Source organism: Pomacea canaliculata, linkage group LG2 (genome assembly GCF_003073045.1).
Source record: "Pomacea canaliculata isolate SZHN2017 linkage group LG2, ASM307304v1, whole genome shotgun sequence".
Lineage (NCBI taxonomy): Eukaryota > Metazoa > Mollusca > Gastropoda > Architaenioglossa > Ampullariidae > Pomacea > Pomacea canaliculata.
The window spans coordinates 37,471,437-37,543,525 of NC_037591.1; the positions used below are offsets into that span (position 1 = coordinate 37,471,437).

At 40.1% G+C, this 72,089-nt stretch overlaps 2 protein-coding genes and 2 non-coding genes across 4 annotated transcripts; 3 read left to right on the top strand and 1 right to left on the bottom strand.

Annotated features, from left to right (window-relative positions):
* Positions 1-1,463: 1,463 nt before the first annotated feature.
* Positions 1,464-15,046, top strand: LOC112556701 (E3 ubiquitin-protein ligase MIB2-like). The gene is made up of 19 exons (XM_025225941.1): positions 1,464-1,629; positions 2,498-2,745; positions 3,929-4,097; positions 4,334-4,440; positions 4,847-5,047; positions 5,308-5,432; positions 5,615-5,722; positions 6,223-6,327; positions 6,653-6,830; positions 8,286-8,419; positions 9,469-9,617; positions 10,316-10,472; positions 10,670-10,824; positions 10,972-11,101; positions 11,687-11,789; positions 12,148-12,224; positions 12,423-12,568; positions 12,887-13,108; positions 13,555-15,046. Exons 2-19 carry the CDS (start codon positions 2,523-2,525, stop codon positions 13,970-13,972), a joined length of 2,907 nt encoding a protein of 968 aa, XP_025081726.1. The 5' UTR covers positions 1,464-1,629; positions 2,498-2,522; the 3' UTR covers positions 13,973-15,046.
* Positions 15,047-18,258: 3,212 nt separating this feature from the next.
* On the bottom strand, positions 18,259-18,377 carry LOC112558406. The gene has a single exon (XR_003098144.1). It is a non-coding gene; the product is annotated as a 5S ribosomal RNA (ribosomal RNA).
* A 615-nt stretch (positions 18,378-18,992) lies between these two features.
* Positions 18,993-19,156, top strand: LOC112558410. Its single transcript, XR_003098147.1, has one exon. It is a non-coding gene; the product is annotated as a U1 spliceosomal RNA (small nuclear RNA).
* A 1,541-nt stretch (positions 19,157-20,697) lies between these two features.
* On the top strand, positions 20,698-33,342 carry LOC112556702 (E3 ubiquitin-protein ligase MIB2-like). Its single transcript, XM_025225942.1, has 19 exons — positions 20,698-20,830; positions 21,721-21,939; positions 22,547-22,718; positions 23,541-23,647; positions 23,967-24,167; positions 24,763-24,887; positions 25,046-25,153; positions 25,806-25,910; positions 26,113-26,293; positions 26,684-26,811; positions 27,285-27,433; positions 27,678-27,834; positions 27,986-28,140; positions 28,500-28,629; positions 29,280-29,382; positions 29,798-29,874; positions 30,075-30,217; positions 30,622-30,849; positions 31,921-33,342. The coding sequence occupies exons 2-19, from the start codon at positions 21,735-21,737 to the stop codon at positions 32,336-32,338; spliced, it is 2,892 nt and encodes a 963-aa protein (XP_025081727.1). The 5' UTR covers positions 20,698-20,830; positions 21,721-21,734; the 3' UTR covers positions 32,339-33,342.
* Positions 33,343-72,089: the final 38,747 nt, after the last annotated feature.

Consider the following 72,089-nt stretch of genomic DNA (forward strand, 5'->3'; position numbering starts at 1 on the left):
TGCGGCACGAACCGTGAGCGGCAAACACAGACAAGCGGGCGAGAGACCAACCACTGCACGTGCAGTACGTATATATTATCAACAGAGTCACCGGCCGCAATAAAATGCAAGACATCTGGAAGCCAGACTTGCACGTGATCACCAACCGCCCATTTGGGGAGAAGAGTGCGGTATACACAGTCAGACCCCTCGCTGGGGGTCCGCACTTACTTTAAATAGAAGCGATATTAAAGCAGGAGGCCACCTCTACAGCTAGAGGATATTCAACTGCCGGAAGCGCCATACGACCGGAGGAAGACAGTGACGAAAGAAACGCCATTTTGGTATGATGTTCTACCACCCCAGCAAACCAGAACTCTTGTGACAGAACCTGTAGTGTCTCAGCCACCAGATCTCAGAGACTTGCCGCGAGACAAGCAAAGACAATAATTGCAGGAACTATTTCGTGTGACGCTATTCAGAGACCATATGAATACGAGGGACATATTTTAGCTCGCGGTATGATTGACTCTATAGATAAGAGCAATATGTTGTATCATTGATTAGTTTGTTTATCTGTTATTTTTATTCATATCCCTTTCGCTTTGCCACGCTGTGCCTACGAAATGTTATTCTGACTGGACAATTACACACAGGACAGCTGGACGGAATGCCCATGTAGTAGTTATTCAGGGGAGAAAAATAATCAGTCGGTTAGATTTAGCTATTAGGCGAAGTACAGATGTTTGTTCTACAAGACACTCTGTACTCTGTTAGGTAAATAGTACCAGCTGCTGGTAATGACTAGGCGTTGCTTGCGGCAGCAACAGATCTTCTTTCGAGGTTTTTCGAGGTTAAATATTGGAGCCCCACCCCCCCCCCCAAGGCCAGCATAATTAGGTGAACTTGTATTTCAGCTCTAGTCTTGCTAGCTAAAGCTCATCAGCGAGGACGCTGTTGGAGAAAGAGTCGGCGGGATGTGATGGGCTGGAGTATGACGTCATAAAATATGACGTCATATTTTATGACGACAAAAAGGTGACGACAAAAAGGTGACGACAAAAGGTGACGACAAACGGAGGACGTTAGACAAAGACGAGACGAACGAACAACGGCGATGAGTAAGGGAGCATCGGCGGGGGCGCAGCCGTGGCGATTGTTTTAGCGTGCAGTAAAGAGTTGCACCTGAATACAAGACCTGCTTGTATTTTACTGATGGACGGTTGTCGTGGTTAGAAAGATACCTCACCACTTGGCCACATTATATCTGGACTGGGCAAGACTGAAACAGGCAAATCTGGACGCATCGAGAGAAGTAATATGTACCCACCATTTACTTGTGAGTAAAAAAGAAACAAACAAACAAAAAAAAAAACAAACCCACACACACATACAAAACTTTCCGCTATGAATCAGACGAGGTGTGTTGCATCTATTTTTAGGAGGCAGTGTTTCGGGTTTTCCCGATCTACTAAACGTGTAACCTGCTATCGTGATCAACAATGACTAGAACAACTGTTGAAGTTTTCTTCCTGCTGCTGATTTCGAGCAGCTATGTTCATGTTTTAATCCGGAATCAATCTAATTTACGTTAGTTTGAGGAGGGACTACACCTGTCTGACTGCTGACAGTCTGAACACAGCTCGGAAGGTAACCAAACAATCTGGCTTTGAATAGTTTTGAACAAATCGGAGGGTCGGTTTTTAACCCCCTGGATTTCAAACAGATGTCGCTTAAACTTTCTGTTTGTCACAAGATCTCATACAATTTTTCTTGGTCTCATGCAGTTATATGTTGTGTCCCGGGGACAATGAAAAAGTTAGCAATCGAATCTTACGGAAGGCATTGAATATTTGGTCTCATTCAGCTTATAAATGTTACTCTTCTTTCTCTAGTCTTTATTTCGTTTATTATTTTATCATTTATTTTTTTTTATTGAGTATCAGATTATTTAAAGCAGACTTATATACAAACTAAATTGTACTAAGTATTTCTGGAACTCATCGACAACTTTGAAATTATTGCGGTCGAGCTTTGTTTTAAGTATATACTCGAGTACAATTCATGATAAAGTCATAGAAAATATATACAGTACAAGTAAAATAGAATAAGGTCATTGTAATCAACACACAGTTACTGCATGCTATACCAGTTGCTACTAAAATAGTATATAGGCTTCTAACTGATTAAAGAGGTTAAGGAGAATTAATCCTCTGCTTACTTCGGTACTTTGGTACCAAACCTTCTAGAGAGAGACTTTGCCGGATGGATAATTAAACTACTGGCAATTAACGTGTCTCACGAGCTGTAAATGAATCAAAAGGAAGTTATTTAGCTTTCAGTCTTTCCTGGTCAGCCTCAGCGAATTCATTCATTGTAACACGGATTTCATTTCTTACTTCCCCTATCGCTTTTTTAGGTCTCTTTTCGGCGATTTCTCCATGCGTATTTCACCGAATTAAAAAACCACAACAATATTATGCACTCTCTGAAGGTTTTCTGCTTTGTTACTCGTCAGGTTCAGATCACTCAACCTTCCCACGATGATATTAAGACCAGGGATTCGCGTCGTCAGGGGACCGCAGTGGTCAGGGGGAGACAATGACGGTGGCCCCGGACACCTGGGGACAGTGGTTGCCGTCCATGAGCGCGGTCCTGGCCACGGCAAGGTGTCGGTGGTGTGGGATGTGACAGGTGAAGAGAGGATGCACTGTGCTGGCAGAAACAACAAGTATGAGCTCCTCATCTATGACAACGGACCGGCAGGTGCAGTCCACGCTGCTTATTACACTCTTTTATTTAACTCGCTATGTGTATGTGTATACAAGTATCTGTATGTTCACAGGAATTTTTTCTTCGATTTTCATCATTGTTTGACGCCTCAGATGTAGTGTGCATCTTGCATCAGAAAGATTATGAATTTTAAAAAAGTAGTTTGCTTTACTACTATACAGGTAGTCCTCGGGTTACGACGGTCTCGAGTTACGTCGTTTCGTGGTTACGACGCTCATTCCGACTTACGAGGTTTAGCGTCGTAAGTCGAACTGTACGTGCGCCTCATTCCACGTGCGGCGGAAATCATAGAGTTCAGTGTACTGTACACTGTACCCGGTTACACAAAGAAAACTAGTCTCCTGCACGCCATAACACCCTTCATTATGGCTCCCAAACGAAAGGTAGACTCATCTGATAACAGTGCATCAAAGAAAAGGAAGGCCATCACCATGGAGATGAAAGGAGATATCATAAGGCAATCTATTAAACGTACTGTACTGCACAATATTTTACTGTACTTATGTTTATTGATAATTATATAGGGTACTGTGTTAGGATAGCTGTTTGGATAGGCTAAGTGTTTGCAGTACTGTACTGTTATTTTGGTACAATACTGTATGAACGCATGATCGGACTTAGTCGAAATTCGGTTTACGACGCCGCATAAGAACGGATCAACGTCGTAAGTCGAGGACTACCTGTATACTACTTCTTCTTGTTCCTATTCGCCCCCAGTGGAGCATAGGGCCGCAACCACAACCCGCCATCAGACCCAATTCTGGGCCTTCCTTTCCAGTTGGGACACTACTACTGCTTATTATTATTATTTAAGACAGGAACATTCCTTTAACAATGGCTCACGTTTCAAGCCACCTTTTCAGGCCACCCCACCCACCCATCCCCGAAAACCGATTTCTGGGACTGAGAAAAACAGATCAAAGCAAGCGAACTTGCAAACACAATGTACTGTGGACCACATATCATAACTTGCTAGGAAGAACTAGATACTTTTACGGCAGTAACTATAGCAGGAGATTTAGCAAAATTATGATTGCAAATTTGTCTGTATTTACAAGTATGGTTCTATGAAAAATTACATAACCTAATTATTGTAGGGACAGGTCAAATAGGGAGATTATTATTATGTTTCTTTTTGTATGTTGTCGTTGGTTAGGTGTATACCAATCAGCGAGATGTAGAGCTTGCCATTCCTCGTGTATTGGAGGGATGCGCTGGAAGTGTGCAGAGTGCATCAACTATGACCTTTGCACTTCCTGTTACTTTTCTGACTGTCACAGAACATCACATGCCTTCCTGCGATATACCACAGAAGACAGTACAATGTGAGTACAGCAGGAAGTTAAGAGAAAATATTCGTTTTCTATCAACATTGTAACCTTCTTTCACGGACCCCCTCTGGACAGGAAATGTACATAAACAGTTTAAACTTTAAGAAATGGCTGCCTTACCAATTGCCAGAGATACATAAAAGCTTAAACAAAAAGGATTTCAAAATTTCTCTTTTTTTCTGATCCTTATTTACTTTAATACAAATCATTGTATTTCTTTATTCTTGTAGTGTACGTGTGACTCCACGTGCCAGCTCCTTGAAACAAGAGGTGTATGGGCTGGTAAAGGGAACTGAAGTGGTTCGTGGCCCCCACTGGAATTCTGGTGATGAGGACGGTAAAGATGATTGTAGCTCATCTTGAGTTTAGGTTCACAATTACCTCTTAATAAAGAACATATTTAGACATATCAATCTTAGCACCATTATTGCTTATGTGTGAATGTGAAAGAGAAATATTTATCCATGGTTAATAAGTTCGTTTTGTTGAAACATGCTACTAATTATAAATAGTAAACAACTTTAACCAACTACACACCTCATATACCTATTGACTCACTTCACTTTTTCCTCTCTCAAACACAGGAATATATATATATGTTACAGCTATAGTCACAACAATTTTGCTTTCTGAAATACATTTACAGAGGGAACAGTTTCTTTAGACAGAGAGGGAGAAAAGCCCACACTACAGTTGTAGCTTAGGTAATTTGCTTCATATCCATATTGTTTCTGCACATTTAGGAGGACGGGGCAGCAAAGCCAAAATTGAAGAATTGGAGGAACAGGCATCAGGATGCTTTAGGGGACGTGTAAAAGTCAGATGGCAGCACAACCCAGATAAACTGTTTGGGTACAGCATTGGAGCAGAAGGAAAAGTTCAGGTGGTGGCACTGTCACACACCCGCGGAGGCACCTACTATCCAGAACACCTTCCTGAGCTTGGTATGCCTTGATACTGCAAATATGCAAAGAAAGTTGTACAATCTGTGCAAACAGGTGTGGTGACAACAAGAAGCTGGTGAGGTTGGGTTAGTGAAATGTTTTGATATCATAAAGATATCCCTATATCAATCAAATATGAACACAATTTCAATACGTGGGACACTTCTGGCTACTGTACATTATCATTTATGTATAACTGCTAGCTAATTGCTATGGAGCATAACTTCTCGAAATGTATATGGAAATGTTCTGCCATTCAGATGTAATCAGCCCAAGCGAGACTCATCTGCAATATGGTGACAAAGTCATTGTTAATGTCGACTTAGAAACATTCCGAAAGCTTCAGAGTGAGCATTCAACTGGCTGGAACAACAGTATGCAGCAGGTGAATGATCAATCTATTTTATAGAATGTCTGATAGATGGACCAAGGGAAATAGCATGTGCATGAATAAACACGTGTTCTAACCACTTTAATTGCCAAAGACTGCGTGCTGATTTTTTGGTAATATCCAGCTTTATGTTGATCTGTTCTCATTCTCTTTCCGTTTTATTTTTCTTCTGTCAGTGCGTTGAGGAGGTTGGAACCATTGTGAAGATCGTGGATCCAGATCTTGCAAGAGTTCAGTATGAAGATGCTTATAGTTGGACAGTTATTCGTCATCTTCTGACAAGGGTAAAAAAAAATAATGTGAAGGAAATAGAAATACGCTTTCCGGCAAACAGTGGGCGAAATCAGTATGTAATAGTTTCATGAGTTCACGACATAACCACAGGTCTCATGCAAAAACTAAGGGACATTTTTATCACATTTAACTTTTGTTTAAGCAAGTCATTAATTGTTCTCTTACTGTTATATATTTTTTGGTGAAAATATGTGATCAAATCACAGCTGAACTAGAAAATAAAAGGTAATCTAACCAATGCCTAGTTTTATACTGAGACCAGTTTTAAAGATACATTTCTTTTTGCAGCTTTCATGTTTAATGCAATGTATGTTGTCCAAACTTGTTCTATCTTATATATGTCACCTTCAAAGGAATTCAGATTTGGTTCTTGTGTTGCTCTCATAGGATATATTCTTTTGTTATGACATATTGCCCTATATTCTTATATTAGGATTATGAAATCCAAAACAGCGTTTCTTTCTGATTTCCTGATTTTCTCTTTTAACAGTTGAGTTCATTCAACAAAGGAGACCATGTCCAAATCATTGACAATTACAACTGTTTCATGGAACTGCAGGTTGGACATGGGGGATGGAATAAGAAGATGGAAGAAGTAAGCAATGTTATTTCTCAGTTTTAGATAAGACTGCATGAGAAGTAACCTGTAAAAATGTATTGTTGTACATATAAATGTGCATTATCCCTCCTTTTAGACCGATTCCTTGCTACCAGCTATGAAATTCCTCTCAAGGGTCATGTACAGTTGGAGGACTGGGAATTTGCAGATTTAATAATAATTTAAAAGCCTGTTTATGGCAAGGAGACAAGCATAGATACTAATGAAGGACTGTATACTATTGGACTTGATGTGCTCCTCCTGTTTTTGTTGTTAGATATGATGACATCATCTGTACATTATTGTGAACTGCTGGTTACAGATACTGGGGAAGATCGGAACAATTGTAGAGATTGATTCAGATGGAGACCTCAAAGTGAACGTAGAAGGGCGGAGATGGGTGTTGAATCCTGTCGGCTGCACATTGCATTTCCAACCCAGCATTCCAGTTAATAAGCCTTCTATGACAGAAAACACCGAAAGGCCATTACCAACCCCCAGTAAGCGTAATGTCGTATCCGAGCTTATTTCTCGTTGAACTGGTGATGCTATATGTGATAATTTAGAGAACTCAAATAAAGAAAAGAATCAAAATCAGATCACTTCTACTGGTGGGGATTTTTTCAATTTGTTTTTGCCAAGACAACAAGAACGCTCAGTACCTCCATCTTAAAGATTCTTAGGCATGCTTCTTTTGGGCTTCTTCTTCATATAAAGCAATTAATTAATTAACTTGACAAGACACATGGTTGTCTTGTCGCTTCTTTTTCTCTCATTTTTTTTTTGCGTCACTTGGTGTGGAGAGCGGTGGACACAGACCTTCTCTCGCGAGTGTCATTCTATTATCATCCCCCAGATTAACGCACAAGACAACGCACCTTACCGGTAGAGTGGGAATAGCAAAAAATATGCTACTGAAACCAAAGCGGATGATAAATTAAGAGAAAGAATATCCACTGGTGCGTGGAGCTTCAGCACAACAGTGTGGCAAAGTGAAACAACTCACCCACGCGCTAAGACGGTACCAGTGGAACCTTATGGAACTGGTGGAGGTCAGATAGCCAGGATTTGGGGAAACAGGAACAGACGAAGACCACAAACTCATGGGTTTCCTTGTTCATCCACACAAGAAATCAAGGATATCAACTTGGCATTAACCAGATGGAACGATCGAGAATCAGATCAACTTCATCCTGCTGCTTATATAGATACTTCATACTCAACAAAGCATCAACAAAGTCAAGAGGAGGACATATCCAGACACCGACAGAGCAAGTGACCATGACTGAAAACAAGTGGACTAGAACTAGCAATCTAGTACTACGGAAAGAGGTCAAAAGAGCAGTATGCAGTCTGAAGGGAGGAAAGTCTGGCCTTGAACATCCCAACTTAGCAACAAATGCTCTCCCTGCTTAGTGCAAAAGGGTCTGGGAATTCAAAGAATGGACACAATCAATAATCATACTTCCTTCAAAGAAAAGAAATAGCAAGCAGGGCCAGAACTACAACACCATAAGCCTAATCATCCACCCAAACAAAGTCATGATGAAAGTAATACAGAACTGCATCAGCATCACCACTGAGGAACTGCTAGCAGAACAGGCTAGCTTCAGACCAGGCAGGAGAACAGCTGTGTAGATCTTCAACTGCTGCATCCTGACATTGGAGCATCTTCTGCATCAGCAAGACCTCTATCACAAGTTTACTTTTGACTGAGTCTGGCATGTGATGCAACAATTCAACCTCGAAGAAGGCCTTATCCAAGTGATTGAAGCACTGTATATAACAGCTCAATGACCGAAACAATGCTGTATAACCAAATAGCTTTCCTCTGATAGCAGGCTATAAAAAAACAAAACAAAAAACAAACAAAAACTATAAGACCTTACCAGCAGACCGATAGTTCAGAAGTGTATATAGAAAACTAAATCTGATTTTGCTGACTTTGTCAATAGCTATCATGGAGAAGATGGAACTATTCAAACGAGATTCATCAAAGTCTGCTGATGACATTGAAGAGTTAATGCAAGCTGCCAGTAGTGGAGAATTTGAAAAGTTCAAGGCCTTCATTTTGAAAAACCAGTCTAAGGTTTGTACTAAATGGCAAGGCAATCTAAAATGTAAGTTGTGCTTAATGTGATGAATACTGATGATTCAGATCACTTCTAAACATATATATTTGGGATTGTTCTAGAATGCAACCTTTGGTTGTTTATCAATATTCTTCTGACGTGCAGTAAGCATTTATGTAATGGATATTTTGCCATTACAAGATCATCATCTTGTAGAAATCAAACCGTCATTTTTAAAAATAGATTTTTGCCAGGAAAAAGCTTGCTTTTTGCACCCACTGTGGTGTTTCAAAGACAGGACTGTTACAGTAAAGTTTTGTTATTCATAAAGTATGTGATTACATTATTCTATGCCTGATACTTCTCAAATGTTTGTTTGTTCTTTTTGATAGTTATTTGTAGCCTCTCTGAGTGCTTCGCACCATGTCACTTGCTAATCCTCTTTTTAGCTTGTGATGTCACCTACCTGGGGCAGTTCACTTTAATTCTCAAAGAATATGGAAATATGTCATCATTCATCCTCTGGTCCAGAACATCATTTGCATGTCCTTATTAATAAATATTCTTTCATAGCAAGAAATTTTGAATAGAAACAATAGAAAACTCAGTATCTAAAATTTAAGTGCAGCTTGGGTTTTGATTTGCCTGGCAGTCTTAGAAGAGATCACCTAGGTCATCATAAAATGAACAGGATAGTTCATAGAACTATAATGCAAGACATTTTATAAGATGACCTAAAGACTTACACAAAGTGTCAATGCTTCTATCACTATCAGAATAATTAGGAAACTGATTCTAGAAGTGAATCTGAAAATGTTATAAAGATTGAATAACTTTAGTAATTTATGTTGTCTACAATTACTATTATCAGTGAGCCTTATTAATAAAACAAAGCAGAATAAATGCAACACAAAGGTCTAAAGCATACTGCTGTTATGTAGGTCTGAAGGGGCATATCTCTCTCTATATATATAGATATATATAGAATACATATATATGAATCACATTCTTTTCGAAAAAATACTTCACTGGAATTAATATCTTTGTAATAAATATTTCACTTCAGGCTGATAGTAAATTAAAAGGCCGCACAGCCCTTCATGTGGCCTGTAACAAAGGTCGTACAGACATCATAAACTTCCTGCTCAACTGTGGGGCAGATGTGAATGTTGCTGATGATGATGGGAACACACCTTTGCATTATGCTGCTGATGGGTGGGTGAAAATTGCAGCAGGTTTTGATAATATTAATGGCTTTAAATTCTTCAGATGTTGGCTTCTGCTGTATGCAAATGCGTGGGTATGGATAAATGTGCATGAATATGTAACTTGTATAGATGACTTTTTAAAATTCCAGATTCGTGTATTACCTGTATTTTTTTTTCTGCATTATTTGAGGGCAGTCCAGTGACACCACAGTTAGTGCCTGTCACCAATACAGTGAAAGTTGGCTGTTCTGGGTTCAGCTCTTGTCTCAGGCACACTGTTCTTTCTCTGCATGTGGCAACTGTTTACAGTGCTGGCTGCCTTACCGTGATATAGCCTTAGTTGCTGGCTCAGCGTAAAACACCAATTTTCCCCTGCATTAATGAAAAAGGCTTAAATATTTATTTTCCAAACTTTCAGTTTGTCCCCACTTAGCTTAATTGTGAAATGAGGCAAGAAATAAATTTCAAGATATGCAACTCTGCTGAAAATTTATTTATCTTCTGAATGCAACAGCTCCTTCTCTAGTGAAGAAGATAGTTTTGTAAAAAAAATGACTTAAAAGTCCAGCTGCTGTTCGGTAACAAATGCTCATAGCATGTCGGTGCCAATAATGATTGGGTTGATAGTCTGGTAAAGAGGTGAATCACCCAATATTGCACAGCTATGCTTTAGTCGTCTTAATCTGGAGTCTACGTTTTCACCAGAGAGCAAGATTCTGTGGTGGAGGAACTGTGCAAACGTGGTGCAGACAAGAATGTCAGAAACACAAGTGGACAGACGCCCCTACATCTTGCTGTCATTCAGCAAGATCTGCAGTGTGTCCGTACACTTTTGAACAAGGGTGCAGATGTCAACATCCAGGTGAGGTAACTGGCTATTTAACTCCTGCTGGACAGTAGAGATGGAATGATTAAATTATCATGTTCAATTTTTAAAATTCATAGAATTAACTGTCAAATTACTTTAATAGAACAAGTCATTCTGAAGTCAAGTATTATTTATGTAGCTATTATTACTCTTCAGTATTGTAGTAGAATTACAGTAATATCCTATTTCAGAACAAGGATGGAGAAACTCCGATGCACATTGCTATTGATCACAAAGTCACTGCAATAATCAATCATTTGCTGGACTGTGACTATTTGGATGGCAGTAAAGCCAATAATGATGGGTTCAATATCATTCACAAAGCAATTGCTGGTGGATTACAAAGGTAGGTAAACATATATAATATATCGAAAATGCTTGACCCTTTTGACAAAGATTCTGTCATATAATAGCTGTGTGATAGTAGGAAATGGATTATGACCTGATTTATCTGATGTATATTCAGGATGATGCTTTATGGCAACTGTTACAGTGTTGTGGAAGTGCTGATAAAAAGGGATGAGCAGCTGGCCTTGTCTCCTGGAGGACCACATAACTTCACACCTCTGCACCTGGCTGTCATTAATGGATGGACTGCAATTGCTGGATTGCTAGTAAACCAGGTAAATAAAATCATTTTCTTTACTGCTGTGATTGGAAGTCATCTGGCAATAAAATTATTGTGTGTAAGGGCTTCAGCATTATCCTAAATGGGCAGACTTGAAAGCACTGAGAATTATTATTACACATGAACACACATCCACAAACATATCTGGTAAAGGAATGGTGACAGCGCAGTTTTCTAGAAACAGAATGGCTTGGGAACAGAGAGGACTATAATTGTCATTAGAAAAGAATTCTTTGATGGAGTTTTTTGCTGAACAAATAAACTGATACTATATAGTGAGAAGAAGGGACTTATATAGTCTTCTATCTGAAACATTTAAAAGCGGGATATGCTAATCATTAAGGAGGAGATAATAAAGATTCTTGAGGGAGATAGGGAAAACCTGAGCTGTAAGGTGAATACCTGAGCTGTTAATGATGACACTTATATCATTAAGGATGAGTTAAAAAGGCTGCATTCAATATTAATGAAAACATAAAAAGGTTAATGCTTAAAAATGGCTAATCCTTCCCTTTCCTCCCAAGGTGTATGTACACATTCATAATTCAATGTTAGGGTGTGTAATATCTCTTTTTACCAGGTCTTGGTTGACATTAATGCTCAAGACCATGAAGGCCGCACTCCACTTCATCATGCAGTTCATTCCTGCAGCCAGACTGTTATAGACCTTCTGATGAGAAGAGGTAATTATGTTTTGGTGTAGTTCTCTTTTAGTAAACTTTTTCTATTGTCATCAGTATTTAATTCCAGCTAAACATTTCATCTTTTTCGGTTACTGGTAATGTTTTTAAATCATCTTTGGTTCTAATATGGATGTATATTAAAAATAAAAAATTTGTGTTCAAATTTACTTGTACTGAATGCCTTTGCTTATCTCTGAGTGCATGTAAGCATGAGTATATGTGTAAAGGTACATAAAATTCTAAATTAACTTGCCCACGGATTGATAGTTATGATCATCATTCAGAGAACAAACCTAAAGATATTGGAGAAATTTAGATATCTTTGCAGCATGATTATGCTTCATTATTATTATTCTAGGAGCTGATCCTAACATTCAAGATGAAAATGGCAACACACCAGCACACCTTGTTCAAATGCCAAGGCTGACCAGTGCAGTAAGGCCATTCATTTTCTATTTTCTCTTGTTTGCCACATGTCTGTTCAGATAATTTGCATATCTTGACCATGTCTAACAGACACACAATACTAAACATGTGATAGCCATTCTGGCATGCAAAATAACACATCCTGCCTTGCCAACACTGGAATCAAATGCAACAGATTTAATGTTGTCTGCTCATCTTTGGTTTCAGGCTCTGGTGAGCACCGAAGAGACTCTTCAAAATGAAATTTTATGCAAGTTGACAGAGTGTGGTGCAGATCTTGCCTTACAAAACAATGAGGGCAAGACGCCACTTAGTCTCTGCAAGGCGCCTGAACTGAAACAGCAGTTGCTGAGGTAAGCATGCACATTTATGGGCCAGCCAAGATTCAGGTCACAGGTAAAACAAATTGCCTTTTAGCCATATTTGAAGTTGTAAATGTGCTATTAATTTCTATGATTACAAAGAAGGCTGAAAATAAAAGTCATGTCCAAATAAAACCATGATAAATAATGTTAGCAAAAACAAGGCTAAAAAAAATTAACCTGTGAAACAGTTCTTTAGGAAATATTATTGTTAAGATGTGATAAGAGTATATCAAAACCTATCAATATAATTGCATAAGGTTTCATGTTGCATATTTCTTATTAAATACTCAATTTTACTTCTTGCAGAATCCTTGCTGAAGTCAAAGCTGGACATAAAGAGGATGTACCCCCTCACTGGAACCCTATGCCAGGGACAGAACTCTTTGTGGTGCCATTAACTAACAGCAATGCACTGACAGCAGAGGAATACAAAAATGTCAGATACAAGTTCCTGAAAACCATGGCTAATGTGGAGATTATTTCTATTAAGCGCATTCAGAACCGTGCTTTATGGACCGTATACAATGCGTAAGTTTTGCACTGGTTTTGCATGGTTTTGATAGTGTGATAGTGTTACTTGTTTTTTTTGTTTTTTTTTTTATAGTTTTAACAAAAATTCAAAATATTTAATGATCTCCACCAATGCTAGCAATGATACAGATCTCCCATGCTTCCTTGAACATTAGGCATGTAGTTGTCAATGTTAATGGGCACTATATACATCCCATAAACTATGGCCAGCAAAAATAAAAGAGAGAATGAGAGAGACCAGCAAATGATGATAAACCCATAGAATTTTATTTACTGAAATTTCAAAGTCTTAGATATTCGGTAACTGATGGGCAGAAATAAAAAAATCAGTTCACACAGAAGGAAAAATTAATGCTAATCTGATTGGATTTCTAAAATGTGTATTTGGGAACTGCATGTGTTCGGAACTATTTGTGCATCAGATACTTTTGTAAATGTTTCAGTGCAAAGCAGACAATGGAACGAATATACGGAATTGGAGCTGCCAATGAACGTATACTCTTTCATGGAACCTCTGCAAAAGCTGTTGAAGCAATCCAACATCAAAATATTGACCCTCTTCTAGCTGGCAAAAAAAGCGCAGCTGTTTGGGGGAAGGGAGCTTATTTTGCTGTTGAGGCCAAAATCTCTGATAACTATTCCACAGCTGATGACTGGGGTTATCGCTACATGTTCATGGCACGTGTACTTGTTGGGCGTTATGCAAGGGGAGAAAGGGGTCTCAAGAGACCTCCTCCCTTGGACCGCAGACAGCCTAATGCTCTTGCAGATTCGGTTGTTGATGATACAGACTCACCAAATATTTATGTTGTTTTTCGTCATCACCAAATATACCCAGAGTTCTTGATTCAGTACAGGTGATCTTACAGCACTGAGAGTCAGTTGACTGAATATATTTTTATGAACATTGACTGTTTCTAAATTTGATATTGAGCTTTCTCTGAGCCACAATGCCTAATTCTGACATTTCTATAGTGATCACCATGGAAAGTGAGTCCTCAAATCTCATGTAAATATGTAGACTGGAATCATTCAAATGAAACATATGTAGCACTTTAGAAGTGTACTGAGTTATGTAATTGTTAGTAGAGAGTCGGCGTCGAACAGCCCAGGACTGTCCCTTTCCCAACCCGTCTGCACACGTAATAACCGACCTTGAGCTGCCCACCCGCGGCTACTGGGTCATTGTTACATCAGCAGTTATGACGTTGCCGGAGCTGCCACCCGTGGCTACTGGGTCATTGTTACATCCGAACAACATAGCCCAACCCTACACAGCCAATTTGACGTGCTGGTTACACATAAAATTTTCCATATCCTGGGATTAACATTCTGATTGTGTCACTGTTTACCTTATGCTGAATAGATTATTGATTGGACACTTTAAAAACTTAAAATTATTGATGAACATTTGTGAGAGATGTTTGCCAAAACGTATGACAGTCTATGATGTCTTTCAGTTTGTGATATCAAACAAGTATTGAGCTATTTGATATTGATAGGACTCCAGTTTGTTGCACGTTATCTTATTCCTCTTGATTTTTTTTTTCATTCTGTCTTGAGACACCAAATATATTGAGCAAAACCTTTATCCCCACTTCTAACTGATAAACACTTTGAAAAATTTCTGTTTAGAAATTGCTTGCACTCAGAGTCTGAAGTAAAAGTCTGTTATACCTGCCAGCTATATCCTGTAGATACCGCTGTTATTTATTTCATGAAAATTTGTAATTACGAAGTTTTTTAAATTATTTTTTGCTTTCCTACACAAGACTGCTAATTGTTTATGCTATGAACCTACCTGAAATCAAACATATTGGGGGAAGAAGGATATGAACAATGAGATGGCATGCTCTGTATTTTCTATATAAATTTGTCTTTAAGATTTGCATACCTCAGATGGGGTAAAAAAATAAACATGCTTTTTGCTTGAAATGACTGGTCTACTTCTTCCATATACTCATGCAGCCTAGCCCAGACTAATGGGAAGTTTTTGAGTTAAAATTCATGCTTTATGAAATTAAGGCTTTTTCCTTGGTTAAACTGTTGAATATCATCACTTATGAAGCTAACTTTTTAACCAATTCATTATAAAATAATCAAGTAAAATAAAGTGTTCTGCAGCCTGAAAAAGGTTTAACTTTCAGGTTTATGTAACCATGCAGTATGTCTTCATCCTGGCTACTTTGGGGATGGACCACTGGGCCAGTCTCGCAATAACAACACATCAGATTTTGTAAGGAAAGAATCGATCTTTATTATCTATGCAATGTCAATGGAAATGATCCGAAATAAATTCACTTTCTTGTCAAAGCCAAAGCCCTTATTCCTCCTTTCACAATGATATAAACACCTCCACTAATCATGGATGGGATATCAACGTATATTCTGATGGTGTAGCGTCCCTATATGCACATGGAAATATGAACTTATATGGGTCCTATATGGGATACTTATATTGACGATGGAGAGTACTCTGACAGCAACCAAGGGCCATAGCCCCTAACAAGGGAAAGGAAATGACTTTTAGCCAATGGCGTACTATATAGCGACCAGAAGAGCGCGATTGATGTGTGAGCACGCAAGTCCGCCGCCATTTACAAATTTTTGATTGGTTTTGCCCTTTTCTTCTCCAGCATCTGAGTGGAAAGGTTCGACCTCCAGCGATCAATTGCACGTGTTCGACTCTTCGATAACAGTACGTTTATATAAGTTATATACTCTGAAGTAAATATACTGTTTAGTTAGATCTTAATTTTAACAATGTCCAAATTCAATGCAGAATATCATGCTAAGAGAAGATTTATTAGAACACAAGTTAAGAAAAAGTTAAGAGCAATATATATAAATGCAAAAGGTTCCCCCGACAGAAGTAGAAGTCGGGCCCGGCAGTTCTGAACCCTTGCAGTTTGATAATTCTTTAGTCGTTAGTGATGCAGAGAATTCGGAGCTGTCAGAATTTCCTCAAATTGCGATTGCGATTTATCTGGCGATATTTCATCAGATGGTAGCATCCATATACGCCATCGGTTTCAGCTTCGCAAAATCTAGAGAAACAAAACAAATGGAATTATTTTCTTGATTATTAAGATCAGAAAGATCAAAGTGAATCAGACAGCGACACTGAATTATTACAGAATAGCGAATGCATTTCAGAAAACGATTTGTATCAGGATTTAGCGCTCTGTGGAAGGCAAAGTAACATAGCATTTTGTGTTTTGTCTCGTTTACTGTGTATTCTACATAATTACCATCCATCTCTCCCCAAGGATCCCAGAATACTGTTGAAAACTCCCCTAAAGTTAAACATCATATCACTATAAAATAGTTCTGGATATTATTTTCACTTTGGACCCAAAGAATCTGTCTAAATCTAGTCTGGTTGGATTATCATAAAAGTAAGTTATTAAGCAAGACGGTTTCACTTCGACACATTTTGATATGTCATTATCAATTTGAATTGTTCTTCTATCTTGTTTGGTTATTATTTAATAATTTCTTGAAAAGGGGTAAATTAATGCGCACAGGGGGGTTTTACTGCCTTTAGCCTTTAGGAGAGAAAGAAATGTACGTGCTATGTTGTGTTTAACACCTGCATTTGAACTATCAGTGCAGATATGCTGTACACATACATATTTTATTTATGCTTTTCTTTACACATTTATTTAACAGTGATGTTTACAAAGAGATAGGCTTTGCATATTTAGGATCAAATGCCTGTAAACTGTATGTTGTTTCAGCAGATGGCCTTATTCCATGTTGTTGAGTTTTTGGAAGAAGCAGAAGGTTTAAAAGGGCCAGTAGCTGTAATTCCAGACAGCTGGCTGCTAGTATTTAAAGATACCAGTGGTAATAGGTTTTGCAATTGGCCACCAAAATCTGTTAAAGCAGATGCAAACTTCATTATTAAAGCTAAAATGCCAGATTCCTCATGGCCATTGTATCGAATTCGCCTGCACAAATCACTAAGTAAGTGCAATTTTTAAATTCATATTTAATTCTTGTGCAGAAAGCAAATTTATGAAGCGTGTGAGCATTAATTGTCAAAATGACTGCTATGCCATAATGTACTGCAGGAGATAGGAAGGAGATAAAAAAGATGATACCTGGACTGTTGGAACACTATAACATGTCATTACACCACAGATAGTGTAACTTTGGTTATGATGCTGCACTATAAAAATGTATTATTGTCAAAGGGAAATTTATGATGTACTTTTGGTCTGGATTGGTGAAATCTAATTTGGGTACTTTTTATTATTTCCATGAAGGTAACTACCAAGCAGCTAGCCAAATCTGTGAGAGACTAAAAGAAATGTCAGAGGTGGAGAGTGATGACAGAAATACCAGCACAGAGATCCAAAACCTCTTGGAAGGTAATTTGAAGTCATTTTGTTTATAATCATTTGAACATATTGTTTTTTCTTAGCCTCGGCCAAAACATATGAACAGTGTTTTTTTGAAATATAACCAGAAGTGGAAAATCCCAGCCTTCTTTTGCCATAGTGAAAAAACATTTGAAATAAACATGGATCACATATCAAATAGATATATGACAAATGGGAAAAGAAATCAAGATAAGTGATATTTTCAAGGCATTGTGAATTATAGCAAATCCAGCAAAGATCACTATTTTACATGTTTTCTGCTATTGTGTTTGTTGATTCCAGCTCATCTAGAGAAATATATACAGCAGCTGGTGCCACTTTTGGAAGAGATAAGAAATGATATGAAAGATGTGAAAATGAGGCTTGAAAGGATGGAGGAACCTTATGCATTTGAAGCTGAGTGGTGACAAGTGGTCAAGCACTGGAAGAATTTTCCAGAAAATATTGGTTGATGATAGATAATATACAACATTTTGAAGACTAAGGCTCAACAGCAGCAGATAAAAAAAAGTTGTTAAAAACAGAATATGCACTAGATAGAAAAGTTTCCATGTCCTTAACACCTTAGATCAAAAATTGCTTTAAAAATGAAGAGGGGAGACAGACATTACATAAATTTCATGACAAATTAAAGAAAGTCCATGTACCCTCCCTCGATATGGGTCAAAATTGCTTAAAAAAGGACGAAGGGAGAAAGACGTTAAATGAAGTTCATGCCACTAAAAAGAAAATTATTAAGTCAATAAAGTAAAACAAATCTGCCTACAGCACCCGGTGTTCCCAGGCGGTCACCCATCAAAGTACTAACCGGGCCCGACGTTGCTTAACTTTGGTGATCGGACGAGAACCGGTGTGTTCAACGTGGTATGGCCGTAGGCATAAGCGATTCGTTTACAAAGCTTTATAAAGAAAATCGCTGTCTACCAAGCAGAGGCACAGCCAAAGCTCGTAAGTGTGCCTACTGAATGTCACATGCGTACATTTCTGTGCTTTTTCTAGTGTGCTTTTCGCTCAGTGAAAGAAAGTCCATGTACCCTCCCTCGATATGGGTCAAAGCTGGCAAAACTTTTGAAATAATTTAAAGTTGTCCAATATTTTATCTACCTTTATTTGCTTTAAAAATACCAAGAAATAGTAATGTAAATAATTCACTGAAGTGATAAAAGCCCCCCTTTCTTTATAGCACACAGTTGAACTCTAGAGCTCACTAAGCAAGAGAGGTAACCCTGATATGCTAATGGCGCGAAGATTGCAATTATCTAAACTTGTTGTCGTTTTACTTTGCTTTGAGAAATTTAAACAGATGGTTTTGCCAAAAAAATTAATAAAATGACAGAAACATTCAGCAATGCATATTGTTTATAACTGAAGAGATTTTACTGACTAAGTTACAGTGATGAAAGAAAAAAAGCAATAAATGTCCTATGCCTTTGACCACCACTAAATTGCCCACAAATAGTTTGTGTTGGTCGGTGCACCCTACACTGTTAAGCATACTTACCTGGCACGGGAGGCACCTTGATCAGCAAGGAGGTCCTCCCAGGGCGAGGCCTGTCCATTGCACCTCGGGCGGGTTGACCCCTGCGATCACCCCAAATGTGGGTGACTCGAGTGCGTAATTTATGCGTAAGGGGGACTGCGTTCGCGCTATCCCCTGCAAAATTTAAAATGTCAAGAGAAGATGCCATCGCAAAACTCGTGGATGATGTGGAGCTCGAGTCCCACTGATATCTTCACACAGGCCGTGACCTACAACATTCAATATTCTTGCGTAATATGTCTCAGTGCTTATTAAGCTGACCTTTTCATAATTCATTACATGTATCCGTAATTGGACAGATACGCCAAGATCATGTATACCTAAGACGATGTATCGTCTGCGTCAGAAAATTTGTCGCGATTCCAAAGATGAGGATTAATTACCAAGCAACCTCCTTGCGCAGCGAGTATAGTATAAAGAGCAAAAAATCTTCGCAAACAAAGTGGAATGGGATCATCTGCTGGGTGAGGTGGAGGAAAAGCGACGTTCTCTCAGCGAATAAAGAAAAAGAAACCCTCTAATCTCATGACATTTCGTATTCACGCCCTCGGATGATGAGGCTTTCCTGTGATACGTGTACTGAGAACCTAGAGCGTTGAAGACAACCAAGACAAAGTCCAGAATGCTTCCGATCTCTACACATTAGTGTCCATGTACTGTCACAACACCGGTAAACAGTGGTCAGACGATGATGAAAACAAAATGATTAGTGATGCTGTGCGGCAGGTTACCGCCAGAAGGCAGCAGCCGCCGATGCTCTTTCACGACTCCTTCAGACAAGCAAGCCATACTACTTGTTATTTTATTGTACTTAGTGTTCGATTGTCTCAGTGCGGATTTCTCACGCTTAATCGTATTTTAATAAAATTAACCTAGGTTAAATTATAAAAACTGGCCGGTCCAATTTAAAAATGTCCGCGGGGCAACCTTGCTCTGTGTGTAATTATCGCAATCCCACAGCATGATGGCAAAGTTCATTAATACTCTCAAAGTTCATTATTCTCTCTTTCTGCACGTTAATGATCTTTTCCAACAATGAAATATGAACTTAAGTAATATGCTATTAATAATCAACCATAATATTAACGTGTAACATATAGTTCTCTTTGGCATGGCGCTCCTCGATCTCCCGTTTACACACACAGAGAAAAGGGAAGGTCAAAACTGGGATAGAGAAATATGAGAATAATTATAGACAGTTTAATTCTGCAATTAACAGCCTAATTGTTCTTCTCAAGCACGGAAACATATATATATATAGACAGCAGGGACATATAATGTTTTTTTCGAGTTATAGGAGCTCACAACAAAGAGTAATAATAAAAATAACCCCGAAGGAGCAGGCAAATAGGCTCTATAATGTCGGCTCCTAAAATTACTAATATTACATGATACACTATCTTCAAATTGCGTAGCACTGTACGTGTCATACACGCATAAGCAGAAACCGTCATTAAGTACGGGGTACAAAGGCCACTTGAACTTCCTCCTTCGATATATATGAGCAGTGATTGGAATGTACGTCTTATTTCGTGAAATAAAAATGTCATGAACTCCAATAAGTCACTAAAACCTTCTTAGCATAGATGCCTACCATAGACTATGCCTGGGCGATGTCACATTTATTTACTTTATCCGAAATAAACTTTGGGACGTTTTATGGGTTAGCCGCAAATAGAAACGGAAATTTCCGATAAAAGAAGGTGTACTGTTTCCGAGAAAACTACACGCAGTATTATCGTGTAATCCTGATTTCGACGAGGATCCTGTGTAAAGCACACAGCACTCTAGGTAAGTTAACAATATCTTCTTATTATTTGTTGTCTTCAACTGACTAGTTTATTAGAAACAAATGAATACAACGTTCGTATCGTTCGACCTAGTTTGTGCCAAACACAATCTTCCTCTAACAATAGAAAACACATTAATTGCAAACCGCTTATAGTTTCACTAAGATAAGCTAGGTGAGCTTTCTGATAAACGCAGACTTTGTAGGTAAAACAACATAGCGTGATAACTTTTGTTTCCTGCACAGCTTCCATTTCCTAACCTTTTTCTACTGCATGGGACATGTCAAAGCTTGCTATATATATATGGAAGTAAATTAACTAAATTAATTATTACTGGCTAGGTTGATCTGAAAGTCAAGTGGTAACTCGGTCATTCTCATAACGCAGTAGTGGCAGAGACATTTTTCACCTTGAAGTGATACAGTTTAAAGTAGTTTTGTGTATGTGTATATATGCACCGTGCTACTTTTATAATGGAAGGCACACAACACATGAATCAAACACAATTTATAGTTTCTTTAAAATAAAAAACAATTTAATCAAAAACTGGTGCACATTCTTATATATACAGAACTATATTATATATATACAGTATATATACAGTACAATGACTGTATGAAAGCAGTATATTTATATATATATATAGGTTTCTTGACATATATATGTTTCCTCACCCAACAGTTTTCTGATTGACATGCCAAAGTACTCTCTTGCTGTCTGTAGGGGATGAACATTAATCAACTAAATTGTTGTTTACATAGGTTGATTTGGAGGTCATTCTCATTCTGAGAATGAAACATTCATCAATGTTTGAGACATTTTTCAACTTGAAGTGACCTACTGTATGTGTGTATATATCTATCTCTATATGTATAAAGCATGTAATTTCAGACAACAACGTCGGTATGAAGTTTGGGATTCGTGTGGTGAGGGGTCCAGACTGGTCTGGAGGCAACCAAGATGGGGGTGAAGGTCACCTGGGCACCATGGTTGCAATACCCACAGCTGGGAAAGTGTTGGTCATCTGGGACACGACTGGTGAAGAGCGGATGTACAGTGCTGGGAGGGATGACAAGTTTGAACTGAGAATATATGACAATGGACCTATAGGTAAGTGGAAAATACAATGTGATAGATAATAAAGTCAGTTTCCCATCCCCCACCACTGGCATTTTCATTTGACACCAATGCCAGTGGACACTAGCCACTAATTGCCTTCAGGGATCAGTCTGATTTTGCTCATGAGATGTAAGAGATGTTGAAATAATAAAGTGAAAGTTGAGAGATTCTAACAGGCCAGTGTCATAAGACAGAAATAGATAATACATATTAGGAGACTTTATTTGTACTGTAGTCAGGCCCATTCGTAGCCCTTGCTGGGCCCGAGGTATAGGGCATGTGCAGGGCCCTCAACGCCACAATCAACACAGTTTTAGTTGCGATCTAATTATCATAATCAAAAGCACAGGGCTCCTGACAACTATCAAAAAAGTGGTGCCATAGGAAGATGCCTCGTCTGCCTGCCCCTAGGTACAGCCCTGACTGTAGTACAGTAACAGCAAGTATAGAACACGTTTACAAAAAAATTCTGTAGAGGAGAAAAAGAAGGAAAAAGAATGCTCATAGATTTTTCCTGCCTCTCTGTCTATATTTTGCTGTTGTACTTATTTTAGTTGATACAAATCAAACATAACTGATACAGAGAATGCTTTTACAGGGGTTAAGTTTACAACAGTGACATGTGATGCTTGTAAGACGCAAGGCATTGGAGGAATGCGCTGGAAGTGTTGTGTATGCACTGACTATGATCTCTGTACACCATGCTACTATGCTGATCGTCATGACAGAACACATCCCTTTCTTCGTTATACAACAGAAGACAGCAAACTGTGAGTACATCAGGAAAATTGCATGAGCATAATTTATCGAGCGTAATTTATTGGATGTTTATCAGATGATGATTATAATGGGAAGGATGATAAGGACCTATACTGGAAGTGATGATAATAATAATCATGTAAAGCACTGAGCTTATACATTGTAGTACTCCAGCTAAAGCCAAGCTCATGGCACTTTACAACAAACATTTGACATTTGTACAAAAAGAAAACCTTCCATGAAGCAACCCTCAAACACTAACTTACAGACAAATTAGTGCAATGTCAATAAACACAGACATAACAGAAGCACAGCAGCAGTATGAAAAAAGTGCTGTGCAATGGTTAGCTCCATGACTATCTTATATTCATCATCTGTTTGCCCCTTTTCACAAAATTGACCATTATAGTGTTAGACCATTGATAAAGGTAAAAGTTGATGAGAAACCAAAAGCCACAGTACAATGATGAGGATATGTGGAAGAAGTGCAGGTCAAACAGAGGCTGAGACGTAACAGGTTGAGAAAAGAGAAATATTTTTCAGAGAGCTAGCCTCTTCAAGCAAAAAAAAAAAAAAAAAGAAAAAAGGTAAAGGGACATAATCGTAGCACTACTGTCTGGAATCTTTGAAATTTTTATGTATATATGAACATATGTGCTCACCTGTGTGCATGCACACTCTCTCTCTCACACACACACACATATATACACATTAATTTTTTTATACTCTTCCAAAGTGTGTGTCCTGTCTTTGCTAGCTTTTCTGCTCATTGTAAGAGTCTAGTTCAGGGTTGTTTTCATCTTGTTATGCTTTTTCTCACTATTCTTTGTTAGTGTACGCCTACCACCACGCAGTGCATCTAATAAACAAGATGTGCATGGACTAGTAAAAGGTGCAGTAGTTGTTCGTGGTCCACACTGGCGTTTTGAAAACCAGGATGGTGAGGAAAATGACTTAAAAAATTAATAATTAGGTTTCTTATTATATTATTATAGACTTTGACTTAGTTTTAATTTATTATTGTTGTAATTGCAAATGATGTTCTTGCTATTGTAAGAAAATTGATACAATTTATTACTTGCTGATTATAGTGAGGGGAAGCGGATAGCCATAATATGGTTACAGCTCATGCTTCTGTAAACACTCGTAGGGTGTTGAATCCATAGAGGAATGGGGAAAGTAAGGCAGCAAAGGAGAAGCCCAAAGTGTGGTATCCAATACCACACTCCTCACTGACCAAAAGTTTTTGTTACCTACAGGAGGCCCGGAAAGCAAAGGTGAGATTACTGAGGTGGGAACATATTCAGGTGGCTACTACAGAGGTGGAGTGCGTGTCAGGTGGCCACACAACCCAGACAAACTGGTTGGCTACAGGACTGGAGCTGAGGGGAAAGTAGAGCTGAAAGCAGTTTCAAACACAAAGGGTGGCACCTTCTACCCTGACCACCTTCCTGCCCTTGGTATATCCTCTTTTTTTCTTATGTTTCAAGCACCTTCCCAGAATGCACACAAAGACATGCATGTGTGTGTGTACTTGCCCTAACACATCCCCACATGAACACATGTGCTCATAGTTAACCCCAGTCTTTGATATCGCATCATATATGGCTTAGTGGATAAACAAGGCATATGAATATACAGCTGTTATTACTCACATTACATTTCATATTTTCAAACCACTGTCCAGCCATACTCGTAATTTTTTAACATTCCTTTGTTCTTTGATGCATTCTAATTACAAATGCACAACTAGAGAATTAAATATTATATTAGAAAAAACATGTTGACAGGGAAAACTAAAAGTTTTCTGCTTTTGAAAAAGCAAGCTGTCCATCTCAGAAAGATTGCTGCAACTTAATAGCATCCATTTCCACTAAGTAGTTTCTAACTTTATGCATGTACCATAGTATACAAGTAATAACCCTGTGCACCTTAATGAGAAATAAAGGTGACAATGCTCATCTTAGCATTTTGTTTGATGTTTATGCATTTTGGGGGAATTTTGTCCTCTATTTTACTGCCCTTTGTCTGAGTTAGAAATTCATTTTACTGCAGATGTCATAAAGCCAGACCAGATCCATCTAAAGCAAGGTGACAAGGTGATTGTAGATGTGGACCTTAACACATTTCAGAAGCTACATAAAGAGCACAGTTGTGGATGGAATGATGGCATGAAACAGGTAAATGTGCTCTTGTTTTGGGATTTTTTTCCCTCCAGGTTTGTGCAAATCCTGTATAAATAGATATGCCCATTTTTTTATGTATATATATATTTTTATAAAAAATATGTACACATACATTCACATATTTATATAGAATTTAAAATTTCTTGTCTCAGTGCCTTTCGGAAGTGGGAACAATTGTTAAAATCCCACACAGCACAATAATGCAACTGCAGTATGAAGATGCTCGTGTATGGAATGTCATTCGCCATGTCTTAAACAAAGTAAGTTTGCAGATGTAATTCAGTTTCTTCACTTTTAATTTACAGTGGATTTTTTACCTTATTTTTTATTTTATTGTGACACAAGAACTTAAAATATTAATTGCACTCATTGTTTGTGATAGGTGTATATATATATATGATAAGGCATTTTATGAAATACAATTGTTAGAAAATGTAAAATCTAAGTTAACAATTTATAAATAGTTAGGACTGAATGTTAAGGGTGTCTCCTTGAGCTCTGTGTGTAACCCAAGTGTGCGATTGAGGGTCAGTGCATGTGTGCACACTCGCATGTGTGTTTGGGCATGCCTGTGATGGAACTAATACATTCAGGTAGTGTAGAGAGTGTGTGTGTGTGTGTGAGGGTTATGTGAGTGTAATGAGAGCAATTTACTGATTTATTTTCTAATGCCCTTTTTATGGAAAATATTTCTTTGCATATTTCTGAGGTTTACATATAGTATTACATGATGTGGTACACGCAAGTTTGTGTTAGATGGGTATTTTTCAAGTAAGTGTTAGTCATTATCAAGTCATTTAATACAGAGCTATCGATGCAATTGGGCTGTAGCTATGAAGACATTTGCATTGATCAATGCCACTTGGCAAATAAATAAATTCTTCATCTTAATTGCTTTTTTCCTTTCCTCAGGTTGGTTCCTTTCAAAAAGGAGGCAGTGTGCAGATAATTGACAGCTATAATGCTGCTGTTGAGCTACAAGTTGGTCATGGAGGGTGGAACGACCGAATGGAAGATGTATGTTGTGTGACAGCTTGTTTTACATTTTACAAACCCCATGTTTGTGTCAAACATTATTAAGGCTTTGAGTCCTCTGTGTCTACACACTTTTCTGCTCTTAGAAATTGCATGTCATGTAAAATGTTCTTTCAAGTAGCTAGAGCCAAAATCACCATTAAAAATGTAATCAACAAGCCCATTGCCTGTTATTTAATTTCAGGTATTAGGAAAACTTGGAAAGATAATGGACATTGATGGAGATGGAGATTTAAAAGTTGAGGTTGATGGGAAAATTTGGCTTCTGAATCCTGTAAGCTGCACACAGCATTTCGACATTAATCAACAGAAAATAGCTAGACCTGCAGCTGTGGATGTAAAGAAAACTGTTTCACAAAGTTCAAGTAAGTGCTATAGCCCTATCACATTGTCACCTTTGCTATGTCACCTGTCACCTACACTTAGCCTGCAAAATGCATCTAAGTAACTACCAATCTAAAAATGCCTGAAGTAGACAATCTTATCTGCTACTAAGGATCAGTCACTATACAGACTATTTCTTGGACCTAGAAAGAAAGCATATACAGTATTAAGTGAAAGTTACCTCTGTTGTTGCTTATTTCTGTAATCTCTTACAAGAAGTTTCATGATCAACATCATAAGCATTTAACCCACTGTTCTGCTGCACATCTTGTCCACTGTGTTTTCGGCTCAACAACTTGGGAACTGGCTACCTGATAAATGTGACTGTATGCCACTCAACTGGCTAAATACCTGTATCTTTCCACTTTCAGCAATCACAGAGAGATTGTCATCATTTCATGGAAGGCTACCACCTGACAAAGTAAAAGAATATATCACGGCTGCTTTTGAGGGTGATCTTGAAAAGGTTAAAGCTTTTGTGACGAACAATCCAGCCAAGGTTAGTGAAGGACTAAATATTAGACAGTTAAAAAAACAACGGAGAAGTATTGCTCTATTAGAAATTTCACAGATTTCATATGCTGGGAGAGAATAACACAAATATGCCAAACACATGAGCGAAATAAAAAAGAAATGTCTGCCTAAGGAGAACTTTCAAGCAAGCACTTGTTTCTCAGTGTTAGAAATGTGTTCACTCAGTGCAGTTCAAGATGTGAATTTACCTGCCTTGTACACCACTAGTGATAAAAGCTACATGTGTAATTGTTTGTAGGGAAAATCAAATGTGCGTTTATATTGAGTCTCTGCATGATGTCTTTTGAAGCCCTTAACACAGGAATAGATGAGCATCAGCCTTGTTACACATTGAATTCCTGTGTTTTAGAATTAAAGGAATATAGGATTGAAGCGATTTGGGATGTTTTCAGGAACTTGTGGTTGTAAAAACCAAGTTTTTGTATTCTTTGTGTGCAGGTGGATAGTCGAGCTGATGGTCGCACAGCCCTGCATTTAGCATGTAACAAAGGACACCTTCCGATTGTGCAGTTCTTGCTTGGTGCTGGGGCCAACAAAGACTTGGCAGATGATGATGGTGATACTCCACTGCACTATGCTGCAGATGGGTGAGTGTAATTGATGTGGCGTTGTAGCAATCTAGCCTGCAAACATTGCAAGTTGCTTTGTGCAGGCCATGGTTATAGCTGTGTACACCTACGTATGTGTGTGTATAAATGTGTATGAATACAAGAGAGTGAGAGAGAGAAAGAGGGAGTAATGAATAAGTGAAACTGCAAATATCTGAAATATAATTTAATCCTGTATGACAAACCATTGATGGGCAACTAACATGACCAATCATTTTAACAGAGAAAAGAACTTGGTGCTTGAGGAGCTTTGTAAGCAAAAGGCAAAGATGGATACCAAAAATAAAAATGGACTGACTGCACTGCACATTGCAGTGAGTCAAAAAGACTCTGCAAGTGTTGATGTTCTAGTCAACTTTGGTGCAGATGTTAATGTTCAGGTAAGAAATTATTACTCACTTCATGTGTGGGCTGAAAGCCATCAGTGAAATGAGTGTCTTCTATTACAAAAGGAAAGGATTTTTTTCATGGAAAATTTAAGCATATTTCTAGGAAAACTGTGATCATAGATAATAGTTTTATCTTTCTCAGGATGCTGATGGAGACACAGCCATGCATGAAGCCATCAAAAATAATGACCATAAGATCATCAAATGTCTCCTCAAATGTGAAAAGCTGGATGGCAGTAAAACAAACAAAGATGGCCAGAATATTATGCACGTGGCTGCCATTAAAGGCAATGAAAGGTTAGTGACATGTACATGAATAACCCTTTTCATTGTCAACACTGTATCACACATTATCTTTTATTTACAACAGATGTGTAATATATAGTTATGGTTGGTTATTCATATATTCTTTTAGAAGATATATCTATATATATATAATGTAAAAATTTTACAGTTTATTTGAAAGTTCTGGACAAGTCCTATTTTACACTCCTAGGTTCGATTATGTTTCTTCGGCATATATATCTGTGTGTGTCTAGATAGGTGGGTGGGTGGGAATGAATAATCACCATGCAGATATGTCTAAATGTCTCTCCATGTTTACATGAAACTTTGGTATTTCCAGTATCTAAAGATTAATTTTTTTTTTTAAATAGAGTGGTTGAAAAGTTGATAAAACAGAAACAGAGCCTGGCATCTGTCACATGTGGACCAGACGATTTCACTCCTCTGCACTTAGCAGCAATAAATGGACGCACTGCAGTTGCAGGCATGCTGATCAAGCAGGTAGAATCTGGCTTATATTTAGAACATTGTGAACATGGTATCTAGGAAAAGGGCATAGATTCACTCACACCATAAGCAAGACTTTGGAACTTGTGCAGCTGTGGGCCAGAGTTGATCTGTCTATGGTGTCTGTAACTCCTGGTATTTCTTTGCTAGAGAGCAGGACACCACGCATCCACCGTAATACTTGCATGCTATATAATCCATCTAACTCATCATCTTGAGTGTCTGATTTAGATTTAGATTTTGACAGAAGATATTTCTTTAGTTAAATAGAAATCTAATAAAGATTGCAAGAGAAGGATCAGTGATAGGGTATAGGAAAGTTTAATTTGATTACTAAACTGGGATTACTGAATAGGTCATTCATGATCATTAGTTTATCTTGTCATGAATTTGCAATGATATTTTATGAATAATTTGTTACAGTTTCAGCTTTATGAAAAATGGATGATTTTATTATGAAATATGTTTCTTGGAGCACTGCAGGATTCATCAAGTATACAATGTCACAAGAATATTTTATAGAAGTGAAAGAAGTTGACAGTAGCATAGAAGCATAAAAAACACATAAAAAACTATATTTACTACAGGTAATTTGATAGAAACTATATACATTGAATGATGTGTTATTGTTTTCTTTATGGCAGGGAAATGTACAGATAAATGCTAAAGACAAACATGGTCGTACACCTCTGCATCATGCAGTCCACTGCTGTAATCAGCATGTCATTGATGTGCTGCTGTCGATTGGTATGTTCTCCCTTACTTTTTTTATTTTAAATGTCATATCCTTCAAAATGTCCAATACCTGTGAGTGCTGTCAGCATCTGCATAATCATGTCAAGGCTGTCGACTGTTGGGTCTGTGAACATTTAAAACCAGACCTTCCATCCTTTTAAAGCTGTAACCACCTGTAAATTCCTGTATTGTGGTGTACTGATATGTTGCTACAATGAAATTTTCATAAGATTTTTATTTTAAAGATGTTTGAGAAAAAGGTCTGACCAAGCAAATCTTGAATGAATCTGGCTTTGACTATTACGTACTGAGTCAACAGAGCATGAACAAATTAACTGAACATGACTGACAAAAGATTAACCTCTGTATGACTGGTCTGTAGAAATAAAACAATTGGTTATGACTGACAAAGATTATCCTATTACAGGTGCTGATGTCAATATACAAGATGAGGACGGCAACACAGCAGCTCACCTGGCTCAGATGCCCAAGTCATCAAGTGCAGTAGGTTTATATACTGGGTTATCTACTGAATGTGTTTTCTTTGCATTCCAGTTTGGTCAGATAAGTGTTTTAATAACAAATTTTAGATTTCACATTACTGTGTAATTTCACCTTGAAACCATTTAAGGCCATGACCTTCCAGAAAAGTTGTATGATGAGTAGAACTGTCTAGATGTCACTGACAAGTTTTGAATGTACAGGTAGCGGAGGGGGGAGATGTACTGGTGCAGTCCATTCTGTGCATGCTGGCTGAATGTGGTGCTGATCTAGGGATCAGAAACAAATTTAGTAAAACACCTCTGGACCTTTGCAAAGCACCAGAAGTGAAGGCAAAACTCAAAGGGTAAGCCAAAGAAAGTTACTGTCTGCCTTTTATTTTCAAATGCCCCCTGGATTTCAAGATCTTGCCTCCATACTGAAATACAGTGTTGCTGTGTCTCAGTGTATTTGTTGTTATGTTTTGGTTTATAGACGTAGGATTTCTTCCTTTTCCTTCCTGTTTTTGAATATTTGTGTATTTTGGGCAATTAGAAAGTGCATTAAGCCTACTTTTAAAGTAGAAAATGTGCTATACAAATCTACTTATTTTTATTATCTATTATTTTATTATCTATCTTGATAATTGTACATTATAGTTGAAACTGTTGGCGATCTGTACCCCTTTTTAATTCAATGAACATGAATCAGCTAGCTTCCTGAAAAAAACCATCTTAAACAAGACAGTGCATAATCATTCTTCATTCACAGCATTGCAGACAAAGTCAAGGGGAGACAACGTGACAGAGATGATATTCCGCCTCACTGGACTACCATGGACAACCAAGAACTTCTTGTGGAAGCTTTGAAACCAGAGAATCCACTGACAGCTGAAGAATACAAAGATGTTAAGCAAAAATTCCACATGACCATGAGCAATGCAGATATTGTTTCCATCAGGCGTATTCAGAACCGGACACTGTGGGATGTGTACCATGCGTACGTATCATACTTATCGCTTATGTGAGAAAGTCCTTATTTGAAGCATTTCTGCTTAAAATATTACATTTGGGTGTTATTTTTTCTTCTCATGTAGTGCTGAATTATAAGTTTAGTTGCTGTTGTGTAACAAATAAAAGTGAATAAAACTTAAGTAGAATATCCTTATTCAAAATTTAAGGAAAGCAAAAATTTAATAACTAGAAGAAAAAGAGTAATGTTGCTCAGGCCTAAAAAAAAAAATCAAAAGGATAAAATCTAGCTGCTGAACTCTTACTATATGGAAGCTTTAGGTAGCTCAGCTATTTTGTTTTGGGTTAAGTTACAGAAACTCGTTGATCAAATGCACACGTATTGGAAAAGTACACTAGTTGTATACCAGACTAAAGGAAAAATGAATAAACATTTATGATACTAAGAGAAAAGTCAAAGGGAAGCACTGAAATTGAAATATCTTAGACTTAATTATGAATAATAATTTTCAACACTGTGTACTAAATGATAAACATCACAAAGAAGAATGTTTGTATACCTTTAGATAATTCATTTTTAGCATAAAAAACTAAAGTTCATTCAACTGTCTACAGAATACCACATTTTCCCTACATTTTATTTATATTTACTATGCTGTTCAAAAATAAAAACTCTTCATTACTTGGATTTGGTTTTAACAAAATAAATTTCTAAGCAAATCCAAAGTGATAATAAATATATTACTTCTGATAGTGGGCTAAAAAAAAGGACGAAACTTTCAAGGTATAAAAAGCAGCATACAGCAATTTGTTGTACTTGTGTGCTCTTATCTACATTTTTAATCATTTTTAATGCTCATAAAGCAATGAAATAACTTTTAATATGAAGTTTAAAAATAAACTGAGTTGCATTTTATAGTGGGTGAGGATCAACACTATATGTTTCAAAACAAGGGACCTGTATAATGAGAGTTAAAACTAATTTTAGATTGGTTCACTCAGAATATCACAAGGCTAAAGTTTAAAAATGGAATTCCTATTGTGAAGTGTTGTGCTATATACCTGTTTATTACTCTTTGACATTGTGTGTTTGTTGCAGTACAAAGAGAACTATGGAGCGGAAGTATGGACTTGGAGCTGCCAATGAGTTGGCCTTGTTTCATGGGACAAGTTTTAAGTGTGTGGAGGCAATCCAGCACCAGAACATTGATCCACTTCTGGCTGGTGAAAATGTTGGAACTATCTGGGGCAAGGGGGCCTATTTTGCCATTGATGCTAAAATCTCGGACAACTATGCTTCATCAGATGATGATGGTTATCGGTACATGTTTATGGCTCGAGTATTGACAGGACAAATTGCCCAGGGTGCAAGAGATCTCAAGCGACCTCCACCTCTAGATTCCACTATGCCAAATGCTCTTGCAGATGCTGTGGTAGACGACATGAACAATCCACGTGTTTATGTTGTTTTCCGCAACCAGCAGATTTATCCTGAGTTCCTAATCCAGTACACATGATCCTTATGAATACTCTAATTAAAAAGTTGAAAATTTGTGAATAATGTGTATAATTATACTATTAGGATGTATGTCCATGAAGTTTTTGCTTGTAATCACAGCTTACTGCAATTAGCCCTATCTGTGGATTATTTATAACATTAAAAAGAATTATGTATACATTTTTAAGTAACTTCCTACCAATTAAGTGTTAATTATAGTATGTGAAAAGGGATTTATGTGACATAAAAAGGTGAGCCTTTTTTCAGTATATATGTCTTTTGTCAATTGAAGGTATTTAAAACTTTAGAGTTTTTAGCTGTGGTGGAGTTAATAAGTTGAGACTGTATTGGTATCTCACAGCCATATTTTTTGCACTTAAAATAGTTTTCTTGGCTTTAACTATACCAAAATCTTGTTTTATGTATCTAAATCATTTCAGGGAAAGTAATTGTTCGCTTAAGTACAAATTATGTTCATCAAGTAAACTCATAATTTACATAAAGAGAGGAGAGGTGGGCGCATTAGAATGGGGGTGTTAGTTCTCTCTTTCTGTGACACAGCATAGTAAAAGTGGAGAGTCGCTATGCTGGACTACAAAGGGTACATAACACTCTCGAAGAGCAAATCTGAACTTTGATGTTGTCTCCCCTGCTCCAGATGAGACCAGATTTTTAACGAAAGCTGTCGTGACAAATGAATGCATCCAGACCCAGCAAGACTGTCCACATAGGTGGCCTGATAAAGAAACAGCTGTGTGAAAAAGTGAGGAGGGAATGCCACTGACAGAATGAGCTGTCCTGTTTAGCAGGAATATTTGTACTTTACTGTTTGACGAAGGACTGTATGAACAGCTAATGGTTTGACACCCTGCTGGTACAACTATTAAAAAACACAAAAAAAAAACTTAACTAACGGAGACCTTCAGATGTGAAATTAGTCTGTGTTCCTAATTTTCCCAATATCTCTATTTTATTTTCCATGTTTTATCATGTGAAAGAGGAATAAACACATTGTCTTCATGAGTTGTGCTGTTTTGTTACAGTAAAGTCAGATTTCTTTGCTCCATGTTAGTGGGAATCTCACCATACATCATGTCATTTGCTATTGATTTTGATCATTAAAAAAGTATATGCACATTTGTATACTTCATTAAGTCAGCATTACATCTTCTACACATCTATGCTTTTCTGAATGTTTTAGGGGATGAATACAATGTTCACGTCACTACAAAATAAATTTCTCTTGCAAGTGATGCAAATTACTATATGAAAACAATCCTTTAGGAAGATGGGCAAAAGACATGCAAGCCGCTACACATTTGCTGTATGCTGCTTTTTAGTTCTCTCTCTCTCTATCTCTGTGTGTGTATGAAGATTCGCCTTTTTGTACAAATTTTGGTCAGTTGAGTGTTAAGCTTTGTGGGAACACGATGGAGGATTCGTGGATGATCATGTAATTTATTTGTCGTTCTTTTCTTCTTTCAACAGTCTCTGACTTTCTTCAAGCATATATCCTGATCGTATTCATTGTCAGTTGTTAACGGTGTTTTTCACAACTACCATGCCGGGCTTGTCAGCCTCCAAATGCTGTAAAGTTTTAACGACGAAGAAAGTATAAAGACCAGTTTCCAGATGACTTCTTCATTTTATTTTTTTAAAGACTTTTCCGATGTCGCTTGAAGCACGTGAGGGGTGCCATATGTTGTTGGCTGTAGCATCATTTCTTCATCTGCCCGTGATGTTCGTGATGTTTGAGAGCGAGTGGCCTTGGAAACAAGCTTTTTAAAACGAAACCAAACAAAGATTTTGTGTACTTTCCAAGCGCAGTAGGAGATGGGGTGGAGGTGTGAGTTAGGGTAGGAGAGGGTATTTGGACTCCAGACAAATTGCTTTTTACCTGTCTGTCTTCAGAGTACATTAGAGAACGAGACTTTGGCGAAGGGAAGTCTGTGTTGATTTGCATAACGATGTTTTTGGTGATAAACCTGCCTCAGCCCTTGTTTTTGTTCGGTCTAAAGTGTTGCCTTTTTTTTTCTTCTCTTTTCTCCATTTTTTTCTCCAGCGGTTTTACTAGTCAGAAGTGGATATGCGTAGTTATCACACTTCTGTCGTCTGGGAAACACAGACAAGAAAAATCACTCATCTTCGATGGTCCGTTCGTATTTAATGGCATTGTTTTCAATGTTGTGTCGGTTCTCTTCTTCCCCTCCCACCACTGTCCCCCAACATATCCTCCTTGCAATACATCGCTGAACATAGGTCACTGCACATACACCATTTCACATGCACTCTACCCGTGAAATCGGTACCCAGAAAAAGACATCCCCCTCTCCCTATCCCAAAGACTTCATATATCCTCCGAGGTTGTACAAAAGCCATTTAAGATAGTAAAAATCTGTCTATTATGTATGTCTGAAGGTAAAGCCTAGAAAAGTGGCAGTGACCGTTAAGTGGTCACATTGTGTAGACAGGGCATGTGAGAGGCGGACGACAGGTGTGCGCCTACCTCACCTGCAGCACAGTCGCAGTCCCCAGACCAACGATCGTCTGTCCCACAGTCGCACTCATTGCTTTCATACAAACATCTGATTGTCTTCAAGGATAAAACATTCAGTGAACTGCCAGAGATTTGTCTAGCTCCTTTATGCTTTTGAGTGTTTCAACCGCATGCTAACCGCCGTTAACTGCAGGCTCCACCGTCCTACACCAGACCCTCCTCCCACCATGAGAATGGTCTACTCAAGATGATGAAGTGTGATGGCTGCTCGGTTTTAATTTCTTGTCAGACGTTCACTTGGAGCAACAGAACTGTTTTTATCTGTTAACTGTTGAAAACGTCGGGATCTTTAAATAAATAAAAGCAAGAAACAGTAAATAAATCTGATGTCGGATGATGGCACTAATATGGCGGCATTGTTGCTGGATACGTAAGCTGTTTAAGCCAGGTAGTCACAAGTGCTAAATAAAAAAAATTTATTTATTATTTATTAGTAAATCTGAAACTGATTGCAACAGTCAGCACACATTCCACCTTCCTTCCTCTTTATCCTGTCCCCAGCCCCACAATTTCTCCGAAGGAAACTACTTCCGGTGCGTGTGTTCTGCTCCAGAAGCTGCGCCATGGGAAACAACGTGGGTTACTTCGCCGTGGCGTCTTTTCACGGTGGGTGGCACGCTTGTATAACGGAGAATTAATACCGTCTCGGCTGCTTCCGGTCACTGGCAGCGTTTTTGTATACCCTCTAGGGAAAAGGCCGGAGAAGTGCTCCCACCCTCCTGTAAGGCTCGGGTAGATTTACAAGCGCGCGCCAGCTGCTCGCTCCTGTGAGTTCCATGTAGTAAAGTACCCACGCTAAGCAAGGTGATGCAGAGAGTACACGCACACACCACCACTGGACCACAACATCCACCCAAACGTCAGCCTCCACACGCACATCCGTCGGGTACCCTCTGTGCACGCACTCACGCTCTCACGCACGCGCCCAGCGTCTCCAGCAAAAGCATTAACGAGGGTTTCAAGATTCATTGCCGGGTACCCGAACGCCCCACCTTGTCGTTAAATCAAACGATTATGACACAGATGAAAGTATCGATCTCACTCACTCGTCGACCACCTGATTTGTGTCGCCCGGCTTCTCAGCACGTCGTGTTGTAGTTAGGCCCTCGCTAGTGCACCGAGTGTTATACGACCTCAGGGAACCATTAGCTTCGTCCACAAAAGGGGAAGTGGAGAGAGGGAGGGGTTGGGTGGGTAGAGATGTAGTGGGGGTGGGGTATGGCAAAATGATCGTGAATAGGTAGGAGAGTTATAGCCAAGAGCATAAATTAATGTGCGTATATGAGTTTGATCGTGCGTGTGGGTGGTTGGGTGGGTGGGTGTATGTATGAGTAATTGTGCGTTCGTGCGTGTGTCTATGGAGTTCGAGGTGGAAGAAACTCCGAGCGAATTGAGACTGTAACTGAAGGGTGAATGAGGATCACTCTTCACACCTTTGCGTTGATGATAATGCTCATTTAAGGTTCCTGGTAAGTCCCTGTCAGCCAGTTGTAATACTTACTACATAAGTTTATGTATATCTGTCCCCATCACCCACCCAACGGCAGTACAAAAACCTCAAACAACAAGCCATCAGCGCAAAGCACATCAACCTTTTTGCATTGTCAACCTTCTTGGACGAGAACCAGACGCTTTGGCGAGAAAGCTTCAGCAGCGCATGAAAATGCTCTTAAATGGACCGCTCCTGATTTTTACTCCTCGACTCGGCGTCATCCCTGCCCCGTGAAGAACGCACGCCGTCTGGCGGGGATAGTTTGCACCTCAGTGCACGCGGTCAGCACGCGCGTGCTATGTCTGAGGGCAGCCCTACGATGTCAGCCCCGGCAGAGGATCTGGAGATTGGTACTCAACGGAGCTTGACTGGGGGACGCTGCTGGAAGATGAGAAAGACAAGAGGAAAATGAGGTGACGGGGAGGTGTGGATTGTGTGCGTTGGGAGTTTGGGGTGGGGTGGGGTGGGAGTGGGGTGAAGAAGTGCTGTCGAGGGTGTCTTAGACTGTACACCGCGAGGGCTGACCTGATGCTTTAGTCACTAGTTTTCCACTCAGTACTTCCCTCATGATCTCTGTCCAAAGCTCAATGAGGAGTGCAATGATCAAAGACTTGTGTCTGCTAAACGCAACAGAGCTTTTCGCTCAAATTGAAATTAGTGAATTGAATTTGATCCATTAATTCGAAAATAAATTTTCACTGGGGTTATCCTTTAAAGACCAAGCTGAGAGCAAACATTATCTAAGTCCGATTCAGGGAATCTTTTATCCAGGACCAATCACGAACAGCGTCTGTTGAGACAACATCGCTTCATCAGAGAGCCAATGAAACGATATTCCTAGAGGGTTAGATAAAGGAAAGCAGAGGAACCTCATATTTTACTCAGAGGATGAATTATTATGACAAAAAACATCTGAAAAGAAAACCAAACCAGAAATTTGTACACAACAGCTCTCAGGTGGGATTTAAAATTTCACGCGTTCCTAGTAAGTATAGTACAACTCCATACAGTGTATGTCCCTCTGTGTCTGCTTCTAAGGAAATGAGACTTCGAAAAAGTTTTACCACCATAGTTAACACCATTATTGTATGGTAACAGACTAGAACCTTCCAGACAAATGATGCTAGTTCTCGTAATTCTGTTCTCGTCATTGTGGAGTTGATGTGGCGAGTTTGACATATGATCCAATATTGCAAAAAGTCATCGCACGCGCAGAAAAACTCTTCGGCATGTTCAACTGACGGGTAGATATTTGTCAGAAAATTTACTTAGTGTAGTGATTGATGTAGTCAAAGAAGTTTTATCATAAATCATGCAGGCCATATTCAGTAGGTTAAGATTTTTTTTCACAAGGCTGCTTCTAAATGTAGCCGTTACACTCATTACCAACCGGTTTCTCTGGATTACACCGACTTTATTCAGTTTGGTTCGAATGAAGACCATTTAAATGAAAATGCTGAAGCTTTCATCAATGAAGACGTGTGCAACAAATGAATGAAAATACATTCTGAAAAAAACGTGCATGCAGAATAGACACCTCCAAATCATCCATGATGAAGATTTTTATGTCCCGGCACAATATCATTCTGATGCCAATAAACAGTCACTTGCTGCAGGACATGCAAAGCAGACAATAAGACGAAGTCTGCGGAGACGAGGCTGCATTGAGTGGACATGACAAAGAAGAGGATATATGCTGAGAGATGAAAACACGCGACTTTCTGATGAAGAACTCGCATTCACAGGACGGGAAGGAGCCTGACCCACTGACAAGATGGACGAGCGTCCCTGGGTACATTCTAAAGAAGTCAAGAAACTTGAAAGCTGAATTAACTCAAGTCCCAGAAGAAGGGCGAGGAAACAGGGAGAAGGAAACTGGAGAATAAATATCATGATGAAACGAAAGAGGGACATTATCTAGGATAGAAAAAAGGAAGAGAACAGTTTTGTCTTCTCTTTGTTGTGCAGCTCATCCTTCTTTAAATTCCGCTTTGCCACGCAATCATGTCAGACCGGAAGTAGCAATAAAAACGGTCATCCTCAATTTGCCGGCTTCCAGATTAGCACGAGCACCCCGGATATGTTACAGGGGCTTCAGAGCTTGGGTGTATCTGCAGGATGCGCTCTGGGGTGTGTCCACGGGGCATAGGATCATTCATCGGTGTGGGAACATTCCCAGCTTATGCAGGTATCGGTACAGGTATGTAAGAGTCGGCGAAGACCACCTCGTAATTTGAAGATGTTAGGAAAATAGCATGTTTTAACCTGCACACAGTCACTGGTGGATTATCAGGTCTGTCCACCTTAAAAAAAAGCCTTTGTCCCTGAGGTGCCACCATTGCTTTTAAACTCCATAAACTTTCCAGCATCATTGTTGAGCTTCTTTATCACCTGTGTAAGCATAGCTCCGTGAATGGATGGCATGACACGATTTGTCAGTGTCTTGGACAGTAGAGTAAGATTTTAGTTTGTTGTCAACCTCCTTTATGTCTTAAGATACCACGAAAATATGTTTCGATGTCTTGACCAATTGAGTCAGGTCTCAGTTTGTTGATACTCCCCTTCTTGTCCTAGAGGTGACTTCACATGTTATATCGACTATTCTTCTAACTGCTTTAACCCTGTGTTTGTGTTTATATAGATATAGCTTAACACGTTTTCTTGTTTCGAATCTTGGTGCAAAATACAGAGAGGATGTCCATCTTTAGTCTTAAAGAATTATATAACAAAGAAAAAAAGATATACGAAAAAAAGAGAGTTGCATAAAGAGGATTGTTGCGGTCAAGCCTTTGGTGAATGTGTTCAAAGACACAAGAAAAACACACTAAAGCTCACTGTCAGTTTTTCTTTTTGATTTTCTCCTGCATCCTGTTGGCGCCATTGTAAGGAGCATCAATTTCAAAGCCGTGTCCCTTAGTGACCCGGGCGGCACGAGCGAGGGAACTCCTGGACAGCAGTTTGCTGGCAACCTCTCTTCACCACAGGGCAGGGATAGAGAGGTGGGAGGCCTTTCCCACCTACCCTTCTTGCCAGCAGGGAGACATTTCTGACATACCCTTCTTGCCAACAGGCGTGCACGATTAGGCGATAAAACACGATCGAACCTCGTGGCCTTGGGGGAAATCATCCTCGCGGACACTCGGGCGACGGGCTGAAGATGTTTGCTGTCGACTTTCTCTCACATACCCACCGACCGACCAGTTGATAAATTGATGAGCAGATTGATTTGATTTTAACTGTTAACTGAATTTGCAGATACAGACCCAAGAATATATATATTTTGAGAATATTGTTGTGACTGGAAGTACTAGTTGAAAGGAAAGATAATATTTAGAACATGATAAGTTTGAGTTTAAGGGGTAGTCATTCACTGGTCCCTTGATGGGTACCGGTCGCGGGGTGGAACACACGGATGCGGCAGCTTACAAGTCCCACCACTCACAGCTGTCTTGGGCGATAGTGAACAAGTCCATCACAGGTCCACTTCTTCACAGTAGTAATCCATTTCTTCCTTTTCCGTTCATGTAGACCTGCGTTGCCGTTGCCGATGACCATTAATTTGCTCTTATAAGTGCTGGTCTCTATTCCATATTCTTACAAACTGTCTGCCAGTCCGTTGGTGAGGTATTGCAGTTCTCTGTAAGTGCCTGGTATCAGATCGATGTCGTTGCAAACCGTAATTGCTAATCGGCCTTCCACCGATGGGAATATGATGGTCGAGGAGGTTTGACGAACGACTTCTGTTATGTGAAAGAAAGTACGTCATTAACCCTCTAACCAGAATTTCACCAATTAGTTAACAAATTAGTCAAACACGGAGCAGCTTTCTCAAGTCTGGAACAGTCGCCTTTCTAAACTTCTTCACTGTTCCGAGGATCAGCTGGGGAAGAAGGAGGAAACGTGGCAGCAGGTGCGCACCACTTAATTTGCTGATTGATTGTCTGCCTAGAGCTCGATGCAGGTGACTGTCACTGACGACCAGAAGAAAGCGAGGGCGAGAACACGGCGACCACGAGGTGGCGCTAACTTGAATACTCGACATGGGGAGGACTGGTGGGGTGTGATGCATGGCACAATAATAACCTCCACACCCTGGCTTGTGGGGGTTACAGGGTGGGATGGGGGTTCAGCATTTGTCTCCTCTTGAAGCTTCTTGCTTTACCTCAACGCACTGAGCCGTGACGATCTCGTCTGGGGGCGTTCTGCATCCACTCCTCCATTTGTCTTCTCTTGTTTTCGTAGACTTTCCCTTCTTTCATTGAAGACATTTATTTTCTTAAGTTCTTGTCTACACTTCCTTTCCCCCCATGTTAAAACATTAAAGACATGTTAAAAATAACCAGACAGTTTACTTCAAAAACCTCACCCTAAGTCCGGACTATTTTTGTCAGTTCTACTTTGCTTAGAAAGTATATATTTATATTGTATTATGTCTTCCTTGGACTGTGTAGAACTATCATGAAAATCATTATACTTAGTTAAAAGTTCCTCCGGACTTCAAGAAAAGTGCCACAATCAGCATACTGTTGACGGCAGAAAACATGGGATGAACAAATAAAACCCAGCGGGCTTATGTCATCCGACACTAGAGTGGTCCAGTGGTCCACAGACAACAAACCTCACGCGATTTAAAGTGGAGGCTTGAAAGAATTTTACACAAACATGTGCACTCTTTTCTGCCGCGCTGGACGAATAAAAGTGGTTAGAAAAAAGAATCGAAAAAAGATAAAACATGTGAAGCGAAAATTACCCCCGAAACCTGAGGGAAACAGTCCCAGAGATGTTGGTGGTTAACCTGTTGTCTCGCGAGGTTACAGCGAGGACAACTGGGAACTGTCGGGGCTGGTTCCAGACACCACACGACACGTGGCCAATGTCAGGTGGACGGCATCACTCAGACATTCCATTACAATCTTGTTGTGAATGACACAAATACAGAACTGTATTTCAAAACAACAATTTTAAATAAATTATTTAATTACCACGTCTCCTCGGTTATGTCTGAAAAAAATAAAATCAGTTGAACAGGTAAGCAAATGACTAACTTATATTAAAAAAATCGAAAAATAATTCTCCTGTCAGGAGAGGATTTGTTTTTCTGTCAAAAGCACAACAGCTTCTCAGATTAAGAGACAGTTCTTCTGTCATATTTCTCCTTCACTCAATTACCACAGCCAAACGGACAGGTTGAGAGTAAGGTTCACGGACTCGAATCCCGAGCTATATTCATATTTCTGTTTTCATGTGGATGTTTTTCCAGTTCTCAGAAGCATGTCTGAGCCGTGTCTTTATTTTTCCCCAACTCTCCTAACATTGTCTCCCGTGTCCAGTAAATCGGGAAGGTGGTCTGCTATTATGCCGGGCACTGCCTGCAAACATCTTGGTCCTCAGACAGACTGGCAGTTCCCTCCAGCACTTATTTCCTTCCAGCCCTCCACAATACATGTTTGTTCAGTTGGAGCCGCTATTAGATTAAAGAAAAAAAACATCCTTCTCTTCAAAATTCGAGAGGTCACATTGAAGACATCACATGCAAAAGAGTCATTTAACTCCCTTCTCAACATTTTTTTTGTTTTGTTTATATGGGACACCTTAAACTTCTAAAAGTTCTGTCCCATCTTTATAACTGTTCTCTTCCAAGCCTTTTGCTCAGGACCAGCAAAAAAGTATTTAATGCTTCAAGTGGGTTAAATCGACACTGATTTGAAACAAATGTTAGAATGGGAATCTAATATACTACAAAACCCCTGACAGGTATGGATTTTCGGTGACCCCAAAGTGGAGAACACTGGTTGCAAATGGACGAGGCTGATGACACATGTTTATGCTTCGGCACTCTCAGAGAATGGAGGGATTTTTCACCAACAAGTTTCTCTTTGAGAAGCAGCGAGTTCCAAGGGAAAAGGCGAAACATGGAAATTTCCGGGGACAAGACAGAAAGGAAGGAGAGTTTGAAGAACAAGTAAAAAAATCTGCACAAGTCGATTAAGGGAAATTAGCATTCAACAGTTGGTGATGAAATTCTGGAATAGTGGAAAATTTACTTGTCAGCGAGCCATTAGCGACGAGGGAGACTGTTTTCTCAGGGCTTCCAGCTTTTATCAGTTCACCTCCTCTGTCTCTCTGTTATTTTTCCTCTCTCTCCTTGTATATGCACGTGCGGGGGCTTTGTCTCTCCGCTCTGTCTGGAGTTCTGACAAAACAAATGGATACTCGGCTGAAAGAGCCAATAAATGAGCAATGGTCATGACAAAAGCATGTTTGGGTGGCTTGTACCACACATTGATGAGAATTTACTTCACAGGTTCGTGCACAAAAGCAAAAACTTGACAACAGAAGATCAGATATCAGGCAGACGACACGATTGGAAGAAGGGAAGGGGAAAGAGGACGAGGGAGGTCTTCAAGAAGTCCCTACTCAGCGCTAAACAACCCAGAAACATCAATCTTTATCTACCCAGTATTGTTTACAACAAAACAACACCTACCTCCGCATATTTTTATCCAATCAAATTCAAGTTCGTGGATGTGATATCGATTATTCATGCTACCAAACACGCGGACACACTTACAAACACGATTTTCAGCATCATGTCTATTCGTTTTGTCAACAAACCTGTTCAAAGTGTCAAGCTATCAATTTCTTGGGTAGAATCATACGGGTAATGAAACATATGCACATGGGACATTGTCGAGCCTAAGGTCGGACGAGAGAGTCTTTAGCTCCAGCACAGGAACCGCGAACGACCTTAGAGTGGTCTGGGATCGCCAGGACTACGCTTACATTACCAACTTCATTCCTGCTGTCGATGTCGTAGCGCAGGACTCACAAAAGACTGGTTTCTTGTCGGCACGAGTCCTTAATGGAAAAGAGCAATCACTCTCACTATGGCGTCCTTTGGCTAAAAACTGGGAATGGCACAAGAGAGATTTTAACACAAGCGATCCCGGCGACAGATGAAGAGGTGGGCAAACAGTTCGGTTATCAATAGCTGAGTTTACTTTGGATAATGGAGAAGAAAATGATGGCAAGGTACTTTCATCGAGAAGCTTCTAACAAACTCGGTGTCTTCTAGGGAGAATTCTGCTAAACGCTTTGCAGACGGAATCAGGTAAGAATTTGTACTAATTGTTCCAAAATTTTTATTGCGAAGGCAAGATATCAGATTGTACTTATGTCGAAATAAGAACTAGGTAAACAGGTAAACAAGGATCCTGTATAGAAAACGAGAAAACTTCCATAATTAAACAAAAATAATTCTTCAATTTATATTAATAGCATTTTTGTGACCATTAAGTCTGCTTTTAATTTTTTTTACAAATTGCAGCCGGAAATTGAGGGTGGGGGGGAACAAACATGAACGCGGCAGCTTACAAGGTCCTCCACAGGCGTGCATTGAGTGATGGTAGTCTTGCACAGGCCAACCAATCCACTCCTGGACGTTCGCACGCGACCTCGGAGTCGACCTCCGTCAATTGTACTTTGAATGACAGGTCTTGCCATTCTTGTGCCATTGGACATTGTGTCCTGCCGGGTCACATGGCCGAACCAGATCAGCTTACTCCGCTTGACTGTTGTGAATACGGGTCCCTAGTGTCCATGTGTGGGAGTGTGGCAACCGTGCTTCATGCAAAGTCACAGTCACCCCTGTGCGAAATCCGACACAACCTCCTCGGACACTTGATCTCGAATGGTTGGACCCTCCTCTTCGTATCGGCAAGCATCATCACATCCATAGAGCAGGATCGTTACTACGATAAACTTGCACAGATGATATACTTCGTAGTTAATCTGATGTCCTGGTTGCACCAGACCTGTCCAGCCTGGACATTGATGGTGTTGCTGTTGCCATCCTGATGGGGATATCTGTTGTGGAGCTGCCGTCTTCGGAGAGGGTGTCTACCAAGTAATGAAAACTGTTTCCTCTTCAGGCTGTACCCTATTCATAAATATCTCCACCTTGTCGTTCTCGATGACCATGACAGTTTTGGTCTCCATTCCATGCGTTTTAACTTTCAGTCTGTCGATGAGGTTTTGCAGTTCTTTGTCAGCGCCTGCTATCAGATCGATGTTGCAAAAAGTAGTTCCACATCGGCTTTCCACCAATAAAAATGAAAGTGTGATGGTCGTAAGAGTTTTATGGATGATGTTTTCCAGGAAAATGTAAAAAGGCACAGGTGATAGGGTGCACTATCGACATACACCTACTGTGGTGCTAAAGTAAGCTTCTGTATGGTTATCCAGCAGCAACTTGTACAATATATAAAGCGTTTCTCAAATACCCCTAATTAACATGTCTTACCCACTCACCCACTGGCTGAAGCTTTCCTACATCTTAATCTTGGAAATCCTTTTTTCTGAGTTGCTGACCTCTTTGTAAGCGTGTATCTATAAAACGGATGGATATACCCAAAGCTGGGAAAAGTTTCTTGTATTGTGTTTTAACAAATCAGTTGTACTTTATTAGATCGTTAATGATAGACCCCTACATGAAGTTACTGAAAGCAAATTTTCTCACAGAGACAGAGAAAACTGTTGGTAACAAAACATTCTTAGTGAAAAAATATTAATCTTGACGATGCGCTATACATTCGAAAATGAAGGCGAGAAGAATGTCTAAGAAGAGGAAATAAAGATATTAATGAAACCTAAAAGGTCGAGAAATTCTGCAAATATATAACCTCACCATCTACAATCAGAACGATGTTCCCCTCCTGATTATTAATCAAGTAAAGAACACTTTTTTCCTGTGGAAGGAGCGGTGGCAATCCCAGTTTCTGTGTGTCGTGGAGTGTTTTATTCCAGCCAGACGTCTTCAGAAACAGATTCGGTAAATACTTGTTCGTTAGTAAACATCGCTCCGGCATTTGATCACGAACATTAGATGTTCAGTGACAAGTCAAAACAACTCTCAGCAAACAGTTTCGTGTGGGAACGTATTCTGGAGAAGATTCTCGATTCGGAGGAGAAGGTTGTGGAGGGAGGGAGAGAAGAGGGTAATCTCCCTTTTTTGCGCACGAAACCGTTTTGCGCATGGACCGCGGTCATCAATTTCTAGGATTCGCCGCAATCTCGCGAGAAGACGTGAACTGGCTTCAGAGCAACCATCCCGAGCTTCGATCAAGAACGGAGGGAAAAAGATAAAAATAGAATGGCTGAACATACTTGGCTGCAGTGGCGTGCCACTAATTTCTAATAACAAATGGCGGCCGGGCAAGATTAACGCGAGAAATGTTTGTCGAGGGTAACGCGACCCTGACATGGCAGCCATCAGGGAGGTCCCCGCCCTCTCACATTCCCTCTCATCCAGAGTCGTCTCGTGTGTCTGCAATCTGAAAATTGATGTTCTACGTACAAATCCCGTAAAACGAAACCAACAAGAGAGGAACAAAATGGCCAGAGGGGGAATATTCGAGGGAAGAAGACAAGTCATCAGAAGCTAAATGCACCTGGAGCTACCCCACAGCCATTTGTTGTCCTCAACAGTCGCATTTCTAGTCGTAGTAACGTGGAACAGAGCGACAAAGATAAAATGGAATTGGTCGGTCCCCTGACTTTCTTTTGTCGTTGGGGAGTGAGATGAAATGTCAGAGACCTCACTTTTCTCGAGTCCACCTTCCGGTGCTCATCTACTTCCCTCGCTGCTTTACTGTCCCCAACCCATTCCATACAGCTCGGTGGGCTGGGGAAAAGTTTGCTGCGCCACACAGGTGTCGAACCCGCAACCTCCGGGTTCGGGAAAGATTTTTAAAATGTTCAGATTGTAAAAAGACAGAAGTATAAATCTGCACTACGGAAGATTGCGACTCAAACAAGAAGACCACTTGTAAAGGTTCTACTGTGTCTGGGGTCATAAATCTTCATTCTCATGATAGAACATGATAAAAGTATTGAAATAGAAAGTTAGAGGAAACAGCAAAGGATCACCGAGTGCAGAACTGTTTTGCGATACTCATCTTTGACACACACCCAAGAATGTCCCTCTCAAACCTCTACTTGTCAAGTTACTTTGTTTTCTCATCTCCCAGAGAACAGGTTCAACTCTGGGTACCCTATGTTTCTATTGAACTCTCTCCTGTATCTTGTATCTTATTCTATGTGCTTGCAGAACTCTTCATCTTATTCTCGAATCGTTATGATACTTCGTCGTTCAAATCTTACTCAGCAACAATTCTCCTTCCCTTGGCCCTGTCGTCTGGACCCACCTTTCTCCCTTTGATATACAGATACAGCTGACCTCTTCCAACTTCTTTAAAATCTTAGTTTTTCTTAAAAAGAAAAACAAAGAAAACCCCCAAAATCCTAATGATTAGCTAAGTTAGGGAAAGAGTAATAAAATATAACTACAAAACTCGAAATCAAGTAACACACCTCGTATAAAGGTGACAGGGAGAGGCTTAGAGGGTAAGAAAGATCTCTGAGGAAGAGAAAACGACTTAAAAGATGGGTGACTGATTAATGATACATGGTAAAAGTTTTGTAAAACCACAGAGTAAAAAAAAACCTACATACCAAGGTGGAAGAAAGACAAAGTCCAAATTAACTTCATTAAAAAGACTTTGAAGGAAAAGCCAAAACGAAGGGTTAACGAAGAGAAAAGTGACCACAAAAGAGGCACAGGAAGATGGAAACTGTTGTAAAAACAAGAAACAGAAGAGAGAAGATTATGGAAAACTCCTTCAAATTCAAAGCTCCCATGATGCACTAGGGGAGGGTACAGGAAAGCTAGTCACAAGAACGCAAGCACACCGAGTTAGGATTTACAAGGTGGATACAATGCACATGGGCAGGCTTAGGTAGGTATTAGCAGTGTGTCTGATAGAAACCTCTCCATCAATTACCAGCACAAAGTTTCAGAAAATAACATCAGTAGGTCAGTGTCTCCTATGACCCTCGTGCACTTCAACACGAGAAACGAGAGGACAGGAGTGAAAAGTGAGTGAGTAAGCATGAGACAATGAGAAAAAATGATTCAGGATATATATATATATCGACTCAAAAATATTTACTGGTTAGGCCATCAACCCTGTTTCAGAAGCATATATCAAGATTTACCAATTCATAGTAAATATCAATGGCCAACCTATTAATCATGTTCAAATACAGTTGACTAAGTCCTTTTGTCCTCTCTGGGGCCATGAAGACCATTTCTCTAGTTCTTTCGAGCATTTAGCATCCAAACCCTAAGAGGCACCGGCATGATATCCATTGTGAGCTTTGCCCAGAGGTACCCAGCTGTCAAGAATGTATATATGGGTATGGGAAAGGTAAGGCAACAAAAGACAGAAGGTGGGTACCCTGACAAAAAGCTAACCCCCAAAGCTGCACGGTCTCTAGCATCTTACTCCACAACAACCAAAATGTTAGCAGGACCTCGTTGACCTCTTCAGATACGACAACCTTTAGCTCCTCCACTCCCTCCATCAGTTTGTGGAATAAAACCCAGAATAACACCCGTCACTCGTGCCGATAAACTCCACACCAATTTTGTTTTGCCAGACTGCATTGTTTTGCCTGCACTATTTTGATGTTCAGTCAAGCCCTTGTAATCTCCATGCATCAACAACGTGTGAGAGATGTGGGAACTATGGCAGTAATTTGCAGCACACCCGCTATTCAACAGCAGCTACCCGAATGTTTTAATATTTTACCTGAAGGTGCGGGTGGCGGCGGTCCTCATAATGTCACAAGCAACGGAGACTTCAATCGCTTGGCGATAAACGAAACAGCCAACAGAGGCCCAGACCTTGATCTTGATGAAAAGTGTTGTGTAAACAATATTACCGATCGCTCTCTTTCTGGGGATCAAAGTGTTTTTGTGTCGAGTTCATGTGGGTGGATGCGTGTGTGCTAGGAGTCGTCGTCGTCGTTGTTCACAGACTGTTTGTCAAATATGTCAGCGGAACGAAAGACTATTTCCAGAATATTTGCAGGTGACTACGAAAATATTTATTTAGTCTGACGGCAGTGTTCGAGCATAACAAAAAAAAAAGAAAAATAATTGAGAGAGAGAAGAGACAGAAAAAAGTGCAGATAATTATCTAACAAAACACATTCTGGCATGCTTTGTCAGTCTGGTTTGTCTCTGCTGTCTCTTCTTCACAAACGGAGTGGGTGGGTGCGTGGGTAGAGGAGAGAGAGAAGGGAGAAAGATGATGACAGCAAAGGTAAGACAGTTATTGGAAAGGACAGAGGGTAGATTCGTCACGGGAGTGTACCTGTAGCTGTCTACCGGGTACTAAGAAAATAAAAGGCTGCGGGAGAGAGCATCAGACTTTTGTTCTAGAATGTTAGACATTGACCTCGAATGGTTTCCAAGAGAGAAGTGATAATTAGACTTTACTAACTTAAATTGTTGTTCATGTAGTATTATTTTATTTGTACGAGATTTTAAATTCGATTTGGACTGTTGTGGAAAGCTTATGCTCAACATCGGGACTTGTGTCACTTCAGAACCTCTATTTCCGGGGAATTTGTATTTGTTTTCCTGCTCTTCAATATATATAATCGTGTTACACAGGGAGGAGAAACCCTGACAAAATCTGTTTATCGTGTTTAAAGTGGAGTGTGAAAGAGTGCTTATATCAGACCGTGTGAGTACGGATGTATATCTATTCTGGACTGCTTGCCGACGAATTTTCCATTTATTAATTTCTAGAACGAGGCCAAAGCAAAGATTCGCTTCCGGTGTAATTATCAACAGGAAGAAAAAAAAATGATTTAAACTCTCGTGGTGACGGAGATACAGAAGATAAAGCTTTTAGTTTGTTGTGTTTTCAGTATATTGGCTCTAAGTGCAAGTCGAGGATGTTTGCCAAGAAAAAGTAGCTAAGTAACAAAATTCCTGAAAGTCTATAGTTGACAAAAAATATTATCGCGATTCCGGATATTAACTGCTAAACGATTCGCCGAGACTTGACCGCCTACAACTTCGCTAGAGACCGAGAGTTGGTCTCGGCCAGCAGGCAGCAGTCCAGAGATATACACATCCGCGGTGAGTGGTTGTGGCAGAGATAAACTGGAGGAGAAGCTGCAGGAAGCGCTGCTTGCTGCATAAAACAACTCCGTGATTTGTGTTGCTCCCTCGCAATCAGACATTAAACTGGCTTTCACGACCAATTTTCGTACGGGAACTGGTTGTATAAAAAGTTGAAAGAGAAAGACCCGCGGGTTCACAACAGTTCGCTGGCTCTGTTGTCTTTGGACTTCCATCTCGTGCCATGTGTGCCAGAGGCCGGCGGGATACCAACACCATATCTTGTGATTCCTGATAGCGATGGTTCCAGAATAAAATATCGATACCGGCATTCAGGAAAAAGTAAATATTATTTTCAAGCTGATTTCATTCCCAGACTTGCTTCCATTAAATGCTTTTTACATCCTCCAAATGATTTGTTGTTATCGTTAAATGAGTTTTTGAGATTCTACAGATTTGTTATACTGTGCACCTGACTGCATACCTTGGGCTCCGAACCCAATTCTGATATGAACAGCAATACATATATTTCTATATATTTAGTCTCAATGGAACCACGTGTCACGTGATGCATGTGAGGAGAGCCTGAAGTCTTATAGTAGCGACAACTTGTGAGCTCACATCGAAAAAAGTAGCATCGGGGTTGAGAAATTTCAAGTATGAATAGGGATGAGAATAAATAATTGCTTGTCTGTCTGTCTGTCTGTCTGTCTGTCTGTCTGTCTGTCTGTCTGTCTGTCTGTCTGTCTGTCTGTCTGTCTGTCTGTCTGTCTGTCTGTCTTTTGGAATAAATTCCACTAGGATTCTCAACTCCGCCAAAAGTAGTTTTTGTTGGGCGATAAACAGGTGGGCTGCCTCCCTCTGACAAATATTATTAATCACATTTTCCCGGCAGGAACAGGCTCCTCGTGCAGCGGATTTTTACAATCATCACTGAATAGTTCTGATGTCTCAGCATTTTACCACAGCTCCACGAAGATATATTCATACTCCCACCACCATATCTTCCTCTTGTTTTGAAAATACCACCCTAGCTCCTTATACCAGGATCTCCTTCAGGTTTTAACACACAGTCTGATTGACAATGACAATAACCAACTTTATTAATCCCAGCGGGCAGTTACACTAGGGAAATGCACGCAATAAAAAGTTTTAGCTACAAGATAAAGATACGAATAAAATAAGGTTGAGGTTGTTCAAGGAGTTTATTACGATTCTTCATTAGGCTTTTCGACACTAAGAGTAAAAAAACAAACATTTGCGGGTTTCGTGGCCTTGTAACAACCGTTTCTAGGAGTTAGAAACTTTTTTTTAACGAAGAATCTGAGACATTTTTTCCTTCTGCTCTTTGCTTTTTCTAACATTCATGAAAGGCTTCGTTTGCAAGTGAAAAATGTGGAGAACTCTTAAAACATTTGAAAACAGTCAGTTTGCTGATGATTTTTCTTATGCAGTCGATGTAAACAAAAGTTTATTATGATGCCCCTACCTAAAGCACTAATATCCATGCAATGATCCAAGACATCTATTAGCCTAGTAGTACAAAAAGATAACCCAGACTACTCTTCTAAAAGTTTTGCTGTGTGGCTGTCAACAAAAACAAGTGGCTGGTAAACCAGGTAAACCAGAGGTAGACGAGTTAATCACCTGCTGCCTTTTTAAGGACAGTAGATGTAAGCAGCAGGCAAAACTCAAAAAGAGTTTATCAGATCGACTGCATCTGCAGGTAAACGGAAGAGACGAAGAAAGAAGAACAAAAGCAGGTGTGAAAACACCTGTGGGCGAAACTACTTTGAAGAACTCTCTCGTTGCAGAGAGAACAAAAGACAGGCACCAGGGAGAGTGCCAAGCGATGAAAACATTTGTTGCCCATGGCACAAAAAAAGTTCACTTTAAGGTTCACTGGAATCATTTTATTGGACAGTGTTAACTCACAAATGGAAGTTATCTTCCCCTTCATCCACTGTCATGTCATCGATGCCAAACGAGAGATCGTCAATGGCGATGTGTTTGCACGGTTCAGACGAGGATGTAACTAGTAGTGAAGACAAGAAGAAGACAATTTTATCTCGGTCAACAACAGTGCCCTCCACATTTTACTCACAGAGGTTGTCTTCTCTGAAACATCCGGCGAAATGAAAGGGAGATGGAAGTGCAGAAAATGGGAAATCGAAATGTGACTGATCTTCAATTAAAAAAACACCGAGCCTAAGCTGGTGGAACGATTTTTGTGGGAATGCAAGATTTACAAAAAACTTTCGCTTTTAATGCTCTTTAATAAAATATTTCAAGGTTTGATTCGTCAGTGAGTTCTTTGAAAATTGGGATCAACAGTAAGAAAGATTTATACGGCATGGAGAGACAGAGAAAGATGAAATCATTATTCATCGATGCTCTCTATTCCCTTATCAGTTCATGTTTTGTCTAATAATTAGCAGTGAGCTCTACATGGAGGACACGTGCAGCCATGACAGTTTGCTGGGGGAGGGACATGGAGCTTGGCGCCAGCGGTTGTAGGCAGACGACCGTTAAGTCTCAACGATGGCGATGTTATCTAACGAAACATTTGTTCCTGTAGACTAGCACCTCAGATATACGGTAAACGATTCTTCAGAGAACAAGTAGATAAAAAGAAATAGCTTTGATAAAGAGAGAACACAGTTGGTGAAAAAAGAAGGAAAATATCGAGGAAAAAGACGATAATGAATGACGGTTACTAAAAAGCTTACTTCTCTTTGTAAAAACCTGTTATCGTCCATCACAGCTGCTGAAGGGAGATAACAGCTTTTACTGTTCGGGTTGAAGAAGGGAGACAACTGGCGAGGTCAACAACGTACGTCAGGCGAGTGAGGTAACCCAGGAGCAGCCGTTACAAAGAGATGATAGGTAAATAGGGAGATCAAGGTAAAACATTTTGTCTTCTAGTTTACTAAGCTGTATCCGGACCCCGCAGGTCAACTTTCTGTTGCTTTACTCCAGAGAATTTTTGCCCCTGTTTTTTTACTACTGCTCCAGGGGTGCAGCAACATCTATTAGGTGTGGATACGAATTTGAAACTTTGAGACAACACGGCTACACTAGATGTCCCCTCGAGAATACCACTTGATCGTGTTTCACACCTATGGTCCCAGACCTGGTGTCTATGAGAAATCTTGAAAACGAGTTTTAGGACCTCGGTGGTAGTCGACTATTCAGAAGAAACAGTGATTTAATCATATCCTTGCTGTTTTCTTTCTTTCTTTTATCATCCTTATGTCACAGCATCTGTAAACAAATCCAGAAATACATATAACTCCATGACCGAAACATGTGTCACGTGAGAGCGAGGATGGTCTGGAACATTCGAGGCTGCCTTCTTCAAGGCTTCCAATATTCTAGGAACCAAGGAGGTTGTCCTTCGCTCTTTTGTCTAACATTATTCCATCATTTGCATGATTTCCTCTGTGACCTCAATGCAGTTTGTAGTCATGTTTGCCTGATGGCTAAAATGTTGTATCTAAACATTTCTGTTATCTTGGTCTGACGACTAAACAGTTACAACTAAGCCTGCATGTCCTTTGCTGTAATCCAGTCCTGATGACCAGACACTTCTTTCTCGAAGAAATCTCTCTAATGTAGGCCTGATAGAGAATTCTATCTCAACCTAAATGTCATTTATATTAGCTGACTTGATGACTAGAGAGTTCTAACCTAAGATAAATATAATTTATAATAATCTAGAGCTGGTGACTAGACAACTAAATCTCAACCTAAATGTCACTGGTAACTATCTCGGCCAGACGACTAGAAATATGAAGGAAGTCGTTTGGAAAGCCGGGTTCCATAAGACTGATTTTGCTGCTGACACAATTACAGGGTGCCAAGACTACAAGGCTTTATATCTTCTTTGTACTTGAAAGCAAAAGGATATTACACGGTAGTTTAAAAGAATCCTTGAAAAACTCATTTAGTTGAGGAGACAGATATGAAGATGGATCAATAGACGGACCAATAGACAGGGACTGACAGACGAAAGGGGAGGAGAACTGAGGAACTTTCGATTAAACTTTAGGGGTAGTAAGGGCTTGGTGGGGAGGGGGACTTCATAGCTTAGATGCGTGTTTCCACGTGGCACATAACGATGCCAGTAAACCCTCCAAACGACTCCAGCCGAGGCCGCCAGAAGATGCTGCCATCTATAAAATGTCGGTGACCACGCGGAGCGCAAACGGGATAATTTCCGCCCCGCGGGAAGGCTCAAGCGGAAAGAGGACAGAACCTGCTGGGTGCCGGAAACCCTCCGAGCACAAACCCTGGCGTGAAGCCTGACGGGAAACGCCGACAAGCACTTCTACGCATTTTGACGGCAAAGCACAAAGAACACAAGGATCAAAGAAGAAAAAAAATTTCTTACGCATGTCAAATGTCACAGGTCACAGCTCAGTGTGCAGATGGACCTCTTCTGGGAGTCTGTCGGAGTTAAAGGACCAGTGCAGGGGAGAATGTGGACATCGAGACTTTAACACTGTGTGGATGGACTGGGGAAAGCAAAACTAAAACTGGACAGGTTGGTTTTAAAAGATATTTAAGATTTTAGATACAAGAGAGCTACCTGTGATTATGATAGAGTTGCCTGACGTGGGGATGAGAGCATTATTAGCTCCCCTAATCCGCCTTTAAACGAAATAACTCTTAACGAATTTGTGACGAGGCAATTTTTAAATAATTATTTGTGTGTTTGGGTGTCTAATGAACTAATGAACAGCTTCATTGTCACCACTGGACGTCCTGCAGCAGCTAATTTTTTTTAAATTTTGCTATAAACACTGTAATCACTGAAAGGAAGGACATCAAGAAATGGGCAAGACTAAGATTAAACTATCTTCACCAGTATCAGTTTTAAATTAACAAAAAATAATTAAATTATTTATCCGGACGGGTGCATAGATGGTTGGTTGGTTCTTCTTTTCACGTGTCTGCAATCGAACTTTCCTTTGAAGTTTCCAGACTCTCTGATGACACCAGGCTTCTCCGAATCTTGTACTTTCACCTCAGGCAGTCTCAGCACCTTCAAGCTTCCGCTGGTAGATGTCGCAATTTGCCGAGCAGCAGACTGTCAGGAGGTGTTAAGTCGGTGACGCAAGTTCCGGTAGCTGGCTAACTGCAGGCTCTGTTGTCGGTCATTTCCGCACCCTCATTCGGAGCAATGACTGTTGCTCCCTCTCTTTTCTCCTTTGTTCTTGTCACTCTATCGCGAGTTTCCACCTATTAGTGGGTAAGGAAGATGTGTGGCGCTGTGAGCCGCCAGTCTTGGGAGGAAAGAGGGGTTGGAGGACTTCCATCCACGAGAAGTTCACAGGCGGAAGAAAACCTATTCTCAGGTCACTGAATTTTCTGAGGTGTAAGTACAGAAGGCAACCAAAGTTGTACAGTCAAAGGTTAACACATGTTTGTGCAATAAAGAGGGAGAGGAAGAGTATCCGTGGTTTTGTGAGAGAGAAGGTATGCGCGTGCATGTGTATCTGCATTCGTTATAAATGTTTTTAGGTTGTAGTTTGCGAAGATTTTGTTTTTAAACATGGTGTTGATGTACCGGGTATAGAAAGACATGTCCATAGTTTTCCTTACATGAACAGACGAATAGAAGGTCATGAAGATCATCTTTGGTCGTCGTTGTCAGATAAAATGAAAACATCGTCAGTCTCGTCTTGAAAAAATTCAGGTAGAGTTGATCAAGTGGAGTTACCATTAGTCTATGCTCAACAAACTTTTATTTGTCTTCCGAACTACATTTCGTCAAGAATTCTACTTCGTTGCCTTAGTGATTATGATCAGAAGTTTAGCTCTGGTGGCAAGGAGAGGAATATAACTCCCTCAGTAGGTTCAAGCTAGTGAACTGAAATATTGGAATGTGGAAGCTGAGAGAGGAGCGACAAATGGCTGCTTTAGCACTGTTTTGTAGAAGCCTCGTCATTTTCTGAAGCCGATGGCTGGAATGCACTTCCTCGTGATTACGGGACCACACGCCCCAGGTCAACATGCTTTGTCATTTTCCTCTCAAGAGATTAAACAAAAATTTCCATTGGCATGAGTATCTGAGGAGGAGACAGTGGTGGCTCACTCCACGGTGATAGTTAAAAAGATTTGCGCTGCTCGGCAGCTCTGTGTAGTACAGATCCTTTTTATCCGGACAAATATGGACAAAGGATTGATCAAGATTAACGGAGTTTTATTTAACCATCAGCTAACCTTATCCAGCGGATCGAATCCCCTGATGCCAGTTTCGAGACAAGGTTACAGAGCATGCGCAGTGCGCCAAGCCAATACTCTAAAACTCGTCAAACGGCTTGCATTTAAATGGTAAGGAAGACTGGGCAAACCAAGACTATTTCCGATGACGTCATGGGACCGGAAGTGGTTGAACTTTCACTTGCCTGAAGTAATGAGTTTCAGCTCCTGATGTCAGAATGTTCGAATGATGGATGGCAACAGATTGCGAAGAAAAAAAAATTGTGCATTCACGAGATTTGAACCGTTCATCTCAGCACGTAGTGCGACTGGAAAATGAGACGGTTTATGGATTGTTTGTTTTTCTGGTCGTTTGTGCAGTTTGATTAATATTTCCTGAAACTGATCTACTGGAGCAGTATTGATTTGGCATATGTTGTAAGGAGCAACTCTGTCGGATGTGTTTATTGTCAAATATTTCTCTGTAAAGATTTGTGTTTACTGAGCCGTTGGCTTGAACACAGGTAATATACACCATCAATAATTCTTGAGATTTCATCTGTGTGTGTGAGAGAGAGAGAGAAGGGGAGAGGGATTGAGAGTTAATAATTTTAGCTGCCAGTAGAAAATAGTCTTTTAAATCGTCACTTGTCAGACAGGATGGTGTACTATCAAAAGTGATTTTCATTATCCCACAGGCACCATGACAGACGGAGGAGTTATCAAGTTCGTCTATGATTGTCCGACGGCCATGTTATTTCTTTGCAGCGAAAATTCCTTGTTGTTTGCATTCTCCACTTTTCTACTTTGGCCGACTTCCCTACAATCCTCAGACCAACCACCTCCACACCCTACATACCGACCCTGTCTTCTTCCAGGCGTTCAGGAGTTGTTTCTTCTTGCTTTCATCTTTTTCCTCAATTGTTCTTCGAGTGACCTGGTCCGCTCGAACGTTGCTTGGAATGCCAACATGGCCAGGTTCCCAAGGAAAGCCAATGTCCTTGTTGCAAAGAAGAAGAGCCGGATGAATGGCATGGAGCTGTACCATGAGGGAATGATCAAAACGACAGGAAAGAAGAGCTTGTAGAGCAGACAGTTAGTCGAAAATGATTAAGAAGTTCTGCTCCGAAGACCGATGAATGTGTTTCAGGTCTAAGAAGATGCCAGGAAGTTCCGCAGATAAGATAAAGCAACCTTCCACAAAACGGATTAAAGAGGCCTGTTACGACCCACCAGGTGGAACTATGGAGCCGCCCGTAAATATAGAACAGAATCTATGATAGAAAGAATTTCCCGCAGGTTGGAAAAAAGAGGTCACTGGTGTCAATATTTTTCAATGAATCTCAGGTACAGCATTGCTGCCTCAGGAGCAGAAGCTTATAGAAAGTCAAATGTCAAGGCCCAAAAGGGAGTGGGGACAGTCCTCTGTGTGCTTTGCCTTTCAATTTACTGTCCTGCTTGCTTGCAGGTCAGCAGGCTAGTCTCAAGACACCGCTGGGGATGGCCGCATACATTCTGCAAGCAGCCGCAGGGATTTATGGGATTGCACCTAAGGCCACAAGCTTGTTATCTGTGTGGCCTCAAGGTCCCAGCTTCTCGTCTAGGAACCCTGTGTTGATTCCTTGTCGTAAATCCCTCCTACGCCGTGAGGATGAAGGCATTTCTGGTGAGGAATAAAAATAACCTGCTTATAAAATGGAGGCATTGTTGATAATAATTTTATGTTCCGCCGATAGACCACGTATGCAAACGTGCCGACTGGAGCTGTGCGAATATAGAGACCCCCTAGTCTTTGTGAAGGATGATAAGGTGGCGGCCGCAGGGTTGGAAGACATATGGGGACAGAATTGGTGGGGGAGGTAACCCATAGTCCCCCACCCCAAAGGAGATTAAAGCTTCCATATTATCTCTAGCGGAAGGTGAGCTTCATTCTGATTTCTCTGGTAGCTTTGTGTTTGTTACCAACACCATGTTTATCTTGACGGTGAAAAGAGGAATAGCATTAAGGTTTGCGGCCAAGACGAAAGATAATACAATAATAAAAATATAATATATATATAATATTTTTTCCGTCAGAAGGGGAGGAAGAAAGAAGAGGATAGGGAGACAAACAAACTAACGCAAGTTGCATTAGGTTTATCATTCCAGAACTCTTTTTGGTGGGTGTAGACATTTTCCTAAATTTTCAAATCTTTTTCATTGACATTCTACTTTCCCTTTTTCACACTGGATTTCTGCTCTAGAGCTCGTGGTGCACGGGGAGTTGCTGTGGACTAAGGGAATGTCGTACAGGTTTTCTTTATTCTTTTCTCATCCCAACCCCCGCATAATACCTTACATTTCTACTGTGAAGAAAATGGATTGAAACCTCAAGATCCATATCGGACTTGTTGATGCTGCCTCTCTGAAGCATGGCATACAAGAGATTCACAAACCACAAAAATAGAAGGACGGAGGATTTATTTTTATTTTTGTGGTATACTCCTATTTTGCAATTTCGAACTCCAATCTTATCAGCTCGAGCCTGGATTATTTTTTTGAAAGGGAGATAAATATTTTTCGCCGTATAAAGTCATAAAGAAATGATGGACGGATGGGTTTATTAACCGCTCCCGGAATCGCCATGTCTCTTGTGTCTCTCATGCTTCTTGCATCACCAGAGAAAGAGAGACAACAAGGGCAAGAGATGGAATGCCAGTCGAGATTAGGGTAAATATTTTCAAAACGCGGTTTGTTCCCAGCATGTGGACGGGAAATAAGAAAAAAAAGTTAAAAAATGAAATCAAAAAACTGTACACACACTCAAATAAACCAAATTAAGACTACTCGGCGAACCAAACATCAGCTATACCAAGTTCCTCCCCCTGGTGGGAATTGAGGCTCGGGGAGCGGAAATGAGGCCTCGAGCCTATTACACCCTCCTTGCCCAGAGTCGGGTACAGGCCCACTGTCGGACAACAAAGTTGAAGGGAAGCCAGCTCCCACTAAATACGAAACAAGAGCCGTGTTTACACTGTTCAAACCACCCGACCAGGCGACCCACAAAGCTCTGTTATTCGCTGATAAATGGTTTCGTGTTGTTGGATGTCAGACCTCAGCCATGATTTCCCATGTGAACCCCTGGAATATATTTTTAGTTCATTTTGTAAGATATACATGATATCTAGTGCTTGCAAACGCAACAGTTAAATGTAACGATAAATCAGTTTTATGTTATAATATTTAATTAGATTATTAAATTATTTTAGGCTAATCTTTATATTTGACATATTTAAATTACATAGAAAGTGGAGACAATAATTATCGCAATACAGTTATAAACACATTCCAATAAAAATGTAATAAAATTATTTTTCAGCACAGTGCCCTTGGTTATCAACGCGATCCTTGCATCGTCACAAAAGTTTCTGAATGTCCTTAAGGGAAAAAGTTTTTATCTAAGCAACGAACTTCCTTTAGTTCGTAGTGCGATGGGAATCGATGGCCCTTTAACGTCTGCTTGAGTGGAACAAACATGAACATTATCAGAAAAGAGGATCAGCAATAAACACTGCTCGTTACAGTGAGAAGTTTATTGACAGACTGAAGCCTGCAGGTCGAAGCAAAAGTTGATGACAACGATGGAAAGGCTTTGTGTTGTTGCATGACAATGTCCTTCTGGATGCTGCTGACCATGCCATAAAAACTCTCCAGAATCTCGTCCCGATCTCGTCTCAATCTCGTCCCGATCTCGTCCCAGATGTTGGGTCCACTCAAGGAGACATGGAGGGGTCATCTCACGCCCGTAGCTAACAAGAGGTTAGCACGAGGGGTTATGGCATATTAAACATCGAGGAGGTTCTTGTCCAGCTATCAAGTGTCTGTGTAAGAGTTCAACGAGCGCAGAACTAGTGGATAACCAAATGGCAGATTTTGTTTACACGACAGGAGGCATCAGTCAAGGATGCACCCTATCACCTGTACTCTCCATGTATTTTTTTGGAGAAAATCATGCGAGAATCCCTCCACGACCATCACACGTCCATCTCCATCAGTGGAAGGCCGATTTGCCCACCCACCAGTCAAGGGACGAATGAAATTTAAAACAAACCTGATTCAAATGAATTAAAGTTTGAAGATAAAATCACAGTGAAACAATCAGCAGGATAAATCAAACCAGATTTTCCAGGTACACTGAAAGCTCAAACATAAAAAGAAGTGGTGCGTGAAATTGAACAACGGTACAGTCTTCCTGGCATTAACTTCTGTGTTAATTTGTAAACATGGAACATTGTGAATTATCTGGGCTGCTGTGATTATGTGTCGGTACCAAAACAATAAATTCCCACAATTAATAGAAGCTAGACAATGATAGCGGGTGGCCAAGTGGGAAGAGGGGTGGAGGTGAAGCCACCGCATACACACCCTGTCAACTTTTTAATATCTTGTATGTATATAGTCTTTTATTGGCGAGTAAAACCATCTCTTGGTGACATGGGCTGATGGTCTAGCCAAGAAAGTTCATTACATATACACATACATAACCACCGATGTATTATATATATATAGACTAATTTGTAAGAGCACACAGAAGAGTATTGCCCCTCCTCCATTGCTCAGAGCCCGGGGGGATGCCGTGGTCCAGCAGTGCGGGCTGATTACAAAGGTTAGGCTCGTGCGAGACCTGCACTGAGGACAACTGTCTTCACGAGCCTCCAGCAGCAGCCGACACCCGAGGCGCGATCAGATCGGATGCCGGGATCAAGTGGTGTCATGAATTCTGAGCACTCCTCCAGGGCACAGGGAGGGGAGAGAACTGTAGTATGGGGGTAGGTGGGTGTGTGTGGAGAGGGGTTTACCACGGGGACATGCTCTGCGGCTCGTGAGGCCAATAGCAATTTTGGCTAAATAGAATTTCTCAACATTTCTTTCCTCGCGTATTTTGAAAGCTCCAAATAAGCGAACCCCACCCGCCTCCACCCCTCACTCGCTAGATGGGGAACGAGAAGCAGGATGATGTCGGGTAGATGGGGTTAGAAGGAGGGTTGCTATCAGTAGAGGGAGGGGGTGTGGGAGTGGAGGGTAGGGTATGAGCTGGCTTAGTGTCTAGTTAATATTTCCTGAAACATCGCGGCGTTTGACTCATTGTCCTGGCATCTCAATGACAGCCTCCTTCAAGCGCCTGTCATGCCCTCGCACGCCGAGTCCTTTTATCTTCCTCAATTTCGGAGAGGTGGAGGGAAGTAAAAACTAATGAAAGCCACGCTAGTGGTTCGCACAGCACAAACACGAAATCGCGCTTCTGTACATCGCCGGTCGCCATCGCTTCATCATCAGCGACGGAGGCTGGAAAGGAGTTTCTGGTGTAGATGACAGGACAATGACATGCAGCGATTGCTGGCAAGTTGTGTGAACTTTGTGAGTGTGCAGAGGAGCATCTTCAGACTCTTTTTAGCCGAACAAATTTGGGTGATCGTTTGATTGAGCTTGGCGAATTTTTTTTTTTTTTTTTTTTTGTATGATTATTCATATAAAAGTTTTGCCAAACTTTCGTTAAACGTTTGTCCACATGATTCTGACTAAGAAGGGCCCATAACAAAAGTTAGGTAGTGGAGTCAAAGTGGTAGTAGTAGTCGTTTTATCTCATTCAATATATAGATACAATGCGAGACAAATGTATTCTCTGGAGATATACATTAGGTATTCATAGAGTGATATGACATAAAACAATTGAAAAACAAAGCATCACAAGATTAATATTTACACAAAAGTTTAACACGACAAAAACAAAATAAGTAAATGGAGGCAAAAGTATTATCAACATCAGTATATCCGTTGAAAAAAGTATTATCACGCTCGTACCTCTGGGAAATGAGAGCGAGATAGACTGAGGGGAAAAAAAAGAAAGAGAGACATGAAATTGAGACAAAGAGGAGAGGTAGACCAAATACCTCTAATTACTGAGAGTTTTAATCAAAGCCCCTGCATACCTCGTTTCGATATAGCTCCATGCTGACAACCAATCATGCCCCGGCAAAACAGATTTCAGGTGATGGAGTCGCTTGCTGGCAGATGAACGCGAGGTTACCATGGAGAGCGAGGAACTTTGAAATGAACGGCAGGAGGCACGCGCCTTCCGCGCTCCCCTGGTGAGGACCTTCCCGTCGATCCCTGTAATGCTGCTTGATAAGAACTGATTGGCCGAGAGCTGGTCCCGAAGCTGTTCCCCGAGATCGGAGCCTTGACACCAGATCCTCCAGGCAGCTGTCCTCCCAGCCTGTGACCTCGATGACCAGTCGGTGCGTGAGTGGGAGAACGGAGGAACGGTTGATGACGTCATTGACAACCACTGCCACTGAAGAAAAGTGACCAGCGGAGGTGAGGACAAGGAACCAACAGTTCCAGTAGATGGCAAGAACTTTGGTCTGTGAGCCCATCAGTTGCATGATGACAGTTCTGCATGTGTGTGTGAGGGGGTCGAGGTGGATGCGGATGGATGAACACACAGGCAGTAGTCGGGTGGTGATGACAGGTGTGATTGTATGATGACTTTGTCTCCATGTTTTAATGCTAACCTTCCTCCTTCTCAAAATAATATAACAAGAAAGTCATCTGCAACGAAAAGCAGAAGATACACGACAAAGGAACATTGCCTGAATGTAAATGTATTCGCGTTTATCTCTGTAAAAAAAAAATCTGTTTACTTCTGCTTGACAGGATGGATGAAAGGATGTGGCAGATGTTTCTAATTTCTGATTTTATTTATACACGAAAGTGTGCCGGACTACAAACCTGGAAAGACTATGTTTTGGTCCTTCCTTGGATATTACTAGTTCTGTCATATCTAATAAAAACTCATCCAGAAAAGCAGCTCCTCCAACCTCTAACTAATGAAAGACTAATGTGTCCACGATAGTCGCTGCACAGCTTGAAGAAAGTTTCCAATCAGTTTCATACTCCTCCTCCGCTTCTCCCGTTTCTCTGTGGTAGGGAAATCGGAAATCGCAGGCACTTCCACAGAAAAGAAAGTAATCAGAAGAACAAAGGGGAGATAAGAGGAGAGTAGAGTCTCACGCAAAGTGAGATTGCGTGCCTTTGAGGCAGCTAGAGACTGGATCCAAGAAAGACTGGCTTAAGAAGAAAAAAGTCCATTCTGATAATCTGGTTTTAGGACTTAGCCAGCGGGAAAGGTGGTAGAGGTCAGTCGAAACCAGAAACGAGTAGTTGTTTGTTTGTCTATTTTTGTCCTTATTTGTAAAAAAAAAAGTATTGTAACTTTCCATGACCCAACTATCATCTAAACTCAATAATTTAAGGAGAGAGAGAGAACACTAAAGAACACAAGTACCTCTTCTGTCTCAATATTAAAGGGAAAGGCAAGTCATATTCTGAGTTTGGCTTTAAATGACTTAATCCTGATGATCTGAATCATGTTTGATCAACTATCTTTTATTTACAGTCACCTCTAAAACACAGCTTTGGGTCTATTCATTAAGGACACTGTAGAAGAAAGAAGCATATACAGTAAATTAAAAGTAAAAAAAAAACAAGACAGAAATCACGAGAGAGAAAGAGTAAAATTACAAAGTCTATTGATGAAAGTTTGACTGGAAATTCACAGAGGCCGACAGGCGGCCCAGCTACCTTTCTTCACAATGTTGTCTAGCTTTTCGTTTGATACCTTAAGTTAAGAAAGGAAAGAAAAAGTTTTGCCAGCTTGTTTGTTCGTTGAGAGGCTCCGTATTGGGGAAACTACTTACAGCTTGCTGTCCTTCGGATCACTAAGCTACAAGAGTTTTGTTTTTCTTTGTTCTCTCACTCATTAACCTTTTCTGTCGTTCAGTAGGTCCGTCCACTCAGAGCTTGATGTCTTTGGACACGGATGCTACTTTCAGCAAAGGAACATCACTGATGAAGCAGGCTTCGATCAAAGCCTGTGGTCTTAGCACCGAGAAGCGAAATGACAATAAATAGCAGCATTGACATGGGTTCGGGTAATTTTCACCGGAAGTTAATTCTGCGGTCGGCCTCAAGGCGGAGTTGCACAATTTTGCTGAAATGTAAGGACACGTGCATCAGGTGAATCCTGTACAACCCTTCTTAACATGACAAATATGGACGAACTCTTTAGCAGCCATGGCAACTTAAAAATAATAACTTAATGTTAAAACTTAGTTACAAACCCTTGTACATCAATGGCCGGCTAAGACACAGAAAGCAAAATCCTTTGCGCGCTTTTTTGAATTATTTTTGAGTATGCACGTGCGTGTAGGTTTCTGGAAATGTTTTATCAATGTTGCTCCTAGAGCCATGCTGATTAAAAAAAAACTAATGACTTTGTTATGTTGTTTAATGAGTCCCTGACTAAGTTTGCAATCGAAATGAGTCCTGATTTCTTGCTTTGATTGTGATAATAACAGAAATTTGCTGCAAACGCTTTTGAAGTGAGCCTCCATTTAAAATAAAAGCGAATTTGGTTTCCGAATTCTTCAGTTTCTGATTCGCCAGAGAACAGCTCACTTCAGCAGTGAACAGAATTGAATTAGACAGCTAAACATCGCTATTTGCCTCACTTTCTTTTCATTTGTAGATCGTCTTGGGCTCCATACACAGTGGGACCTCTCTCTCCCTCTTAAGGTGGCAGAAATCCTCTTTCAACTACAATTGTGTCCATTTTACTCGTTTATTACTATGATGTATTTTTGGGAGGGGTAGGATAAAATATCAGTTTTTAAAATTACCCCTTCCTCCCACCCACCAACAAAATCGAAACAAATTAATTTGCATGTTCACTGTCTCACCCAGCGCCATACTGAAGGAAAATTGAGCTGAAAGAACATGGGAACTACATCATCTCATTAATCCATTGTTTTCAACTTTTCAGAACTTTTTTTTAATGATCTATTTTTAGCTGTCTAGAAAAATTGGGACCTTTTATTTTTTTTTCTTGCATAGGATGTTTGTCTGTAGAAAAAGTGCGCTGATTGATTGTGAGCGCTTAAGTAAGAGGGCAGAGAGAGCAATTCACTCAACCACAAAGAACAAGAGAGGGAGAAAGAAAAAAGAAAGACCATGAGAATCGGTTTGTTTTTTCGCTTTTGTGGAAATAAACGTGATGTTTTTATGTTTCATTGCTTGATGGCATGTCTTCTTGCAGGCAGACATGCGTGTGTGTGTGTGTGTGCATCGAAATCCCGAGAGAAAAGCCAGGACCACCACATACAGCTCCTCTCGCCAACACTTTGTCCCTCTGTATCTTGAATCTTGCCTACTTTCCATTCTCATTGATAAAATTTTAAAAAATGTCGATTTAAAGCACTGATTCTTTTGACAAGAAAACGGATTGTGGTTAAATGAAATTCTCTGCATAATATCTTGTGAGGACAATGATTTGCTTCTTCCAAAAGTATAAATCGGTTTTCCAGATAAGACAAACATGATTGTCTCAAACACAAAATTGACTTTATCATCCTTACTGTCAAGGAAGTTGGCATTTTTTGGCTTTAAAAAGTATTTGACGAGCCTACAAATAATCTGTGTGGAGCTGCGCATTTTTTTAATAGCAATAGTTTGAAGATTATGAAGCACCAGCATGCATTTGTACGAGAAACGATTCTGGAAAGATGCCAGATCCTTCTTTTCTTTCAAACGTTTTATCAAGACTGACCTGGCCTTTACCTGTGGTTATCAATGTAAAAAATGTCAAAGTAAATGTCATTCTGAGCATGGTAAACTTTTTTTGTTAAAAAAAACCTCTGGCAGACGAGTAAAAAACGGAAGGAAGAAGGGTCTATGTTTTGCAACTTATTTATGCAATCTTGCGAACATCGCGAACATTCAGAGCTGAATTCAGGAATGCATCAATTTAACCCCCTTCTAGCCACGAAGATGGTTAAATACAGTTAAATCAGCTGAGGTAAGAATATGTGAACCATGAACATTTTGACCAAAAAGAAAACTTAAATACATTCATGATGACAATAATCTCAAACACAGCTTGTGAATATAACCGCCGACTTGTTTTTTTCCACTTATTAAAGCATTGACAAAAAAGACAATGATGCAATCTCTTGGGTGTTGAAATAAAAAAGCCGATGGAAACCTGAATAAATTGTGAAGTTTACAATAGCCATTTAAATATCACCCAGGACTCGAGACAGACCATCATGGCTATTATTCAAACTGTAAATGCTTGTCTCGCAGTTCAAGAACGGACAACGCCCGACTTCCCGGTAAGTTGAATATTCTCGAAAGGAATAAGCACAACAAAGATGAACCAGATAATAAAAGAGTTTAGACAGAGGATTATATATTCAAAGGCGACATTCAGGACCTTCATCCCAGCCTCTCATCAGTCAGAACTTGTCAGCTGCTCCTTTCCTCGCCATGTAAAGTTCTCTAAATAATAGACACAACCATCAGAAAAAATAATCATCCTCAACTGTCGAGCGACCTGTAATATCTTCTCTATGCAGCGAGGTAGGTTCAAATCTTTTCGCACTCATGATTTCATGGCTGTCTGTGGGATTTCCTTATTGTGGTCTCATTGTGTGCTGGATACAATGCAACGAATCCACCGAGCTGTTGTTATCATCTCGATGGTGGAAATGTGAATGATTTGAGGCAAGAGTGGCTGTGAAGTTCTTTCCTGCAGCTTGTTCTCTATAATTTATTTCCTCATTTCATCTCTGATTTTCGCTGACTTTTTTCTTTGTTTCCTCTTCCCTCTAATTATATTTTCCGTTTCAAAATTCTTATAATGGTCTTTTTCGTAAGCACATGACACTTCCATTTTCCCATGCAGATAACTCCTCAAGGCCTTCTCTATCTCCTTGATTCATTTTGTCTTTTTGTCGTCTGTTGTGAAGGAAGTGCTCATCTGTGGAACGGTTCATCTTTTTCTCTGAGATCGGTTTTATCGGCGGGATAAAGAGGAAGAAAAATTCCAGCAAAGCATTAAAGTGCTTGTCACCCCAGTAGGGCAAAGGTCATAAAGTTGTGTGGTCGTACTTAGGAATCAGCGGTAACAATATTCAAATTAGCTCTGGAGCAGAACCACTCCGAGGTCTTATAATTGAAGACAGAAGCAGACCTAGAAGTTCGACTGATATGACAGAAGTCTCGGGTCGTCCTGGGTAAGTTGACATGTACATTTATATTATCTCTTTTATATCTTGACTATTATTGCTAGTACGAGCATTATCTTGAATTTCCCTGAGGATCAGTAAAGTTGTAATGTATGAATCATTTGATGAACGAGAAGTCGCTTACGACAAAAACAACCGAGAATTTGCAAAAACGGTTCTGCGGGAGAGACGAGCAGTACAAATTATTGTTCTTGATCCATTATGGATATTAAAATAGCACGTGAACTTATTACACTGAAAGTAAAGAGGCCAAACAAGCATAGACATTAAATATGTAAATACATGCATGTGTACCATGGGCCGACATTCTGTCTCACCCTGGGCTATGTCTCTCTTGGTGTTCCCACATATTGCCAAGTGCGGTCTGAAGGCGACACCTCTACCAAGGCCTGAGACAGGGAACCACGAAGATTCGAGAACAGAGCTAGCGACTAATCACTGATAACTATGTTAAGCAGGAAATATCTCTCGCCTTTAAAAGAATTGATACAAGGAACAGTGTCAGTTTAGAACGAGATTAAATGTTTTATTTCTCTCTTTATCTTCACTTTATACAAATTGTGTGTGTAATGGTAGTAGGAATTTTTCCTTTTTGAAGGGGAAGAAAATTGAAAGTATATTGGATTAAATATGTGATTTATAATGTCTCTGTACCTCAAGATAATGTGATTTCGAGGGTAGCGTGTGTACATGGGGTGCATTCAAGTGCAATATTAATTGCTGCTTCTTTTCTGCTATTTTTACTGTTAGAAACACAAAGACAGATGCTGCAGCTTTTGTTTAAAAATAATGGACTATGTCTGTGTTGAAAATCCGCATTATATCGCTATTTCCTTACTTTCAGAATCACAAGAGACAAATCTTTAGATCGACAAGCAACGAAAGACAATCGGGAAAGGTGATAGAGTAGCTTCCCTTGTCAACATTCTCAGTTTTTGTAGAGAGCCTTTTTAAAACTTAATTAAATAGATGTGATAAAATGGTTGTGTGCTTGATAACAAAATATTTTTGTTCTTATTTTGCTTTTTTTCAGAATATTTATGGTTGCCTTTTCACTGATGCATTTTCCGACTTCATGATGTGTACTAAAGAACAGTTTCCCGCAATGGTGTTAAAATGCGGGAAAGCCTGACAGTAGCAGGAAGATAAAAGGATGTTGAAGCAGACAAGAAACAATGAGACGGGAAAGTAAACCCAAACATTTGGGGGTCACAAGTATTGAAGATGATGTGTGAAATTTCTTAGACGACCAAAGAACTAGAACTAGAACCACTTTTGGAATAAAACCATATTTGATATATTAAAGAAAAAAAGTAGAGAGTACATTTTCCTTATTCACTGTCCCTTAATACTTTCATTAACTGCTTTCACGAAGGCAGGGAAGAAAAGAAGGGAAATCAGGAGATAAGATGCTCTTCACAGGTAAAAGTAAAAACAATCTTTAACATCCTGCAACATGACAAATGACAGATGGCCAAATTTATTATTCCCCCACCCCCTGGATGATTTTTAGATGAGAAATGTACTCAGTTACGACCGATGCACACCTGCTGACATTAACATCAAAAACCGACATTTGGAACACGTTCGGCTTCTTCTTGGTCTCGACCATCCATAGAGAAACCACAAACCCAGGCAATACAAGAATGCTTGAACCAAAGGCAGCCAGGGCCTCTTTAAAGATTTCTCTCCTGAACAGACTGCTCCAAGACTGTAGACATCAAGCAAAAGGAAGGAGGAAATTCATGAACTGAAATCCTTGTTCTCGTGGTGACATTAAGATCAATAATGTTCGTCTGTTCGAAAATCTTTCCTTCCTTCATTTTTTCTTCTTTAATAAACACCAGTAAGCTTCCACTGGCCGCTGCCTCTTGGGTTGATACGCTTTTCCTTCCTTTAAATTGTTAACGTTTATCAGGTGTTGTTCTCACTTCTCTCTATCTCTAGCTCTTTCTGTCTCGGGTGCTGTGGGAATATCTCACTCACATGAGCACACATACACGAATACACAAACACAAATACAGACATATACATATCCACACACACAAGAAAGCATGAAACAAAGGTACATATATGCAGTCTATCTCCACCCGATATCGACGATCAGACTCAAAACGTTTTTATTGATGACTGTTCTGGGTATTTCTCCTTTTTCTCCGGTTCCTTTGATTTATCCGCCCCTGCTGTACCACGTGCCGACGTAAAGGGGCGAGAGCCAGCCATCAGGCAGCGGGACGGTCAGAAAACCTTCGTTAGAGAAACACGAAATTTTACTCTTTCTTCTTTTTCTTTTATTCCGTAAAACACACACACGTCGATCAATACAGTTTTACAGTTTTATTGTTCTCTTTCTCTCCCCCACCATCAATAATCGTCGTTTTTGTCACATCTTCAACTATTTTTTTTGTTTGTTTTGTTTTTATCAAATTGCAATCTTTTCCTTTTATTTCTTACTTTAAACTTGATCCTGCTTCTCTCATTGTCATTCGTCCTTCCCGGATGTTCGAATACTTTCTTACCTTCCTCTCTCATTCAATCAGCAAGCATTTGTAACCCTGAACCTCTTGGAAAAACAAATGTCAAATGTCAGTCTTTGACAAATAGTGGGGAGGAGACATGACAATCTCAGTCGACTGTTGGTTATTATGTTCGACTTTAGGGCAGGAGGTTCGACACTCGCATGAGCCAGAATACTGGATAATGGAGGCATAATACTTACCAGGGGCAGTAATCGTGAATTAGAGGTATATCCCTGCCTCCGGGATTATTTTACATCGCCAGCTATTTCCTTTCTCTTCTTTTCTTACAGCATACAAGGAATAAGTTATGAGGGTTAGTTTATTGGCTGATTTAGTAGAAAAATACTTCCATCTTGATACGATTTTGCATTATGGGAGATGGAAAGATAGAGGGAGGAATCCGGAGTACCTGGTGTGGCATATAAAAAGTGTCCCAAGACAAAATCTGAACCCAGACTTACTGCAGTGGTGACAAGCAAGTGTTTAACCACTATGACTGGAGCTTGCTATGAGGCCTGGTATGAGGGATTTTTAATTCTATAATTAAAAAACAAAAATGTATAAAAATAAATGACAGAAAATTAATAAAGGGGGAAGAAGGTAGACTTGTGCAGCATGCTTGTGGACATAAGATGTTTGTAAACCAACAAGCAGCCACAGAAAGATGATACAATATTCTGCACGACTTCCGCTCCACTCATCAATGACCTGTCCACAGGTGACGGGATGCGCCAAGCATGCCCTAACATCGGATGACAGGAGACCGACCACAAATGCCAGAGATAGTAAATTTGCCGCCAGGAGTCGTCTCCCACGGACAGGATCAAGCCTCACGATCGGCAACAGCCTGAGCATACATCAGCACATCGAACACCGCTATGGACATGCTTAGGTCCTGCTCCTCCCTTCCAAAATGTCAATCCAATCCGCTCCCTCCATCATCCTCCCTCCCAGACGTGAAGGGGCAGTACTCGCAGGATGCTATTTTAGCTTCGCAGTGCGTGCTTTCCCATGACGGTTGTCTGCCCTTAAAGTCACTAAAAGTTGGACGAGAAACGAAAGGCAAACCTGAGCTGGGTAACAACTAATTGGTATGACATTTTATCTTAAATATACAATTGATATCACTTATAAAATATAATGACCTATAGTAATTATGGTCACACCAGATCAGCATAGTTACTTTCCACAATGCGAGACAATCTGTTCTAAAAGAAAAAAAATGCGCAACTATAAAAACCATCTTTTACTCCAATTATAGAGTAGATTGTGATTTGGTATTTCCTCTAAAATACTAACCGATATCACTATGTCATGGTAATACCTACTAGCATAATGAAAAGCCTGACGAAACTTCTAGAAAATATCTTCTCTGGTTTAACTATAAATGAAGCCAGAGGCGTAAGGAACTTCGAACAGCCGAGCAAAGACAAATGTTAGAGAACAGAACTAATCGTCATAATACTAAGCAAACCTACAAAAATATTAATATAATTTAAAGAAGAAGTGTGATAATTACAGAATATTTTACACAAGAAACTGCAAACTGTAAGAACCTAAGATCAGGAGGGTTCTACACTCGCCTTCTACAAGTAAGAATAGGTCACTCCATCTCACGAGGAGTTTGTTCACTACTTTGAAAAGTTTGGAAATATTTCTGAAGAAGAGATCTTCCCTAACACGTACCATATCGATGAAAATGATGATTTATTGATGTCCTGAATAAATATATATCTATTGATGATGTGCATGTAGGCATCAGTAGGTCAAAAAGTAATGACGCACAATGAGAATGAGAAAGACAATTCTTTATTAACCAGTTTGATAACATAAGCAAAAAAACATTTATATCACACTAGTCTTTACCCTTAAAATGGTAAATAATTGATCAAGTGAGAAAATAATGTCATAACAACATGCATGATGCACTAACAAAATGAATAGAGACAAAAACTGTCTCAGGCGCGCACACACACATGAACTAAGAGATCGGAATACAACATGGATTGAAAGGACTAAATGAAATTCCAGATTTCCGCTGAAAACACCTAGAATTGTATTTAACTCCACAGTAATTAATCAAAATGCCTGAAGTAATAACTACAAGAAAAAAAAATCCACAGGATTCACGAATGAATCTTAAAAAACGTGCTGGCTGGTGGCTGAAGTCACCGTCCTCTCCTATCTCCAGTGTCTAAGCCTACCCACCGGCTGTCTAAACCTCTCGGTAAGCCGTTAGGCCTTGGCAAGCTCGGAGACCATCCGCTCGACACAAGAGGTCGCGGCCTGCCTGCAGGCGACGGAAGAAGACTTGAAAAGATGCATGAACACTGTTTGTGCATATGGCGGAAGAGTTAGTGGTAAAGGGAATGCGAAACAGAAGATGCTAAAGCAGGGCAGCTCGCCAGATACTGCCCTCGGTGGAATTGAGAACACTGAATTGTCTCCTCGGCAAAGCAGCATCGTGTTTGGCTTCTGCAATCATCCGTTTCAAGTTTAGGAGCGATATCGAGAGTGACCGGTCCTGATTAAGGTTCCTGAGCTTGGCACTTACCTCCCCAGTTTATGTCATGCCTGATTTCCCTTTTGGTTTTATTTTCAATCGAAAAGGATGCGACTTAGTCTGGTTCAGAATATATTATCTTGAAAAATTTATCCATCCATGAAGTGGTGTCCCTTTGTCTGCCTGTGTGTGTGATTGCGGGTGTGTGATTGGTAGAAAGGGTGGGTGCGAAAAATGTTTGCTCATGTGGAGAAAGTGTCAGTGTAGCCTGGAATTTAGTATGATTCACTATCGCAAAAAAGTCGCCGTGGACGCAGTGGTTCATCGTGTCTAGGACATTGGCTGTCCAAGTGGGAACTCAACCCTCTTCTCTCTCCGCCTTTATCTCCC

Coding starts and splice junctions, on each gene's coding strand:
- LOC112556701 (XM_025225941.1), top strand. CDS start 2,523: ATGATATTAAGACCAGGGATTCGCGTCGTCAGGGGACCGCAGTGGTCA. Junction 4,098..4,333: donor ACCACAGAAGACAGTACAAT/GTGAGTACAGCA, acceptor TTATTCTTGTAG/TGTACGTGTGACTCCACGTG. Junction 12,225..12,422: donor TGCCAAGGCTGACCAGTGCA/GTAAGGCCATTC, acceptor CTTTGGTTTCAG/GCTCTGGTGAGCACCGAAGA.
- LOC112556702 (XM_025225942.1), top strand. CDS start 21,735: ATGAAGTTTGGGATTCGTGTGGTGAGGGGTCCAGACTGGTCTGGAGGC. Junction 25,911..26,112: donor GGAACGACCGAATGGAAGAT/GTATGTTGTGTG, acceptor ATTTAATTTCAG/GTATTAGGAAAACTTGGAAA. Junction 29,875..30,074: donor TGCCCAAGTCATCAAGTGCA/GTAGGTTTATAT, acceptor TTGAATGTACAG/GTAGCGGAGGGGGGAGATGT.